Raw genomic sequence first — 69,957 nt, forward strand, 5'->3', positions numbered from 1 at the left:
CCATGACGAATTTAACTCATACTTCGTACAAGTCATGTACCATGTATAAGATATAACTACTATTTTCGATTTTTTATTAATTGCAACTTTAATTTGGGGTATTATTTGTGAGATATAAAATATTCCAAAGTTGCAATTAAAAAAAATCAAAGGTAGTATAAGAGTACAAACTACAAAAGTTCATAAAATGAAATTCTTTTGTATAACGAACCAAGTAGAGCAATCTCTTAGAAATTAATTCAATCTATCTCTCGACCCTTTCTCCTTCTAACCCTTGTCTTATCCTCCATCGCCCCACCGCCTCCACCTTATCTCAGTCTCTGCTTGCCGGCGACTGGCTCTCTTCGTCTAGCCGTCGCCGGCAAGCCCAGTTCTCCAGTCCGTTTCCTTTCTAGTTTTTAATTTTTCGTTTTTGCTTTGTTGGTGAAGAATTCAGAGGTCTTCTTCGATGGTATCATTTTATTGGGTTCATCGTCAAGACTCAAGAGTTTGCGGGTAGCTTCAACAAATTAAGAACTAAAGGATAGTCTTAACGCCGCCGTCGAAAGGAATTTCATAAATTAATTCACGACGGTAAAGGTGAAATTAAGGGTAGGGTTTCCTCGTGTAACACCCCCAAATTACCCTCTAATATTAATAATAATAATCCAACTTTAGGGAGTAACTTTGGAGCATTACTGCCACGTGATTACTTAAGGCTTTTCAAAAACAGAGACTTTCAGCGTAGAAAATACATTCTTAACTTTTATATATTGATAATAATAGTAATAGTAGATTTCAAAATTGAACCATATGAGAATTTTTCATACAAAACGTCAACCATGAGACCTAGACTACATGATTATCGCCCTTCATCCCCAATGCCACATTTAGATCACGTCGAGTCATCATTACCTATCTACTTATCAGAATGATAAGTAGGGCCAAGCTAAAACAAAAGAGAAATACGTATTAGCAAAACGCTAAGTACATACCAGTGCTAGATACGTAAAATCAAGTTATTTAATTAAACATGCTCTCGTAAGATTAGCATTTATAATAGCATTTATTCAAACCTTCCATAAATAGAAACTTCACATTAAGAAACGTTTAGAAACATTCCAAAAAGTATCAACATTTCAAAACCAACGACTTTCCCAAAATAGATTCCAATAGAAATGGAAGATCAATATTTTCGTAAACCATTTTTCCACCTAAGTGTGCACACCCCCAAGCTAGTAACTCCTTACATAGTGCTATTAGGGTTGTGCACGGTGCGGTTTGGATCTCAAACCGCACCAAACCGCAAAATTGCGGTTAGTGATTTTTTCAAACCGCACCAAACCGCACCGCAAAATACGGTTTGTTGCGGTGCGGTTTGCGGTTTTTCCATAATTTTTTTACCTCACAAATAATGATTATTTGCTAATCTTTTGTTATGAAATTTTTACTTGGAAACTGTACAACTATGCAAATAATTCAATAAAGAAGTAGTGCTTTACTTCAATGTTAATAGTGACCCAGTAACATGCCAAGGCAAACATGGAGCAAAATCATTAAGTAAACCACAACCACTCCATTACAACTCCAAAGCACAAGAAACGAAGAGTAATAAGAAAGGAAAACTTTCGTTTTCTTAATAATGACCCACACAATTCAGTACATATAAATACAAAATAAGAGTCTTCTTTCCATATAAGAGTTTTTGCATTAAATTGCGGTTTGCGGTGCGGTTTAGTTTGAAATTTTTTTGAAACCGCACCAAACCGCAAAACCGCAGTTTGGTCAAATTTGAAAACCGCGCCGTAATTTCCAAACCGCAAACCGCACCAAACCGCAAAATTGCGATTTGATTTGCGGTTTGGTGCGGTCTAGACCGTACTCTGCACAGCCCTAAGTGCTATCAAGGGGAAAGACTAGGTCATACATAATCCATAGTCTTCAATTTTATCTCCACATAGTGGGAGTCATAAAAATCCAATATATATCTTTGATAAATTAACCTTCCAATTCCCATGTATGGGATTTCAACAACATTTGCTCTTTAAAATGAATTTGAATTCAAGTATGTGTATAAACAACTTTTAGAACATTGAAATTATTTCCAAAGATCAAACAGTAAAACATTTCACAATATTCAATTCATTTCATTTCATAAACATTCATAAATCCTTGTTCAACATTCAAACATATTTCATCATTCAAAACACAAAACACATTTGTATAAAATCACATATTTAAAGGTCTAGCCACGAGTACGTACCTTCATCTTTACAACTATTCCACCTAGATTTACAACCACGAACTATCTCCTAAATAAACATTATATGGAGTATTTTAAATAAGAATCAAATATGAAACCTTAAAAAAAATCATAAATTGAATATAGATATTAGTTTTGAAATACTAACCGCAAAACAATATAAAGTAGCAAAGCTCACGGGAAGGTTCACGTTGAAAAGAAGGAGTCAGATCTTGCAGAAGCCATATCTCATAGTATGTAACTCCGAATTTGGTGATTCTTGATCCTAAACTCAAGGATTTTTTGAGAAGAACAACTTTGTATCAAACAACAAAAGGCTAAAAATGATCGTAAGTGGTTGAAAAATGGCCTGGAACATATATAAGGTGAAGTAGTACAAAAATGGGAGGAAGAAAGAAGAAAAGAAGGATGAAGCTTTAAGAGCAAGAGACTTTTAGATTAAAATGGCTAAACTTTGGTTCTATTTATAGAGTTTGAGAACTTGGGGGTCAAGTATTCAAGCTTGTAGAGGAAGTTTATGAGGTCATGCTATTGATATCATGTATGATGTCAACAACTTGGAGGTCAAGTATTCAAGCTTGTAAAGGAAGTTTGAGACTTTGGTCATGCTTTAGGAGTAAGAAATGGACTTTGGTCCTTTGACTTGGAGCAAAGAAATACTCAAAGTAGAAAAATCATATATTTGGATACTAAATTCCCGACTTGCATATCAAAATATTTTATAAAAAAAAACATAATTTTAACCAAATAATTTTCGTAAATAAAACTAAATAAAATTCTTTTGAGTCACTTTAAAGCATGCATAATAATATGTATTATTAATAAACTATGATGTATTCAAGTCAAAACAAAATTAATAGTTCAGGATTCGTTTGGCATTGATGTGGTTTTCTGTTTTTTTATTTTTTGTTTTTTAAAAGTATAGGATATATGTCCCATAATGAATCAAAAATTATTTTAACATATTTAAATTATAATAATTTTGAAAACTGACAACAGAAAAGTGGAAACACCTTTTTCATGTTTCCTGTTTTTGGTTTTTGGTTTTCAAAAAAACAGGAAACTGAAAACCAAAAATGATGTCAAACAAGCCCTCATTAAACGGGTTTAAAAAAATACAGGGTATTACACCTCGCGCATCCAAGGTTAGGTGTAGTGAGGGGTTTGTTGGGTTGCCGTTGACGATGGTTCTTGTTGTTGGGTTAAGTTCCTGCCGGTGAGGTTTGATCAGTTCGTAGCTTTTCTTCTGCTTTCTCTTCAATTTGTGTCTGTTTCTTTTTACTTGTTTTTGGTTTTGCTGTGTTTTATTTATGTTGCTTTTGTTTAAGTTACTACTTGTGTTGTTTGGGTTTTTGTTCTTAAATAATCCTCTTTCTCAGCTTCGTCATGAGTTAGAGTTTCTTAGAATAGTTCTAGCTTTGGAAGTTAACGAAGTATTGTCGTGTTCTTTTGAGCCTTGTTGGCTGGTTTTAAGGGTTGCAAGTTTAAGTTATCCCTTTTTAGTTGGGTTGGTGGTCCTACTAGTAGCCTTGTCGGTGTGAATGTATTCCCCTCGTAGTTAAATAAATTCTCCGGGGGATGAAGTTATTTGCGCGGATGGATAGGTTTTTCTGCATATGGAATTTGCAGGAGGAGTGTGTTGAGGGAAGAGTTTAGTTTGCAGGTCTTGTTGCTTGGGTATGGGATGATATGGGAATTCATACAATTGCTATCATCCCTTTGATAGTTTGGGTTGGCAAGGTCAGTCATCGCTGTTTATTCATATCTTGAAGGAGGCTACCCATCTTTGATGATCGGGTCAAGCAAAGTCCTCCATTTTCTTGCATTATCTATTGGTAGAGTTGCAAGAAGAGAAACTGCATTTGGATGCATGGTTTCTCATAGAGTCGTTAAAGAAAATGACTCAATAGGTCGTGTTCCCAGATTCCTAGGTTGCAGATGTGTTTTTCAACCCCTAGGAGTGGAATGGTGTTCTAGGTTCGTTCTTCAGCAACATGATGCGTTTTTTGGGTTCTTCCGTCTCCCATCTATTTCCATCATGAGTTTCCTTCACTGTCACTGTCACTGTCAGTTTGGGTTCTCTTCAATGTTTATGATATGCGCTCTTAGTCCATCTCGACTGTTTCAGTTAATTTGGCTTCTCTTGGGCCATGGTAGGGATGTGGTTCGGTTTTCTTGGTTGTCCAGGCTCAGCAGCTATTGGTTTGTTGCAAGACTCTTTCAGTGTGTTATTTTCTTCGTTCTTCCTGTAATGGGTATGGTTAGTAGTATGTATCTTTTATGTTGTTTAGTGTTCGTTTTTAGGTTGTAATACCCTTTTTAGTTAATAGTATCTTTTGTAGAAAAAAAATAAAATAAATAAATAAATAAATAAATAAAAACATTAATAACGAAAGCATAAAAAGTTGCACATGTTAGTTAGGAAGAATGTAGGAATGTAGGAACTACGAAAGGAGAGTCAAACAGAATGGAAGACCATCCCACAATTAAGAATTAACAAAATCGATCTTCTTAGTGGTCAGACGTTACAGCTTGAATGGTCAACATTTTATCCCAGTCAATGTTGACTAGTAGACACCGTTGACTATATTCTTACAGTACTCCTTATTTTATTACCGTCCATCCTTGAGGTCTTGAATTCTTGTTTCAGAAAGAGGAAAAAATTTACCGTGTTGGAATAATAATTTTTACCTACCGAATTAATTTTCCTGATTTTAGGTTCTTTAATTTTATACTCTTACTAGTATTTTCACTTATTTTATGAGGTTTAATAAAATAAGTAAAAATCAGATGAAATATAATGTACTACTTGTATAAATCACCCTTCTTTAATAGTTTTATAGATATTGTCTCACACTTTTAGTTAGTTGCACTCAGTTCATTAGTCACTTTTACATGATTCTAGTTGTTACTTAGTTGCAACTAGTTCATTAGTTACGTTTACAGCTATACTTAAACTTCATAATAATATATTAGTATTAAAATACTTTGTACAATAATTAATAAGGAAAAATGTAATAAATTTATATTTACAAAATACTTCCTCTGTTCTTTTGTACTTGACCTGTTTCTTTTATCACGCTTGCCAATGCAAAACTTTAACGGTCAATAACTTTAATTCTCTATAATTAAAAAATATAAAAGTTATATATTATGATAGTACTTATTGAGACGAATTCAAAATGATCCAACATGAATATGTTTTTCCTTACATATTATTCACAAAACACGGTCAAAGGAGGGGTGGTGAATAGTGTAAAAGTCAAAGAGAGTCAAGTAAAAAAAAACAGAGGAAGTATACATTTAGACGAATCTAATCTTGTTTTTTCTCAAGTATAAATCACATAAATTTGTAGAAATAATTTGTATATACAGTCAAAAATCAATGTGAGTAAAGTAATATAAAACCAAAGAAATAAGACTTTATTAATAAGTTCTTTTACTACGTAATATTTTTTTTAATACATACGTAGTATACTATTAATAGGGGATTAATCTATTAATAGTCATAGTCTTTGTTCTACGAGGCAATATATTACTTGTAATTGACAATTTTGAGAGGAGTCAGGACTGGGTCTGGTCATTGCCGCCAGTCTACAGGATGTCTTATTTAGTTATTTATTTAAGTTTTAGATCCTTTTGATTCACTCTAATTGTTTAATTTATAAAATTAAATTATAAATTAATAATTAAATAAATTAGTGATAGATTAAACTTTATAAACAGTTTATACTTTTTCTAAGTAGTACTCCCTCCATTTTTTAATAAGTGTTTTATTTCTCTTGGACATGCATATATGTCGATACAAATCTTTAACTAGCAGTAAAGTGTAAGTTATAACAATTGCTAATTAATAATTTATTCAGTGATATGATTTTAACAAATATCGACAAGGCTATTTTTTTGTTATGTTTAAATCATAAATATTAATCAAATTCGGTAAGTAAATAGTGCAAAAGGTGCTAATAAACCGAAGGGGTACAAATGTACAATATTGAAAATGATGATAAAATACTTGTATAAGGCTTAATATCTACTCCTTATGCAGTTTCGGATATTTTATAAAGTCTTGGTCATTTGATATTATGCCAAAGTGGAAACTTCTTCACAATACAATGGAATTGCAACAAAAATAATTGATTGGGAAGAAGGGCTTGGACATTGATGTACATTGTGACCTATGTGATTTACAAGAGGAGGATTTACAACAATTGTTCAAATTTTGCGCATCTACTCAAGATGTATGGAGGGGTGAATGGTGAATATTACAAATTCACTCACAAGGTAACACAGATCAATCATTTAATGATTGAATTATGTAATACATACGATAATTTTTTTGGGAAGATATGGTCGTCGTCTTAGCTAGTGGTCATATAAGACCACCTTTTTTGTTGCAACCTTGTGGGGGTTGTGGTTAACGAGGAACAAATAGGGTCTTGGGTTGCCAAGAACAATACACTTTATGATACCCGCCATTATTTCTTAAGGCATCCGATAACAGGATTTGTTTTCACAAAGATTATTGGAGCTGAGGACAAATTGAGGTCCTTGAACCCACCTGCATGGGTTGCTCAGTGGCCTCTGGGATTTATGTGTGCTATATTACACGATTCTGGTACTCTACATCCATTTCCTAAATTAAGGGTCAATTCCCATACATTTATTTTCAGTTCAGTTCAGCTCAGTCCAGTTCAGTTCAGTTCAGCTCCTAAATTTCTTCTCTTATAAAATATTAATTTTAGTTCAATTCAGCCGAGTTCAGTCTATGAGAACAGGCCCTAAATATCATATTGGAGGATGGTTCTTGGAATAAACACATGGAATGGTTTAAGCTTTCAAAATTCAAAGGTTACAGATATTCATCTAAGGTGGACACTGGAACATATTCGACGGCTTTGCAGCGCGTTTGATTGGTGCAGTGTTCACAAGAAAATACATGTCATAAAGGCTCAACATTAACTTATTTCGTGGATCATGTCATATTAGCTTTTGTCAACTTATTAACTGTAACAATAAAAACAAAAAAAAAAGTAGATAATTGTAGTTACATTTTTAATCAAATAGATTGAGACATTTAGTTTGTTAATATTATTAATAATAAAATTATTTGTCAATAAATCTAAATTATTGTTTTGAAAATGACATTTGAGAAGAATGGAATCAGTAGATGTTACAAAATGGATATTCAACTTGGGTTATAAGTCATAAATAGTGTGTTAAGCCTGCGTGATTAGTTTTTTTTTTTTTTTTTTAGAATACTTTGCAAAGTTGTCATATTAAAACTTGCCTATTGATTTTTTGTAAACCTATTTCTTATAAAACTATATAATGCATGTATGTAATTCAAAAATTACATAATAAGAAGGGTATGTTCTCATTGACCGAACTGAACTAAGCTGAATTGAACTGAACTGAAGTGAACTGAAATAAATATTTTATAAGAGAAGGAAATTTGAAGCTAAACTGAACTGAATTTCAACGTATGAGAGTAGACTCTAAGTGTACACTGAAGTAAAATGATAAAAGTATCATAGAGTAATCATATAAATCCAAATAAGAAAATACATATTGTCTCTACAAACACTGTAAAAACGCTTTTTATGTAATTTTCGAGGTAAAAACATGGGATAAATTCATTAGATTATCTTATGAATTTATGACCCTTCCAAGAAATATTCATGTATCACTATTAAGAAAAAAAAAATCAAACGTTTACCACAACATAACAAAAAGCCAGGTTCACCTCACTTACCATAAAGCACCAAAAAGCATTCTTATGTAGTACTAATTGTCATGTTTACCACTAATAATTGACTAATGGTAACTTAAACGAAATTTCCCACCAATAATTTAAAAAATCCTAAATTAATTTTCCAAGATAATTTGGGTTGAATTTTCTTATATTTCACACGGTCACAATCCACGTGGACCCAGTTTCTGGAACCCACGTGTAGGGTCCATGACGTGGACTGTTGTCTTAAAAAAATTGCTTACCTTTCTTTCCTCTACATTTTATATATAAACCCACGATCTAGCTATCGTCATTATCCTTCTTTCTTTCTCTCTCTAACAAAAATTATTTCATTTTTTCTCTCTCCTCTGAAAATCAAACAAATTTCTAGGGTTAAATTCAGGTAAATTAGTTCAATTTTTTTGAACAAAAATCATGGAAGAAAATCAGAATCTAGTTGAAAATGAAGAATTATTGGAAATTTCTGATAAATTGGACAAAACCCTAACCCTAGAATCGTCATCAACGCGTCAATCTGATGACGATGAAGAAGAGGAAGAAGATGAAAATGGCGACGAAAATGAGGAATTTGAGTTTTGTTTTCTCGGAGGAGGTTTAAAATCGCCGGTTTCAGCGGAGGAAGTGTTCGAAGACGGTCAGATCCGGGTAATCTCACCGTTTTCCGGCGAATATACCGGCGACGGAGAGACGTCATCATCGTCGTCGTCGTACGGCCGGCCGGTGAAGAATGTGTTCGTAGTATCAAACTCGCCGGAAAATGATGACGTGGCGGAAGAAGGATCGTACTGCGTGTGGAAAGCGCCGTCGCCGGAGATGAGTCAGAAGAGCAATTCAACGGGATTCTCGAAGCTTCGGAAGATGAGAGATTTGCTACATAGGAGCAATAGTGACGGGAAAGACGCGTTCGTGTTTCTAAACGGGAAAAGCGACGGTTCGGGTTCGGCCGAAGCGAAAAGGAAGGAGAAGGAGAAGAAGAAGAAGGAGTTGAAGATTGAAGTGGGAGAGAAGAACGGTGAAACGACGTCGTTAGGAAAAGAAGGGAAGAAGAAGAAGAAGGAGAAGTCGGCGTATGAAGCGTTGTATTTGGGTGGAGGGAAAGACAAAAAGAAAGGCGGTGGGAAATCGTATTTGCCATATAGGCAAGATTTGGTCGGCTTTTTTACAAATGGTAGTGCTTTGAGTAGAAATGTTCATCCTTATTAATAAATAAAATACCCTTATAATATCATTTAATTAGTTTTATAACAATATAATTTGTTTATTTTGTTTTGTAAATTGAAGAAAAAAAAATGTGAGTTGGGAGTTGATAATTAATTGTATGACTATTGGCTTGCATTTTTGTTGATATTAAATTGTATTAGGGGAAGATGTAATGATAAATGCCTTTAATTGTTTTTTTTTTTTTTGAGGGGTGGTGGTTTATTGATTTAATTTTGATATCTTGAGATTATATTCATGTACGAGTAATGTTATCATGAAATTATGGGCAAGTGTACATAAATAAACTAAAGGCCCTTTTTATCACCTCAATTTGCATGCATTCTAGTAAAGTACTTGTTATATGACCAATGATATGAAATTTTGGTCTTTTACAGTCATTAACTCAAAACATTTCGAGAAGAAGATACTCTAATGATATATTCACTTTCTTCATTTAACTAACAAAAATTTGTCTTACTTTATACGCATAATAACAATTTAACAACTACTTGTCTACTTGTATAGTTAGTTGTATGAGAGTGTATGACAAAGATTTCATACCTCCAGGTTGTTGGATATTAAGAAGAAGAGTTGTGATGCTAATTTTTTTGTCATATTGTAAAGTTGATGCCAAAAATTATACTTTGTAGATAACTCAATTAATGTCTATGTCACAAGACTTTTGCTTCTTATTCACAAATAAAAGATTTAAAATCATAATATACGAGTATTCTAATTTATGTCACGCCCCATCATTAGTTGACAGAATGAAACGTTAATTGGGGCTTATAATAATGTACAATTGATGTTTATGACCGAACAAACCAAGATCTTCAACAAAAACACTTATGGTTAGGGTTTAGATGAGGCATCTATTACTCATAGATGTTGAGGCTTGATTGAATATAATAATGGTTCTATTACTCGAAGATGTTGATGCTTGATTGATAATAATGGTGAGGTAACTGATAGAATTGTTCATTATGTTAATGACAATTACTTGCACTGGCCTATCAATTGTGCTTGCAACATGTTATGTGAAAGATGAGTTCATTCATATATGCAATAGGAAGAACTTGCAGCAGATGATGGTGCATAGACGCATAGTACATTAGTACATTAGATGTGTGTGTAGTTAGTAGTTACGTCTTATATACTTAAGTGTTACTTTGTTGGTAAGGTAAGGCCTTTGCAATTAAGGAGTTAGGAAACAAACATCTTCTTGCAAGGTGTACCATATAGATCAATGTCAAGGTAAGTGCTACATATTTTGTTGGTAAGACGCTCACAAGTGAGCTATAATGGGTTTCAATACACCCCCTCACTTGAGTGTCCTTAGAAATTCAAAGCTAAGAATATGAAATGGGTCTAGTTAATCCAAACAAATGGAAAGAGAGTTCGGTCCACAAATAAAACCAAAAAAGTTTTCATACTAAAATCAATTAGTGATAGTATGAGTAACTACTCTACTTTATAAAGTAAAAACACCTTCCCTATTTCACAGTTTCACTAATGTGAGACATTAACAAGTATGCTACAAGCAATACCAGTACGTACTCACTCTATTTTGCATTTCTTGCTTAATTTAATAGCTACACCCTTGGTTTCTTAAGGAAGCTCATTAGACTATGCTTTCAATATGGTCCTTGGTCTAAGTTTATTAAGACATGTTCATGATCTGAATCATTTTGGTAAGTTCCAAAATAATCTCCTGGAGTCTTGTACCATATTTTACATCTAATTATAATGTTGCTACTGTGAAATTGAAGTTATTTACTATGGCAAAAGCTAATGAGCCCCCCCGGGGCGTTAGATAAGCGAATTAAAAGTGAGAATATTAGAGTAAAATTAACATTAATTACACCGAACGACGCGTGATTTTGTCATGCATTCCTAACTTAATACCATTTCAACCAATATAATTATTCCTTATCTAACGCCCGGGGCGCTCGTTAGCAAGATCGATTTACTATATATAAGAAAACAGGTCTAAAGTCTAAACTATAATCTTTGGATATGATCTTATCATATTTGAACAAGAATAAGTAATATGAGTAAGTACTTGAACCATGTTTAAATAACCTTTGTAAAAGCCAATATATAATTTCTTCATTTTATTATTTGACATGTTTTGACTTTTAACATTATTCATACAGTTTGCTTTGACTTCTATGGATTTGTTTTTTATAATTACAGAAACTTCAGTCATGGGATCTTGTTAGATAAATTATTAAAGTATAAAAAAAGATTATATTAAACGTGTCAATTAAAAAGAACGGAAAGAGTACATTCATTCTTATTGGAGATCAACTGGTTTGTAGAGTAATCGAGAATGATTGGTTACTTCATATATATAAGTTACAAAACAAATCAATATTCATTTGTGTTTGTGCCTCTCTAATCTCCATGCAAATAACCCGTCATAAAATGATCATAGGGATACATGCAATCACTTTAAGCGGGGATCTAAATGCTTAATTAACATAATCACATATTAACATGATGATTATTGTTCCTATCCCAAAGATAACAAAGAGGTTACTTTCAAATTTGCCATTATTATCCTCTAATAATTGTAATACGAGTACATATTCATATATTTGAAATAACATATAAGTACTTTATAATTAAATATAATCACAAATTAGGCAGTTTTTCTTTTAGAACAGTATGGTCCTACAGAGAGAGTACATCATATGGTACCAAAAAAATACAGAGCAGAGTGACAGTTCACAAGCAGCTAGCTGATGCAACTAGTGCTAACTATTCTTGACCATTTAAAAAAGATGTAATATCAACATTTTGCTCAGAATTGGATATTTTATGTTCCTTTTATTAATTAGTACAACAATAGAAAACAAATAATGCAAATATGCAATAATCTCAAATATCTACTAAATAAACTTGAATTTCAGTTACACGTTTGGTGTATCTATCGTACGTAAACCCAAGGGAGGAAGGGAGGCCAAGACTTGTTTATTGCATCTTTGCTCATTTTAATAGGTCGCTCCAAATGAACAAAAAAAAATGAGCGTAAATGTATCATTATGATATACACAAGTTTATAGTGAATATTATGACGATTACACATTATGTTAACTTTCCTCACCCTAGTCGTGGTAGAGATAATAACAAAACAATTATATGTTCCAGTTTTTGATATAATAACATTGATCGATACTACATTTTGCTAAATAATTCAGTTTTTTCCAACTAGTTTAAACTAATTTTTGTAGGTTGAAGAGAGAAAGGCGATAGTTGGTCAAACTAATACTTGTAATTCTTGTCAAAAAAAAAAAAAAAAAAAAAAAAAAAAAAAAAAAAAAAAAAAACTAATACTTGTAATTCATCTCAAAAGTGTCTTATTCAAATGGGAAAAACAATACATCTGTTTTTCCTCCTATTGAATTATGCACAACTGGATGCATTTACTAGAGATGTGAGAATATCTGTATGACTATGACTGTATATACCTTATCTTCCACAAATGTCAGTACAAACTTGAACTGATGCAAGCTAAACTAAGCTCAACAAGCTAAATTCTCATGCATACCTCTTTTGTCTATTCACAACTATCACAAGTAGGAACCAAGCAAGGTTTGGTCATATCAACGCAAGTCGAAAATTTCAAATCTCAAGTTTGGGTTGATATAAACATGTGAGCATTGTTCATACAATGGCCTCCCGTCGCCGGATTCCTGGTGAGGGTGGAATCCCTTCTCTTCGCATTCCTTAAGAACGTTCATACCGCTAGGATCTGTCAGCCGGAATATACCGTAGTTCCTGTAGGACATCAATAATCAGAGTTACAGCTCAGTAAAATATTCCTGCATCTACCTTGTAGTACAAGTACCTAAACAAAAGTAAAGTAACTTGTCATTCAGCTCAATAATTTGTCTTCCTTTGCTTGTTTTTTACCTTTACTGATGTTTTTCATCCTTCTACATCCTGGTGTATTCGTGCAATATGAGACATTAGCGCTAAGTAGTGACCTAATATGTGTTTGTATGCACTTACGGAAATATTTACCAGGAAAAACAACGATGAATAAATAAAAGACAAGGGCGAACAAATCATTGTATCTTTCAAAGAATCGAATGATATGTCATTCTCAATTAAGCTGTGCTTGTCGTCGTATACTAAATTCAATTTTCTTAAATATCAACATGATGCTCCAATGACTAACTGAGGTAATTAACATGATTGTCGGAGAAACATATATACGGAGTAACTAGTTATTCTTTTCCAAATGCTAGAAGAACAAAAGCATACATGGGCATTTATCTGTTGCACATATGACATATCAAGGCAATGAATGCTAAGAACTTGAAATGACATATGAGACTGCAGAGTGCAGACCTTGTCTTATCAGTGGGAGCCACGACAATAGCGATAGCCTCTGGCACCATCACCTGCATAACAACAGGAAAGCTGATGAGGTAGTACGGCAAATCAACATCAAAATTACCCCAATACCTCTAAAGATGCTTCCGACTTTAGAATAACAATCAAATTGGTTACAAACAATACACAATCAAAATTACCCAATACCTCTAAAGATGCTTCTGATTTTAGAATAACAAATTGGTTACAAACAATAGACAATGAATCATGTGTACCTTTATAGGTCATTCTAAGTTAATCGATTATAGTTCAAACCCAAATAACAGTTAACCTTTGACTCCAAAATGAAGAAACGGTAGACAGTCCCATTTAAAATACGTAGATAAAGATTTCAAAGAGTGTAGTAATTTCAATCAGATTTTGAATTACAGGACAACAGCTATACCGCCTGCACACCCATACCAGCACATCACGAAATAAAAGAAAGCATAGGCTTTGGGATACAACTTTTTCTGTACAAGTCTTTAGTATACATAAATAATAAATTAAATTGGGTTTCAAACACATAAAGGGAACTACCTCAGCTGATTACCTGATATGGATACTGCGTATGTAGATCTATCGATGACATAAAGCAGCTTTGCGAAGGATGTGTCTGGTAAGTAGAAAAAATCAATCAACATGGTCAAGCAAAGATTACAGGAAAAAAATTATACGTTTACAAAGAACAACAATATAGAGGTTAATAGGTTATTTAAGCGGAAGCAAGAAAGGAGACATACATGGATCCATCCTACAGGCAAAAGGGAACGATCATTCTGTATGTTAAAGATGTCCTCTTCATGCAATGCCTGACACTACAATAACAACAATAAGACCAATGCAAGCAACTAAAATAAGATATCATATTGAAGATGCAGAGTAGCAACATGAAGGTATTAACACAGACTCACTGAACTGGAAGTTGATTCCTGCTTTGGTATTATCAACGTGGTAGCGTAGAATGTCTCGTTTGTCTACATGGCCGAATCAGAGAACATGTTAGTTCAAGATTGAGACGGCTGTCATCAGCCAACCACAGTAAAATACTAAACTTAAAGGTCTACAGGCAACATGGACATTTGGACACATATTGAAGCATATATCTAAACATCAAAGCAATTACAATGTAACACTTTATTTAAAAAGGAACTATGCAAGTAGAATTTTAATGAAGGAGAATAATACTAGAAAGCAGGCATAATGCAAAGATGCTGGCTTGGTTTTAGACTTTTAGCGAATGAAATTAGGTTGATTTTCGTGTGCAGAAACATACCAGCAGGCATTTTGTCAAAAATCTTTAAACTTTGGGTTGCCAGGGGATGTTAGAATTTTAAGTAAAACAAATAGAGGAATAAAAAAGTAAGTAAAAGGGGGTGCGTTGAGATATATATAAGAGGCTCACAGGGAGCTTGTACACAAGCCAACAAAGATTAATGGATAAATGGATTGTGATGATGAGCAACACTTAATGGTAACAATGAAGCAAAGCTCCTTAAAGCATATCATTTCAACTAAGATTGAACAGACAAAAGAAATAGAAAAGAATCTTACTAGGGAAGCACCAAGAACCCCACATGTCTCGAGATCCTTGTTGGTGTTGTTACGAGCAATTTCAAGAAAAACCTCCATTAATTGAGCGGACTGATATGAAAATCAAACATTACTAAAGCAACCTTAACATTTGAAAATATAGAGGTATATGATAGAGAGGCAAAAGTAAACCAGAAACGAAGTTTGACACCTGTAAAAGCCCATATACTGTATAAAGTAATTCAAGCAGATTACTTACAATATGTAATTTTTTGAGGCCAAGCATCGCAGATTCTGAATAAGTATATCGTGAATCACCAACTGTTACTTGCGAAACTTGTGCAGCATAAGGTGCAACCTCCGTGCAGGAAATTGCAGCTGAAGGATGATGGGTAACCATTTTCTTAAATCCTGTGTCATATATTAAAACAAGTGATTGATGATTTTTTTTTTTTTTTAATGAGAATAAAACGCAATAGATTCATAGAAGCAGAAGTTGATTGCAGTGAGTTAGAAGTCAAAATATATCAATTAATTTGAGGCACACAGATTACTGGGAAATGAAGGTTTATATTAAACATTTTCTAAACACCTCATATAGTCATATGTAAGAGAAATGCTATGTTGTATCATTCTATTTTATGCCTTGGCTACACTTATTTATGAGCAACTAGCCAACTAATCACAATTCATAAGGTTAACACTAATCTTCTGCAGCTATTTTAACATTAGTCTTATATCTCATGATTTGCAGTTTCACATTGTGCTAAAAAATTTCCAGGTTCAGATCAAATATATCGAGGATACAAATCTCCCAGTACTAACATTTGCAAATGTGACTTCTAACTTCATTGAAGTACAAGTTAAAAACTAAACATTTTCCTCAAGTAGAGGACCATATCTAAAGTGCACAAAGAAGTAGCAAAAGTCCAAGATGCAACATACTTTGTATGAAGAAGGAGAACATGCAGCCTCATAAAGTCCACGAAAAAATTCATATAAATATAATCCATACAATTCTTTCTTTGGAGCTAAATGACTCGGTAACATATTAATCTTTAGCTTTGTTTTGTTATATAATTTAAGAAAATCCTGAAGTCAAGGATCATTCACCATAAGCTTTACTATTACAACAATATTTTTCTCCGTATCATTATTCAAGATGTGTTTAGAAGTATATTTTTTTCAGCTCGCCATTTCATTTATATTTGTGAGGCTAATCTCTGTACTCAATCACCAAACGCCTTATACTAGTGAATAAAAGGGAGTGTAGTGTAGACACATCAGTATTTTCTCCATAAACTATGCTCAAAATACAATCTGAAGCATAAAAAAAATCCATGCACCCCACAGGCCCACACCACTTGGTATGTTGGGCATTGGGTTGCCTTGGTCTTGTTCCTTTCTATATAACCGTTACAAAAATCCGACTATTCTCTTGATGCTTCATGAAGCATCATGATCAATTTGAATAACTCTAAGCTAGCAACATCACATCATTTAAATTAATATACATTCTTTTACTAAATACGCGATCACATCATCTAGTATCTTTATTCCAAACGTCGAAAAAGTCAACATAGCTTTGATGAACAATAAGCCTAAGAAAGCATGTAATCAATGATAAAAATCACTAATCTTCCAACAACCCATATGGGAATAAGGAATATATCCATTCAATTGATATGCCTAACCCAAACAAGAGATTGTCGGATACAAATCTATATTGATAAGGAAATGCTTGCAAAACAACATTCATTACTAAACTCCCTCTGGTTTTTTTTTTTTTTTTTTTTTTAATGTATCACTTTAATACTTGGTAACTTAATACTACGAGTATATTTATCATTTTACCACTTATACTTTAAATCTTACTTCAATTATTTTATCATTTCTCTCTTTTCTATGTTCTCTCACGTAAATTCTCTTTCATGATCTTCAACTTATTTTTATACTAAAATAAATTCTTCACCCACTTATAATATTATATACCTCTCCTAAAACTCCGCACATCACTAGTGAATAAGTGTTACATTAGAAAAAATGGAGGGAGTATGTTACATGGAGACAGAGACACGGGCACGATTACGTAACGATACATTTAGTTGCAACTTTTTTTATAGGTGGATACTCAATCTGTCCAAGCTTGTGACAATGTTTTTGTCTATACAATTGACATTAAACATGCCAACTTCTAGAAGTGTTCGTGCTACCTAGAGTAAAAGTTATACTCAAAGTTACTCCATAATTAGTTACTAGAGTGCATACCAACATCTAATTATATCAAACAAACACAAAACATATACCATTGTTGATTGTCAAATTTTAATAAACAATAGAGTATCAATTAAGGAGGGTGATCAATAATTCAATATCCCAATTAGACCAGTAATTCAACTAATTGCAAATTGGCCCCACTTCAAAGAAATGGGAAACACCTTATAAAATCAACAAATACAAGTACACAAATAAGGAAAAAGAAAAGCCCAGACAAATATCATTACATCAAGATCATATAAACCGAACAAAAGGTAAAAACTTTATAAATTATAGCACCCATAAGATAGAATAATCCATCTAATTAATCAAAACAAGGTAGAAATTATCATATCCTTGAAGCTTTAACAGGATAAATAATGATTTGAAAGTTGAAGCATGATGAATATGAAAAGATGAGATTTAGAAGAGAGAGAATTACATACCTTACAAGAATCCTGTGATTGATGTCAGTGGTTAATCCTGCATGCTACTCAATTGGAAAGAGAGAGAGAAAGAAAGAGAGGAAGAAAGAAGAATTGGAGAATGAATAGGTCGGTTATTGGTGTCCTCTGTTTCAGGAAATGTGTAGTTTCTTCAAATAAGAAATTGGGTAAATTTTGGGTATAAACACACAAAAACTTTGTGACTTTGTGGACCATTTGTTACACAAACTTTTAAATAAAACGGATGTTCAGTAAATTACTGAACATCCATTATAAAGTGACAATAAAAGGCGCAAAAGTTACACTTAAACGTACAAAAGTTACTCTAACATATATATTAAAGTTATTTATGATTCATTGATAAATTTGACAAAAAGTGATACTAAATTTGACAAAAGTGACACTAAATTTGACAAAAGTGAACTCGATGTACAGTAAATTACTGAAAACCGGGTGTATTCAAAAGTGATTGTTATTGTTAATTCGGATAACAAACAAATCTTGTTAAAGTCAAAAACAATTTTTTGGGGGTTATTTTAGCCATTTACGGTAATAAAAAAAAAGTGGCAATATACTTGGGACCTCTTTCGATTTACTGAACTAACATGATTGGAGATAAACTGAGTTGAACTGAAATGATTTGTTTATGACAGAAGGAAATTAAAAACTGAAATGAACTAATTCGAGCTGAAATTAATTCTATTTAGCTTATTAATTCTATTAAGCTAAATAGAACTAATGATTATGTCACTTTTTTAAAATATAAAAATTAAATAAATAAAAAAAAAAACTATTTAGCTTATTTTTTGGAAGTACGTTGAATAGTTTTTTTTTTTTTTTTTTTAGCTAAATCAATTCATTAATAAAGTCTTACGACATCTACTTTGTATAGTTTTATTGGGAATAACATGCATCATTTATATAATATAATGTATATAGTATACTGTTTATAAATATTTTCAACACAACTAATCACTAATGATTTTTTTTTTCTCAATTGTAGTTTTAATAATTTTTGCATTATTATTTCATTTTTCATATATGCATTGCATTTCTTTATTCCACGAGTTGCCTCATTTTATATTTTATCACAAATTAATTATAAGAAGAAAAAAAATTATTACTTCATGCACGGGCCCTAATCTAGTAAAATTTATTAAAGTGAAATGAGTGGATACATATTTAAATGCCCAATGTAAAGTTGACAAAGAAGACATTCCATCTATTTAAAAAGAGAGCAACCATTATGTAATATATTCATTTCAATTAATAAAATAAAATCCAATTCTTCCAAATCAAATTGAACTTTCTACAACAACTTATCAATGAATATGAACCAATCATTTATGCTAGCAGTCAAATTGCTCCAATTTAAATGGCATTAGATTGGGTCAGGCTGAAAACCATACGGGCGCATAATTTTAAATTGGGCCTAAGAATGGCACATGAGCCTAATTGGATCACCTTCTAAAAAATTACTTCCCGGTTTTTATAAGATGATACCGTTTGACTTTTACACTATTCACACAACACGCTTAGACTCGTTTTTGTGGTTTATAGATATGATAAATCATATTTATGTGAGATCTTATTTGAATCGTTTCAATGTATATTTTATTAATATTCACTTTTAACAATTTTCAATATTGATAATTAGAGATATTAATTGTTAAAAACATGCGTTGGCAAGTGTGATAATAGAAATGTTTCAACTAAAAAAAAACAGAGGAAGTATATTGCATCTCAACACGTAGCTTTGTGGGCTTGTGGGTTTGTTTAGACCAACCCAAAGCATGCAGACATGACTACATGAGGCACAACCTACACATAATCATCTTCACCTGATCACTAGCCTTTCTTGTTAGGCCGAGTCCGAGGATAATGATGTAGACACAAAGTGTAATCTTATTATATGGTAGACAACACCAATCTTCCAAGAAGGTTTAGTTTGCATATTTTTGTTGTTAATTCTTTTTTTTTTTTTTTTTTTTGGCGTAAATATGCACCTAAACAATATGTAATGTGTTAATTAAAACAAATGGCAAAACACAAGATAAGATAGAGAAGTCTTACTAATTAGTTATAACACGTAGCCTTAGAATTCCATGCATTTTCCATTATGCATGAAGTAATTTCGTATGATTGTATCTTCTCAATACCTTAGGTAGTTGGTCTATCCGCATATTTAATTTAGTGATTCAGCTACAAGTTAAAGGCACTCTTGGCATGATCGATGCGAGGTATTAGTTAGGCCTAGTTCTAATCCATCTAGTTAGTTATTAGTTAATTAACATCCTTTTCTTTTCTTTTCTTTTTTTTTTTTTTTCTTTTTCTTTATTCTATTTTTTTTTTTTTAATTTTTATTATACTACACCCATTAATAGTTATCTCATAATCTACAACCTTAAGATATTATTTATGAGATATAAAAAATTTCAAAGTTGCAGATAATCATTAACGGAGGTAGTAATTCATCGGTAAGCAACCTTTGTAGTATATTCTAGACTTCATTTAATTTGCATAGATAAGACGTATGACCATTGTATGAGTTGGATTGATGATGAGATATGTCATGGTTGATGAGTTGAAAATCCTACATATATTAAATAAGAGACAAGACCAACACATACTAATATTGTACTCAATCATTTGGTAATGAACATTATATTAGTTATATAAGATAAGCTTAACTTTCTATATATATCAAGTGAAGGCTCTAATTAGACTTACTAATTAATCAAGTAACCTATACTAAAAGCGAATCTAAGATGAAATTTGTCACGATGTCATTAATAATTTTCCCTCCTTTTTGCACTTTCCTTTTTTTTTTTTTTTTTTTTTTTTTACCAAATTTAAATGACTTCCATTTTATAAGCTACAATAATACTTATTTCTATTTTGACAACATATCTAATCTAAACATACCAATTAATATTTTTTTTAACATATATTCTATATACTTTAATCTTTTAGTTACAACTTACAAGTATACAAACATAGATTAAAAATAAGGTATTAAATATATCATTGTCCAAGATTATTATAATATTAAGGAGTATCAATTTTTTCCTCCAAGCTCCAACATTAATCATTTGACATTAATCGTTATGCAATGTGATTATTAAAATTAAAATAAAAACCGCTACTACTCACTATAAATACATTTTTAAAAAGTTGATTATGGAATACTAATTATCCTAAAGTAATATAAATCAACTAAATTTTCATTTAATGCCGGTCAAAGTGTGTCAACAAAAATATAAGGACAAATGTATATGAGTTCCTATACGGGTACTAACCTTTTATTTTATTTTTTTCCCTTTTTTTTTTTTTGAAGACACACACGGGTACTAACCTAAGCTTATATTTTCGTTTTATCAAAAAAAAAAAAAAAAAGCTTATATTTTCGTTTTCTTATATAAAACCTAATAGCTTCTAAATTTCTATTAATAAATTATTTTTTATAAAATTCAAAACAATAACCTTTACGCATTTGGTATAAATTAAAATTCAAGTTATTTTGTGACAAATATTTTTTTTTGGATAAATTGTTAAATTAACAACCATTCTTTATTCCCCTCAAAAAAAAAAAATAATAAATAAATAAAAACCATTCTTTATAATTTTTTTTGTAAAGTTTATATAATTATAACCGTGCATGGCACGAGACTTAACCTAGTTAACAATATACATCTATCTATATTTATGGTTTAAAACATGTATTTAGAGGTCTAACTAACTTACAACAAACAAAAACATCAAGTACGCCTTTAGTGATATAATTATGAACGAACATGCCTCGGGATCATATCACAAGTAACTCGATCATAAACCTACCTCTATTAATCTTCTTAGAATTGATAGAGTATAAAACATATCTCTGGGGCCCTGGACCTCAATCATCAGTTTAAGTTTTTGGTTGAGTTAGTTAGTAGCTTAGTATAGATAAAAACAGCGGAATTGTGAATCAAAGTGAACATGCAACCACAAAATTCAAGCTAGGTTGTAGCTTAGTAAAGATAAAAACAGCGGAATTGTGTACACACATACATCTTACCAATGATCTCATCAACAAATTTTTATCTAATATAAGTTTGGATTTGCATGGTCATGAGAAAAAAATGTGGACCATAAAATGATAAAATAGAAATAGATTAAACCAATCTTTAGCGTGACATTCTAATCTACGGAAGTTAGCCATTAGAAGTCCAAGTTGCTTTTCCATTCGCTTTCCTTATCTTATTTCTCTACACGCCAACAAAAATATATATAATTGTCCATCTATTATATTTCTCCCACTTTTTTGGTATCTTTCTAAAATTAAAGAGTGTTTGTCTCAACGAAATTTCATTTTGCTATTTTTCTTATATTGTCTACAATTATTTCTTCCTTACAAAAACATAAAACTTGTATTTAAGTAGGTTTTTGGCATTTGGAGTTGCCATCGTCTTTGCTACCTTGTATACAACTACACTTGCCTCTCTGAGCTCTCTCCCTTGGTGATTGGTAATCTCATTCCCCTTTCTTTCATGCATGTTAATTAATTACTTTCTCTGTTTTACGTAGCTAATTTTTTTTTCCTAACTCATACTTTATATCACGTAACATATATATTAATAAACTTATTGTTATAGCCCGGCTCTAAATGATGAACAAGTGTCATTATGATTATGCCTTATTCCATCCATGTCGGTTTGAAAATTGGTTATATTAGTTATAAATATTAATGTATTGTACGGAGTAATAAATTACTTTTTTTTTTTTGGGTGTATAAATAACGTAAATAAACACTTGGTCATGGAAGAACGAAGTAAAGATATTACAGAGTATCTTTTTTTGTGATTCATTGTGCTTATGTCCTATGTGTATATATAACAGTTATAACCCTTTTAAGAACCACCATTTCACCAATAATACACAGTAAAAGGATGAAAACTATGATGTACAAAAAGCAACTTTGAAAAATAACATAAAGTATTACACGTACATAATTTAAGTCTCTTAATAATAAAATAAATTCATTAATAAATACTTGTAGGTTATTAATACGAGTAAATACATAGTACTCCGTATTTGTTTTTAATTAATTGTACGGCTTTCATTTTCGAATAGAAGTCTCATTTTTCTTTTGCACATATATGTAAGAAAGTCATAAAGGTGAACTGAAAAGGAAAAAAAGGGGGGGGGGATAGTGATATTTGGTTAAGTATAATTAAGACATAAAAATTAAGATAGAGATTAATTAAAAATAATAAATTTTTTTTATAAAAAAAAAAAAAAAAAAAAAAAAAAAAAAAAAAAAACAAAGTGAGATTTGACTGAATAAAAGTGAAATGGTAAAGACAAACATATAAAAATAAGTTACCTTAAATGATTAAAAGTTACCCTATTGTCCCTATAATGAATGAAAGTTAATAAAAGTTATTTAACCTTTATGAATAAATATTACCCTAAATTCAACTAAAGTAACCTCGATGTAAAGTAATTATACAAAAGTTTTTAAATGATACTCCGTAAATTGAAACGCTCCTTTAAAGACAAGAGTTTTAGATGAAATTAAACTTATGGTCTGTATATGGAGACGAGGAGAGTACGCAATTGGTGGTAAATTGATTTGCAGATTACAGATATGTGATATGTGGTGTTTTTAGTTCCTTGCTTCAGATGGATAACACAAAGGCCACAAATTGCTGATCGGTTAGTCTCAATCTCAACTAATTCCAACCCCTCAACGAACGGCATTTAGTAATTTTTGCTGGGCCTTGTTACCGAAAGCTGAATACATTTAAATCTAAGGGCCTACAATGACTTCTACCAGTCCATAAAAGGCCCATATTTTTTCTTCATCCTATAAAAAAATATTACCTTTGTTAAATGTTATGTACAATTTTGGGGTATTATTTGTAATTTGGGGTATTATTTGTAATATATAAAAGATTTCAAACTTGAACATAACATTTAACAGATGTAGTAAATAATAAGCTTTTACAGACTTACAAATTTCCTTCCCAGATGGTATTATGGTGCTGCATGTCATCATTTAAAACTAAAAGACTTGTTTTGAAACAAAGGTTTTTTATTTTTTTTATTTTTTTTGGCTCAAAAAACCATTTTTTATATAAATCTTTCATTTATTTTTATTCCAATTTTTTTATCCATTTTTTTTTTCAAATTCTAATCACACTTACTTTATTCTTTCTATGGTAATATATTACGGAGTATTTATTTTTTAATCCTCTATAACCCTAAATTATAAGACCCAATATTACATAGATCCCTGTTTGACTTGTCTTGAATTCCTTTTTAAGCCACTTTGGATTTGACTTGACTTGAATTCCTTTTTAAGCCACTACAACTTATGGAGTGCATAAGTACATTATAATGTTGTGTATGCCACTACGCTTGACATTTCTCCAACTTTTATGTTTTGTGCGTCAATGTCTCTAAGGAGCCTAGGCCATAACATATCTCATTCCTTCCAAGTCAACCCCTTATCAGTTCTTGGAATAACCATTCAACTAAAAATTCAAATGTATCCTCAAAACTTTAAGAATTAGTGGTCATTGATTGACACAAGAGTATTCTAAAAATTGTCATGAAGTTGCACTTGTGTCACCTTCCTCTATCTACAATTAAATACTTCATAAATAATAAAGATAAAATTGGTTCTAAATTGAATTTCTAGTCTATACAATAAATTCTACGTTCAATTAAACGACCACTAATTAAAGATTGAATTCCGACATTACTTCTGCCAATATAATATGTACTCCATACTATTTTTTAATTTTGAATTCCATCATTAATGTGCGTTTTCGGTCGAATTTTCCTTGCGTAATGAGATACATGCTCCTGCTTTTAATTTATCCAATTCCATGCTACTTTAATTGATTTGCGGTGCGTGTCATGCTTAATCAACTATATATAGATGTGAATGCTTAGCAAATTTGTAGAGATTTTAGTGCCAGTAGTTTGTTTGAGCATAAACTTTATAGATATTGATTGATATATAATCTAATATGGCATTTTTAATATTTAATTTTGTCAGAAATTGATGAAGTAAGCTGGGGTATAATAGAGTGTAGATATCTCTATATTATGGCAGGAAGCTTTAAGAAATGCATGGTGCTATGTTGTGGAAAACCACTTCCGGTAATTCTTCTTTTATCTTACTATACGGATTGAATTGGATCATTGAATCATCAGATTAGTAGAAAATACTTCCTCTTTTTATGTTTACTTGCAACACACTTTTTTACAATAGAAGTTTAGAAGATTCTCTCTTATTTTTTAAAAGCCAAAGATTCCAAACATGAAAATCACTGTGAAACGAAAGGAATACTCTGTAATTAAATTACTCCAGTAAACTTAGGGTTTGTTCTGATATGATTATTTTCAGTTCAAATCAGCTTCTAATTTCCTTCTCTTATAAAATATTCAGTTCAATTCAGTTAGGCTCAATTCAGCTAGGCTCAATTCAGTCAATGAAAAAAGGCACTTAGTGCATATTTCAATGAAGTCATAAATATTTAACGTGTATACTTTTAATGAAGGTATGAAATCACGGGAAATGATCATTTTACTAAGCTGAGTCACACTATAAACTATAAAGCAACTTAGAAAACAAGAATATCCTGTTAATATTAAAAGTTGATTATCTGGGATCCCTATAATCTAACCAATGCACAACTGCTTCGTCCAATAATTAGTGATAGCCTTGTTGTATGCATCAGATCAGAATGGTGACAATTGTATATTTCTATTGTCCTTTACTTCTAATCCCTTCGTTTTCTAATGACCTTTTCCTGACATATCTTTTAATTTCATACATTTAATTAAGGAGTAAAATTTATATATATATAAAAAATGATAATACAGTGATAGAGTTATGGGAAAGAGAATGTTGGAAAGCTTAATTATATTGATGTGATTCCATGAGTATATATAGTACATGAGTAAGCAATATAATACGACTAGATACATTAGAGTACTAGTCTAGTTACATTAGCTAAGAATAAGGGATATCTTTGACTATCAATCTAAAGAGTAAATCAAGGGATTGCTAACTATAAACAATATCAATAAATATGATTTGATCAAATCCTTTACACGCCCCCGCAAGATGGACGGCCAAAGGGAAAGTACAATCTTGTAAAATGAATGTTCTTCTTGATTGTTGATTGCCACTTCAAGATGTTGGCGGTTCTTCAATTGAGAGGTGTACGTACCAAATTGAGAGTTAAGTTTTTTTTTTTTTTTTTTTTTTAGATGGAGGAGTTGCATGAAGAAGTAAAAAAGATGTTTAATGGGTGTTTTTCACGGTTTTTAAACACATGAACCATTGATTGTAAATATTTAAAAATAAATTAAATAAAAATTTGCTAGCGTATGCTTGCAACAAATGGGAGGGAAAAAAAATATAGAGGTTCTGATCCTTCACCACCATTGAAGGCGAGATAGAAAATATTAATGGTGGTGATGGTGGTTTAGAACAGAATGTTATGTTTCTCCATAATGGTTTTGGAGAGAATTTCGTATATGGTAACACATGGTAGGTAAACTACGGGATATCGAAAAAGGTTTGTTTCTCCATGTAAGGGGTTTGGAGAAAAAAAATATATATATCAATGGCATCTCTTGGTATACGAAATACGGGGTGCCAAAAAGAGTTGAGTGAAAAATGTGATTTTGGTTTGAAGCTTTCCGAGAAGAAAGTTTGATATGGTCACCATCATTTGTCGGCGTCAACAAAAGGTTTTGATAGTGTAACCATGGTAGTAGCGGAAGCAAGAAAAGATGGATCAAAAGCTCATGATACCATGATAGAGTTATGGGAAAGAGAATGTTGGAAAGCTTAATTATATTGATGTGATTCCATGAGTATATATATAGTACATGAATAAGCAATATAATACGACTAGATACATTAGAGTACTTGTCTAGTTACATTGGCTAAGAATAAGGGATATCTTTGACTATCAATCTAAAGAGTAAATCAAGGGATTGCTAACTATAAACAATATCAATAAATATGATTTGATCAAATCCTTTACATACAGAATATATATTTAATCAGACGAATTTGATAAAATCTCACATACATACAAAGTAGTACATATGGGGCAAACATATATAAATACTTCTTTTTTAATTAATTTTTTTTTTTTTTTTATAGGACAGAGATCTTCAAAATTGATTAACAGTCTCTAAAAGAGATAATAAAGCAAATAAATAAAAACCGAGGGAATGTATTATACTCCATATATAAATGAGAATGCTACTCTGTATAATAATAGACCGGTTCCAATATTCCAAAAATACATGATTTGCCGGCTTAAACTTAGCATAACATAACCCTTCCTGGTAATAATTGGATGCATTTTGTCTAAACTTGTAATATTTTTGTCTCTGTCTCTTAAATAATTTGATTAGTAACGTAAAATTAAAGGGGGTTACGTAAATAGAAGGGGTCATAATAAGAGTAGTCAACGTTGTCTCCTGGCCCCCACCGCAAGGCCTTTAACCATAGTTTAATTAGTCAATAATATTCCTTATTAGTACATTGTTGACTCTTCCTCACCGATAAAGCCACTATTTATTTTTATGTTATTTTTATTTTATTTTTTTTAAATAAGCCACTATTTTTATTTTATAACAAAATAAAGCCACTATTAACTAACATGTCTTTCATACCATTTTCGTCTATAAAATAAAAATATAAGGACTAAATAAGTCAAAGACTAACTCAATTTAGCTTGGGTGATATACAATCCTAAATAATAGGAAAATTCATTATTTTTCATTTAAAACATCAAATAATTCCTATATAACAGGAATTGCATAGATTACCTCTATTTTATTTAGATTTCCGCCTTTATCTTGGCATCTACCAAACATGTACTCCAATATTTTTGCAAGCGTCTATACAAATGAAGTACATAGCTTCTGTTATATATTTGTAAATTTGCTTAGCCTTGGGCTTCTCGGTTCACTTTTAACACTTTCAATTTATTAATTTACATCTATTTTTAATGCGGTGGGAAAAGTTCTTTTGACTCATATATATAAGTGTAAATACAGTGTATAAAGCGCACTTTTATTTTAGGACTTATATTTTTATTTAACGAGTAGTATAGACTTATATGAAATTCTAAAATTTGAATTTAGAGAAATGAACTAATGATGTGCAACCTTTATAAGCACTAAATATCTAAATAGATTAGATATTTTAAAACGATACTCTGTATGAGTATACAATTTGAAAATTAATTATACTTGAATAAAAACACACCTAAGTTCAGTTCAGCTCAAATCAGTTCAGTTTAATAAATGTGAACATATCCTTATTTTTTTTTTTAATTTATATGCGTAACCTTTGTTCAAATATTTACCATTTTTGCTTGAATTTATAACAAGAGTGATGTGTATGTACTATCCTCTCTTAAATCCAGTCCTCGATGAACGATAGAATTTGCGGTTTCCAAAAGAAAAGGAAATTGGTGTATAAAACTACTCGTATAAGAACAATTTACTTTTTTTAAAAAAAAAAACCCAAAATAAAAATGAATAAAAAGTTGGTGGTCCTTGTCGAATTGCGTAACTTTCCACAATAGAAAACCACAAAACACATGGCACCTCATCAATTGTTAACACCCCAAAAAATATTTCACCAATATTTATTTCTTTTGACAGATCAAAGGAAGATTCATCATTTCACATCAATTTTATGTAAAATAAAAAAATATAATTAAGTTCCCTAATCCACATAGTTTGCAACCCCTTTTGGGATCATTAAACTTAATTACCCTTTAACCATAGTTAGTAGATACCCTTTTCAATTTTTATCATAAATTTCTCCTTATCATAAATTTCTCCCTATATATAGAATATAGATATCCACACTTTCTTACCAAAAAGTGTGGCCACCCCATTTTCTAACATTTTCTAACATACATCACCTTCATTTCATTTTTCTCTCTCCTTTAAAAAAACCTCTTTCGTTCTTATTTATCATCTTCTTCTCTCATCAATTTCACAATCAAATAAAAGGTATTTTCTCTTTTTTTTTCAAAATTTTTTCTTGGACTTTATTGTTTGTATTTATCAAAAATAGAAATAATTTACAGATAAATTCAATAATTGACTTTTTTATTATTTTCTTTTTTTTTAAAAGAAAGAGAAAATGGGAAGCAAATACGAGGAAGCCATTGCAGGACTGACGAAGCTTTTAAGGTAAAAAATTGCTAAATTTGACTCATTTTGATCGCAGTAATTTTATTTTAACCGTATACTATAAGAGGAGGACATTGGTCAAGTTATGAAATCGGGGCCCACATGACGGCCGTATTGCCCGTATTAGCCGTTGGTTTCGTTACCACCTAACCCACTCACCGTCTCTTAATTCCTTTTTACGTTGATTCACGATTATTTAATGAATAACTTAATTAAATCAAATATTATGATGATAAAATTAGGGGATTTTTTTTGTTAATTTTTCTATTTTTTTAGGTTAGAAATTGAAGGTGAGTTTGATCGAGTTATGCCATGAAATTTGTGTTTAATAAATAATAATATTCCTTTTTGTGAAAGGATTTTTGTTAAAGACTCATATATCCGTGAAAAAGGAAAAAAAAAAAAAAAAAAAAACACTCTTTGAGCCTTTGACCTAAAGTCTTTTGGATATGTAATCTATATATAATATGATCAAATTTCTAATTTGGGATTCATTTCGTAAAAAATAAGATGGTACAACTGTACAAGTAATAATTTTTTAGAACAGATGATTATATTAATTATTGATCCGATTAAGTATTTTAAATTGTAAATTAAAGGTAATAGGTTCATTTTTTTTTTTAAATTAAAAAAGTCAAATGAGTCAATTCAAGGTAGAGGAAATTATTTTCTTCAAAAAAAAAAAAAAAAAAAAAAGAAGAAGAAAAAAAAAAGTAGAGGAAATTATGAATATTATTTACAATAGCTGTACATATTTATATATAATCATTTGTTTGAAATAATTCATGAACCTTATCTTTTTGGATAAAAAGCACACGCACTTGATGGATTTAACAAAAATCATATGGAGTTTGTTTGTCTCATTGGTAGACTTTACCCTTACTACTTAGTATTTTCAAAGTTTTTATTTTTTTTTAATTCTTTAATATGAGATCAAATCGATTTCAAAATATTTTGGAATTGGGAGGGAAGATCCCTCACTCTCATTTTCAAAGTTATGATGTGGTTGAGTTAGATTTGTTGGATATAAATGAATAGATGAATTACCTTATTTTCTCTCTCAAAAAACCAAAGTCAGCTTAACTCTTAAAAATGGAGTTTGTAGTACTTTCTCTGTCCTAAATAAGTAATTTAAATTGTCTCAATAGATAAAGCATCATTTTTTATTTTATACTTTGTTATTGTATTTTCTTACAATAAAATATCATAAAGTAATCTCGTTAGATTTAGATCGATTATATTTATAATCTATCAAATCATAAATGACGTTAAAATTATTAATGGACCGAACGTGTACTTAATATAATACTTGTAAACATAAGTGATAAAGTGTTTTTTTTTTTTTTTTGGTTGGTTGGTAAAGAGAAGGGCCCTACGGATCGAAACCTTTTACAGGTTTTCCCGACTCGATTAGCAAGCTAGGTATCTTAGTAGTAAGGGGGAAAGTGTAAGGAAATTCGTACCCCTAAGTGGCTCTAATGAAATTTGATCCCATAATCTCACGATTATTAGATGCAAATCTTACCACTAGACCATACTATACTATGGATAAGGTGATTGTATTTTTTAAGAAAGGAAGTTAGTTAGTCTATAATAAATATTGGGTACAAATAACGAGATATCTGTTACATTGGAAACAGTGAGAAAGCAGGATTGGATGACGTAGCAGCCGCAAAAATAAAGCAGCTAACAGCCGAGTTGCAGAGCCAGAAGGCCGAAAATGGCGTAGCCAAGTCTGATTCTACGGAAGTTTTTGATCCGGTTGAGCGTCTTAAGACCGGTTTCCGCCACTTCAAAACCGAGAAATACGAGTACGTTGCATTTTTTTTTTGGGACCCTTTTTTGTTATTATTTTTCAGCTACTCCATTTATTTATGATGATAATATGTTGTTATTACTCTCTTAAATTGGAAATGAATTTATAGGTTATTTAGTTACTCCGCTTTAAATTGACTTTTAAAAGCACTGTACATGTTAATGTTATCAACTTATCATACATTAAAATTGAATTCGCTGTTATCTAAATACAAAGTATTTTGTACTTTATTTTTTTAGTACCGTGAACAAATGAAACGATCATACGGTGTTATGTAATACAGTACGTAGTACCCTACAATTCATAAAATATATAAATATGCACATATCAATTGTAACGTAATTTCCTTAAAATGTCATATTATTTATAATTTTGATGGTAGGTTTTACGGTTTGTGATTCAGAATTATGATTAAGCGATAATATTTGTATGGAGTATAATAAAGCTAAATCATTTTTTTTAAAAAAATGGAATAGTTTGTAGAATGTGAATTGATAAGAATTAATGGCTCACAAAATTTGGTAAGAATATGCTTTAGCATAATCGGACATTAATGATGAGAATACAGCCATTAGTACCCTTTTCATGTTGCAAGAATTTCTTACTTTTGAGCCCGTACTCTATGACCTTACAAGGACTAGATGATTGTACTTTAACCAGAGAATCAAGAATCTGGCACATTTGCAGCTCCCTAAAATAGGGCGTCATGAATTAATGTTATCTTGTATTTTTCTCATTTTTATTTAATGTCCAATGATCATTGGCACCGCTTGATTAATTTGGATTAATTTAATTAATTAAAATACAAGTAGATCTTAATTTGTACTTCTATTTGTTTTTTTAGTTAGTACATAATGTGAAGATTAAGTAGTAGTCCGTAATTAATTTAGCTAAACTTACTTTTTTGTTGTTTTCTTATTTCCTTCTTACCAGGAAGAATCCTGATAGGTACCGTGAACTTGCCAATGGTCAAAGTCCTAAGGTCAGATTTTTAATTAACAACAACAAAGCCTTGTTTATAATGTTTTATTGTGCATTGCTTTAGCAAATTCGAGGTACTAACGGTATGATACACTAATCTATTTATTACGTATTAATTTATGTGTTCGAAATAGCTATGTCAGTCTATGAGAAAATTTAAAGCTTAGTTCTATGAATATGTATACTTCGTATATTTGAAGACACTTTAAACAAGATTTAAGAATTAGATTGATTGTGTTTTCTCAAATATGCAAAGTAGTAGTTTTTTCAAAATTTATTTTTTACAAAAAGTTTTATAAATATGTATACTTCGTATATATGAAGACACTTTAAATATGATTTAAGATTTAGATTGACTATGTTTTCTCAAATATGCAAAGTAGTAGTTTTTTCAAAATTTGTTTTTTACAAAAATAAATTGATGCAACAATAACATTTAATTAAAGTATGTGGTTTATATTAGATGGTTTTTCTAAAACTTTAGATGGGAAACTTATCTTTTAATAAAGCCGATATGACTCAAATTACTATAAAATCGACATGATAGTTAGGATTGATTAATAAAGATGTGTGCGATAGGTTACTAAGTTAAAATAATCAATCCTCATTTAATTTACCTGGAAATTCTTATGTACTCTACATACGGTGCATGTATAATCCAATAACCCATAATTGAAGCACTTGTTAAATATATAATGAAAATACTCCCAATAAATGGGAAATAAATGAGTAATAGCCCCTAAATCTATGATGCCTTTTGCTGTCACAAGGATATGATACCACCCATAATTGCTTACCATGTGCTTCCACACTGTAAGAAGGCATCATGCCCTTATTAAAGTCAATGAGGTGAAGAAGTTACGCGTTATCCTTTCAATATTCTATTTGTGGGGAAATAAAATGTGATGTTTAATTTTATGTACACAAGTCTTAAAATTATTGGTTATAGAGTTTGTGAATGGTTGGATGATGATAAATCGATGGTTACTGGTCTATGGTACGATTTGGTATATATAACGAGTTTATACCATGGTATAAAATGTCATGGAGGTTAGTGTTCAAAATTTAATATCAAATTCCGTCAACATTAATGTCTTTTATAGTCTCTGTGTGGGGAGATGTGTTAATTAGGTATCATAAAAAGGGATTTTTATACGCTAATACTATAATCAAGAGTTAGTTGAAAATCTTAACCTTTAAGCAATATGGTTTAAATAAATCAACAGATGCTTCATATTTATCAGACTTTTCAGTCAAATAAAAATGCGTTGGATCTTCTGCCATTTTTTCTGTCAAAAAGAGCTACCTAATTAATTTTTTAACTATATAATCATGCACAACTGGTAGTTAAAATAGAAGTTTCAGATTCTTAATTCCAAAAAGATTGCATAATTAAATAAAGTAATTAATGAAATTTTTTTGTTGCACATGCAGTATTTGGTGTTTGCCTGCTCAGATTCTCGGGTTTGCCCCTCCCATATCTTTAATTTTCAGCCTGGGGAGGCCTTTTCTGTCAGAAATATTGCCAACATGGTCCCACCTTATGATAAGGTTATTTTTGTTACTTATGTACAAATATTAATATGGTCCAAAAATTATGGAGTATTATTTCTTATTATTTGTAACTTAGGATAATCCATTAATCCTGGTTAGTTATTATTGGTAAAGATCATATTTAACCTTGGAATTTCATTGGTTATTCATATTGCAGGAAAAATTTCCTGGCTCTGGAGCAGCTATTGAATATGCTGTTTTGCATCTCAAGGTAAAATTCTCCTAGTGGAAGTCCATAGTTGGTCGGAAGGAAAATCTTATTTTATACGAAGTACTCCCTCCGTTTCATAATGATGTTCCTGTTTCGTAAATCGATGCAAATTTTGACCCAACTTTGACCGCAAATATCTTTAATCTCACACTAGCAAAAATTATAAAAGTTAGATATTAATAATCTACTCACTAAGACGAATCAAACTAGATCCCACATGACTATATTTATTCTTATAGATTAAGAGAAATTTAGAAGATTCTCTCTTTCTTAAAAAAGTCAAAAAGTCAAAACAAGAACATCATTGTGGAACGGAGGGAGTATATGATAAGTAACTCATTTTCTTTTATTTGGTTTGTTAAGACAGAAGTTGTGAGAATTAATTTTATAAATAAATCGAAATTTTTAAGTTATAGTTGATTTCCGTTAAACATGTACTCTTTATAAAAAGTAGATATATACTTCATAAGCAATAATAGTTGGCATTTGAAGAGAGTTAAAGATTAAAGCTATTTCTTTTTTTCACAATATTCTTTAGTAAGGAGGAATTCAGTCAAAAAGAAATTACAAAAAAAGAATGTTAAAAAGTAAAAGGACTGTTCCTGATCAACAAAGATTTTGGCCAAAAAAGTAAAGGGAAAAAAGAAGTTTGATCTGGATTATTTACATCAGGTTATGTCCAATTCCAAAGAAGTTATGGGGTTAAAATTAAAAAGGGCTTAAAAATGTTTTTATTTTATAGGTAGAGAATATTGTGGTTGTTGGACACAGCTGCTGTGGAGGAATAAAGGGCCTCATGTCCATCCCTGATGATGGCAAAACTTCTTCGTAAGTACATATACTCACTCCGTTTCATTTTATATGACCCATTTATTACCTTTTTTTTTTTTTTTTTAAAGTTTTTCATATATGGAGTAATATAATACTTCGTATCTTTTAAAAATAGGGGTGGTCTCATATTGGCTTATTTTTTAAATCTCTGTACTTTTCACTTGCATAAAATCATGTGCATAAAGCAAGTAAATTGGGAATGAGGGTATAATTACTATTATTTACACATCATCTAAAAATCATGTTTTTTGTTAATTCTTCCATGTTATATGTGAACTACTCCGTATGATTATCTATTATTAAAGTTTCATTAGTAAAGTACAAGTTATTCTTCTCTTGGAATATGTATGCTCCTGATGATATGAATGTAATTGAAACGAGCATCTTATTTACTGTATCAAACTTGATAACTACTGTATGAAAACCTCTTCTGAATTTTAATATACCTTTTCAGAGAATAGTATTTTGAAAAGTTGTTCGAAGAACTGTCTTAGTTTTTAACTAAAATTCTTTGCTTCCTTTTAATTTAAATCTTTTGGTAATATTATTGGCTTTCTTGAGAACTATGTTGTACAACTTTACATGTATCAATCAAAATATAGAGTTACTACGTTGTTTTTTTTTTTTTTTTTTTTTTTTTTTTTTTTTTTTTTTTTTTTTTTTTTTGTTGTTGTTGTAAATCTAGATGTGATCAAAGGACAAGCCAGGTTATAGACTCGAGTATAGCCAAAATTAAACCTGTTTATGTTCAAACCCGTTAAAATTAAGTTAGTCCGAATAAAGTAACTCGAGTTCTCTAGGACTTGGTTAATTAATGAATGGGTGAACAAAGTTAAGAATGAACTAACATTGTTGTTTGGCTGTCTGTTTTGGTATGCCAGTGATTTCATTGAAAATTGGGTCCAGCTCGGCAATCTTGCTAAGTCCAAGGTGAAATCAGAGCTCAGCAGTGCAGAGTTTATTGAACAATGCAAACACTGTGAGAAGGTGAGTTTCCTTCCAATCGAACATCATCTAATCATTATTAGTCCTGAAATTAGCAAATTATGCACAGCTCTATAAACAATGCTCCTGTTATATATGATCCCAAGTGAAAGTACATTAAATTTAGTCCTGAAATTAAGCATCATACGACTTTTAAAGTAATTTTTAACGATCCCAAATGAACATGATTGTCACTTATAAGGGGTTGAAACAATATGACGACTAATTCTTGATACATATATGAACTGTGTAACTGTGTCATACCAATTAATGACAATCACTTATACTACGTATGATTCTTAAAATAAGCGTCACGTAACTTATTATATCAAGATGTTGTAAACACCATATTAATGACAATAGTTAATTGTAATTGCAGGAAGCTGTGAATGTCTCACTTGGGAACCTGTTGACATACCCATTTGTGAGGGAAGCAGTGGTGAAGAAAACTCTAGCTCTCAAGGGTGCACACTATGATTTTGTCAACGGTCGTTTTGAAATTTGGAACCTTGACTTTTCTATTTCACCTTCTACCATAGTATAAAAAAATTAAACGTACCAAATCAAAATGTTACCACTTTTTACATTTCTTCCTGTTTTTTCAAGGTGTCCCTTGTTATGTATTATGTGTATTGTGTAATTTATGCAAATATGCATACAAATGCAGCAATAATAAACATATTCTATCCTCACTTTTTTTTTTCCCATCTAAAATTCTTCTTGTATCTCTGTATTCTCAAATTAGTATGAAATACAGATCTTTATTTCTATCTATTACGGAGTACCACTTTATAGGTGATATTGTATTATATTATAGTGTCGTGGTGATTCATAAAAGGATATTAAGTGTTTAAAAATGAACAACCATTGTCATGGTAATGACCATAGAATATCCTCACAATCACATACAAGTTTATTACTAATCCCATGATTTATGATCGCTTATACGGTTATGGAAAATTTGTACAAACTTCAGATTTGGTTGGTGGGCTGAATATGCAGCCCATTACTTATTAGCTTTACAGGCCTTGCCTTAATCAATTTTGAACCACTGAGCCCAATGTCGATTATTTACTTTGTATTTCACTGAGTACCCGTTTCACACCCTTGACACTTTGATATGAATATGAAAATTTAAGCGCTTTTATTTGCGCTAAAATCATGGGAATTAATACAAGATAGCAGAGTCAGACACTTAAACACGTATTCATATTTGACAAGGATACCTAAATCCAAGGTATATAGATCCAAGCCTGTACAAATAGGCTCGGAACAACCCGGACCACCATCCATAGATTCATTTATCTGCCATACAAGTGTCACTTGTATAGCCAAATACAAAAACATGCACAAATCCAGAATTTCATCATCAAATATATAAATCTTGTATGACCATAAATATAGACAACAACAATACCACCCATTACTTTACACTGTCTACTGAAATTTTATCAATCAGAAAAATGGAAGCAATTCTTACCACCAAAATTCCTCTATCATTCTCTTCTTCCTCCTCTACCTCATCTAACACACCTTCACTTTCTCTCTCCTCACTCTCAACCCTTTCCAAAACCACCAAAAAATTGAGTAACACCCTTATTTTTAAGGGTACCCAACATTGTAATTACCCTTCTTCCCTTAAAATTTGTGCAATGTCACAAACTGCCCCTGCTTCTGTAGAACCCTCAACCATACCTACTGAGATGAAAGCTTGGATTTATGAAGATTATGGAGGTGTTGATGTCCTTAATTTTGGGTCTAATGTTAAAGTTCCTGAATTACAGGATGATCAAGTTTTAATTAAGGTTGCTGCTGCTGCTTTAAATCCTGTTGATTTTAAGAGAAGGCTTGGCAAGTTTAAGGCCTCTGATTCACCTCTTCCTGTAAGCCTATTTTCTTTCCTTAGCTCTGTTGTATTGTTGTTATTGTTGTTTGTAATTCCTCAATTCGGGTTTGTTTAATTTATTGTCGCGTTGCTAGTTTAAATTACATTATCAATGTGACTTGTCACTTACCTATATTATTGCTAGTTGTATATTGCCTTGTACTACCTAAAATATTGAATGTTGAGACTTACCTAGTAATGGGATAGTTACTAGATCTTTGTTGTTAGCTACTTGTGATATTTACATATAGTTATAGTCACTAGTTGTTAGTAATGTGTTTCTCTTCCGAGATTTTTAATCAAATTGGAACAATACAGAAAAGATTAACATGACACAAGTGCAAGGAAATCGAGGTATGATGCTCTGGTAAAGTAGTAAATGTTTTATTGTGGCTTTAAATTTGAACAAGTGTTAAATCTGGTTGATATGGTAATAAACTTTTACTGACTAATTACATTGTTTTTACCGAGGTGATATTAACTCTTTAGCAGGTTTAACTGTTGACACAAGGTTATACATGGAAGTTGCACATATTGAAAGCTACATAGAATTGGTTTGATCATTTTCGAACATTTCGAAATTGTCAAAGAAACTTATGCAATGAGTCAGTTTTTATGAACTTTCTTAAACACAGAATTGAACAACAATTCTTAAATTGTATAATGTCTCTGTTCTGTCATCATTGTATCTTTATTTGTCTCAGTTCAAGAAGCGCAAAGGCTCATTCTACGCAGTGTATGTCATGTAGTCATACAGTTAGGCAATGTTATCAAGCTCACATGTGTACATACTTGTGAGAAATATATTGATTAAATTCTCGATTCCTAAGGAGATATAGCAGTAGTAGATGGTAATATAAGCTGGAACCCTATGATTTGATGGCGATGAAATGCTAAGTACTAAAACCTTAGGGAGCGTTTGGTATAAATTCCGTAAACGGAATGGAAAGGATTTATATAAGTAAGGGAAAGGGTAATGATACACGTTACCTTCGATATATGTTTGGTATCTTTATAAAATGGAAACAAATTGAGGAGTTTATGATTGAGGAGGGAAACACATTTTGTTTTCACTAGTTGGATAAGGGTAACAATTTGGGTGGATTTTGTTACCCTTTGGAAACGGTATTTGTTACTTATAGCTCATACCAAACTAATAGAAACGGAAACACTTATTTGTTTACGTTTCCTATGTTACAAATTTTCATACCGAACACCCCCTTAATGTAATCGATGTGTAGCAATCGAGATTACTCTATACATTAAATGTCGTGCTTGGATTTTGCAACTAAAAAAGAATGGAAATTTTAGTGCAGACTGTCCCAGGCTATGATGTTGCTGGTGTGGTAGTAAAAGTTGGTAGTCAAGTGAAAGAATTCAAGGTAGGGGATGAAGTTTACGGAGACATCAGTGAGAAAGCACTTGATGGTCCCAAGCAATTTGGATCATTGGCAGAATATACAGCTGTGGAGGAAAAGTTGTTGGCTCTGAAGCCTAAAAATATTGACTTTGTACAAGCTGCTGGTCTCCCGTTAGCTGTAGAGACAGCCTATGAAGGTCTCGAAAGGGCTGGGATGTCTCCTGGAAAATCGGTTCTTGTTCTAGGTGGGGCAGGTGGTGTTGGATCTCTTGTAATCCAGGTATGTTACATCTATTACTCCGAGAATATACCCTAATGTCTAGTGTAGAATCTGTGTTGGATAAAGAGATGGTTTGATATTTCCTTTTTGGATTGATTTTGGGGCAGCTTGCGAAGCAAGTATTTGGTGCCTCTAAAGTTGCAGCCACTGCTAGCACCGGTAAAATCGAATTTTTGAAGAGTCTTGGTGTTGATCTTGCTATTGATTACACCAAGGAGAAGTTTGAGGACCTTCCAGAAAAGTTTGATGTTGTGTATGACGCAGTTGGTAAGTTTAAGCTTTAATTAGAACCTCTGTTATCTCTGCTGATAAAATTTTTGACAGGAAATTATCAGTTATGACGCCCTTAAATAAGCAACATTTACGATTAGTTTAATTATTACAGTATAAAGTTATCATCCCTGAGTAGAATTGATTAATTCCCACCGAGGATCTTGTAAATAAGTTCCCTGGCAACAAAAGTATATCATCATCTACTTAAGCGCTGAAATTTAATGTCAAAATCAGTCTTAACCAGCAACAGGATGTAGCCAAAAAAAAAAATGCTAAAATAGTTCAAATCAATTTTGATTTGTAAAATCTGAGTTTGAACATTAAAAAGGGAAGAAAAAGAAAATCAGTTCAGTAATTTTCAGGTATAGAGGACCTTATTCAAGGCCTGAATAATTGCAGTTAAGAATGATGCCGATTCTGCTTCTTTGTTTAAAAACATCCATAGATAAATGCTTAGAAACATTTCTCCATTGAAAAGGCTTCTTGTATGGGGTTTTTTTGTGATATCAGCTCTTATAACTTTTAGTATAATAAAATTATATCCATCCAAACTGCACCAGAACTGACACTTCCTTTTCCAAAGTAATGCAAAATAATGAACATCTTTTGCATCACTAGTCAGTTTTGTAGTTCCTTGAAATAGCCTTTCCCACTCATTTTGTTTCAACTTTCATGAACATCAGGTGAAGGTGAGAGGAATGTAAAAGCTGTGAAAGAAGGGGGAAGTGTGGTGGTCTTAACTGGTGCTGTTACACCACCAGGGTTCAGATTCGTGGTGACATCCAATGGAGAAGTACTGAAGAAGCTAAATCCATACCTCGAGAGTGGGAAGGTAAAGCCAATAGTTGATCCTAAGGGCCCCTTCACATTTGACAAGGTTGTTGAAGCCTTCACTTACCTTGAAACTAATCGCGCTACTGGAAAAGTAGTCATCCATCCCATTCCCTGAGTTCAAAGTTTCAAGTTCTAACAGTATGATCTGTATCTAGATTCAGTAGTGCTCAGGTGGATCTTGTTGAAATTTGTGATCAGGGAAACATGTTACTATAACTATGAGGAATGAGTGTCAATCTCATCTTGGGGTTCGGTTTGGTCATATTCATATGCGAATTCTTGGTGTTTAAATTTTGTTGCTTCATCTTTGCCTTCAGCTCTTTCCAATTAATGTTCTTGGGTGTGTACAGTTATTCAGATGGTATACTTCAAGAAGAGAGGGGGGAAGGGTGAATTGTAGTATGTTCTCTATCGCCTACTTTTCGCAAAATATAAAACTGAAAACTTAAACGAACCTAAAAGGTGCATAGTAGATTTTACGAGGCCAAACCAGAAGTAAAGCAAACTGTTACTTAAGAGATGTAAATGTATAGTACATTCAAGTTAGACGACAAAGCCAAAAAATGTGCATACATGAAAAGGCAATCAAAGTTCTTTCTATACAAAATAAACGATGAGATCAAATTACCTGAGGATCAAAAACTCAAATGGCTTGGCTTCTATTCCTCATCCTCGTCCGTGTCATGCCACATGACAGGTCCTTCCCAATCAATTTGAGAAACAACTGATCCATTTCCAGACCCATCAACAGATGCCATGATATAAGCACCATAAAACTCAATTTTACAAGTTAAAGAGCTCCTTGGAAGCCTGAACAATCTCCTACAGAACATATATTCGGTCCAAAGTTTATAACTTCCGCCCTTATCATAGTCATCATAGTTGGCATCACTAGAAATGTAAAGCGTTTCCAAAACATTTGCATTACTTAGAATATATTTTACCAACTTGATATCATTGTCTTCCCCTTTAAGTTTAACCTCTGATATATCTATTTTCTTGAGCCTACTTAACAAATGGGTAGATATTGGAGCATCCCAAATCACATGTTCCTCAGAAACAATCAAGCTAAGATGCGTGAGATTATGAAAGTCGAACCATACATTCGCATCTATAGCATTAAGGCTATTGAATAGAGCAAGATTATCCACTAAATGAATGGACTTAACACTCGAAATCCCACGAAGAAACTCCGGTAGAAGAGTAAGATCAGTTCCATCCTCAAAAATCTGAGTCCAAAACCCAATAGTTGCCTTTTGTAACACTCTTGGTTTACTAACAAAACTATATAATGCAACGCAACGGTTAATCTCAATGTCCTCCAACAATGGTGCATCAATCACAAATTTGGTAGCACGCGATGATCCATTCATTAGGATAGTCAATGACTTGAGATTGTGAGCTGATATCTCTATTGTTTCATCCTCCATCAACTCAAATGCAACTAACAAACTCTCTAACAACGGGCAAGACTTAAACAATGTTTTCAAAACCCGAGGATCGAAACGAAGGCGCATAACAATCTTGTTCAAATTAGAAAGATTAATATCACCAATTGGCAATTTACAGTAAAGATTTCCCAATAATTCAAGTTGTACAAGTGATTGGGTTTCAAAAATAATAGGCGGTAAAGTAATAAAATGGCCAGTAAATCCAAAGTCGAAGCATACCTTGAAATTTACTGGATTTCGGGCGCAAATAAGAGGGACCCATGAATCCAGAAGAGTGGAGCAAAGAAGAAACTCATTGTTGGTTAAAGGAGAATGACGGAAGGAAAGATTGAAGGTGTGAATATGAGGGGAGGTGAGTTGGTTGAGAATGTGGTTGGTGTTGGTGAAAAAATGGGGGAATTTGAAGTATGGGGGGCGGCAACCGTCGAAGAAGAGGTGGGTGCGGTGGGTCCAAAGGCGGAGCCAACGGCGGGATAAGGTGGAAGTGGCGGCGGCGGAGTTGAGGGGGAGGAGAGAGAGGATTTCGACCAAAAGGGTGTCTGGGAGTGAGCTTAATCTGTCTATTTCTGAAGGATTATGGTTCAATTTTGATCTCTGTTTTTTTGGGGAATTGGAATTTGAGAGAGTTTCTGCCATTTTTGTGGGGATGATGCTTTAGGTTTAGGTTTTGGGTTTAATTAGAGGAGACTTCATTCATGGAGTTAAACGCAAATTCTATGATACTCCTGGACTATAGTGCGCAGATTTATAAAATTTATGTTATTTTAATAGGAATTTCTTGTTATTTCAATTTATATACTACTTATTTTAAAATAAGTTTATGTTATTTCAATTTTTCCGTCGGAATTAAGCTGTTTTCTAGTAGTGGGCACCATAAAAAAAAAGACATGGCCGCAAACACAAGTAGCAAAACAAAATAACACACACGTCATCAAAAGCTAAGTAATCACCACATATTAGAATATAGAGTATAATAATATAATAATTAACATTAATAGATCAATTAAACAATGTAATTCGAAACTACATTACACATTGTACTCTGAAAATAACCTTTAACAACTCAACCTCGAATAATAATTCTCAACCTTTTGATCTCATATATCGATCAAATAATTATTCATAAACAATCTCAACAATGACACATGTTCCCAAATAACATAATAATTTGATTCATAAGTATCTCAACTCTTAGGAAAATAATACTAATAACCCAAATATAATCAAATCTCAACCCAAAAATAACACTCTGCATTAACAACCCTAAAACCTTAATAAAACAATACTCCCTATAACAACAACATTAAAAACCCTAGCAATAACACAATCAATCAATGCGACAATTAAATCATATAATACCACACACTAATCTAATACAAATAAATCATGATTATATATAATTCACAAATTATAAAATTTACACATAACAATACGGAGTACAATTAATACTAACAATTTATAATTAAACAAATCAAAAAAAATTAATTAAGGTAGTGTGATTACCTTTAAACGAATCACAATATATATAAAAGGGACGAAATAGCTCGGCAACAACACTATTCAAGGCCGTCAATCAACATTTAGACCAATGTGATGTTGGGGATTATAGAATAAACTGTAGGAAGGATCTTTGACTAAAGATATCTTGTATTAGGAAGATATATATTTACAATAATAGAAGATTATATAAGATATGCATAATCATAGGCATGATCAGAGGCATGATATCCTTTAGCATTTTAGCTTATTTCGGCACATGTATAGCAATGAGATAATATCAAGATACTCTCTTGATATTATCTCTAATATGCCCCCGCAAGTCGGACGACGGGTCGGAAAGGCCGATCTTGGTTAACAAAATATCATATCGTGGTCTTGATAACGGTTTGGTGAGAAAATCAGCTAGTTGATCACCTGTAGGAACATGCACAACTCGTAGGGCTCCTTTTTGAACTTGTTCTCGTATGAAGTAGTAATCAATAGCTAAATGTTTCATCTTAGAGTGAAAAACTGGATTGGCACTAAGATATGTGGCACTGAGATTGTCGCAATAAATTACCGGAGTGTGGAACAAACGAACACCCAATTCAGTTAAAAGATTTTGAATCCACATGAGCTCAGTAGAAGTTGAAGCTACGGACCTGTACTCTGCTTCTGTGGATGATTTTGCCAATGATTTTTGCTTTTTCGAGGTCCAAGTGATAGGAGTTCGTCCAAGAAAGACAACATGACCCATGGTGGAGAGGTAGTCATTGCGATCACCTGCCCAATCCGTATCGGAGAAGGCATGTAATATGGGTGGTGAGTCTCAATAAATATTGATACCCTTATCAAGAGTACCATTGAGGTACCGCAAAAGCCTCTTAAGGGCAGACCAATGATCAGAATGTGGACTATGCATGAATTGTGAGAGCTTGTTTACCGCATAAGCAACATCGGGTCGAGTAAGAGTAAGATATTGAAGGCTTTCTACCGCTGCGCGATAGTCTTTGGGTTCCTCCAAAGGAGTACCTGAATTGGCAGTCAATTGTTGTGTAACAATCAAAGGTGTAGGCACAGGCTTAGTATCAAGCATACCCATACGATCTAGAAGATCGATGATATACTTGCGTTGATTAAGGAACAAGCCATGAGGAGTAGGCATGACTTCTACCCCGAGAAAATAAGAGAGTTCACCCAAGTCCTTTAATGAGAACCGGTTTGCAAAATGCTTAATGAACCCATCGAGATGACTGGTACTTGGTCCAGTGACAATAATATCATCAACATACACAATGAGGTAAATAGGGGTAGTAGTGGGATGTAGAATAAAAAGTGATGCATCGGAAACACATCTTTTAAATCCTTTCCCAATTAAAAAATTTGTGAGCTCAGTGTACCAAGCCCTTGGAGCCTGTTTTAGACCATAAATGGCCTTCTTGAGTTTGCAGACATGAGTAGGGAATTGTGCATCAATAAAGCCCGGAGGTTGAGACATGTAAACTTCCTCATGTAATGTCCCCTGCAGAAAAGCATTGTTAATGTCAAGTTGACGAAGATGCCAATTTTGAGTGACAGCTAAGCTCAATAGTGTGCGAATGGTAGCTGGTTTGACCACGGGGCTAAAAGTCTCTGAATAATCAATACCCGGACGTTGTTGAAATCCTTTTGCTACTAAACGAGCTTTATAACGCTCAATGGACCCATCTTTGTTGTATTTTATTCGAAAAACCCATTTGCATTTCACAATATTACGAACTGTAGCGGATGAAGTTAAATCCCATGTACTAAGCTTGTGTAAGGAGGCAAGTTCTTCTTCCATGGCTTTTCTCCAAAGAGGATCTTTAAGAGCTTGTTTAACAGAGGTGGGAGTCACTGGTTTGGAGGCTACAGTAGCAGTGTTAGCATATTTTGGGTTAGGTTTGACTATATTATTTTTGGATCTTGTGACAATCCCAGGAGTTGGATTTGTGTGTGATTGCTCAATCTGTGGGTTTGTAGGATGAGAAGTATATTGGGATGTGTTAAGTGGAAGTGGTGAAGGATTAGTGGGCCTAGGGGGGTTTGACATATGGGCTTGTTGCAAAGGAGAAGAAGGTCTTAAAGGGGAAGTGGATTGATCAGGTTGTAAAGGAGGAGATTGTGGGCTTTGGTTAAGTGAATCATGTTGGTGGGCCGTGTGTAAGGGAGGGGAGTTTGGTGAGTGAGCATCATGTAATGGGGAGGAAGGAGTTGAATTTGTGCATACATCATGAGATACAAGTTTTTGGGCAGAAGCATTTAAAGAGAGGGGAGTACGAGAGTTGTTTAAGATAGGGATAGATGAGATTGGGCCTGGGGAATCCGGTTGATCATGAGTGGATCTTTGGACTGGGTTGTCTAAGATTGGCAAGGTAACTGAACACCAAGAGTCAAGATTTGGAATTGGTGGTGAAGCGTCCGTTTTGAGGAGAGTAGAATAGGGAAATTCGGTTTCAACAAACCGAACATGTCTAGATACATAAACACGATTTGTGGTAGGATCTAGACAATAGTAGGCACTTTGAGTTTTTGAATAACCAATGAAGATACAAGGCTTCGATTTCGGATCTAATTTGTGCGAGGTGTAAGGCCTAAGCCAAGGATAACATAAACACCCAAAACTCCTTAATTTTAAATAATTAGGAGGAGACCCGAATAAACAATGATAAGGTGATTTGTGTGATAAGGTGGGTGTGGGAAGCCTGTTTATCAGATATGAGGCAGTAGAGAATGCATAAGACCAAAAGGTAATAGGTAATTCGGCATGAGATAGAAGAGCGAGACCAGTTTCGACAATGTGTTTATGGTGTCGTTCGGCAAAACCATTGTGTTCGGGAGTATGAGGAGGGACGTAAGATGTGATACACCATCAATGGTTAGAAAGGAGGCTAAAGTTTTATACTCACCACCATTGTCGGAATACAAGACTTTGATTGATTTCTCAAAAAACTTTTCAACAAGAGCTTTGAAGCGAATAAATACTGCTTTGGTATCAGATTTATTTTTAAGGGGATAAAACCAAATATATTTGGTAAAGTGGTCGACAAAGATGACATAGTATTTTAAACCGTCAAGAGAGTGAACTGGGGATGTCCAAAGGTCAGTATAAACTATATCAAGAGGAGCATGAGAAATCAAAGTAGAGTGATTAAATGGGAGTTTATGATTTTTATTGCATTGACAAGCATTACAATTAAAAGACAGGGAACTAGTAACATCAAGATTAAATTCCGAAACAATATTTTTGAAGATAGCAAGAGAAGGATGACCAAGATGGTGATGCCAATTTATTGTGGGTGCTTTAACAGTAGATAAGGCTAAAATAGATGAAGGTGATGGCAATTCATAAACCCCTTGCTTAGTTGGACCCTTAATAAGATGTGCTCCCGTGAGACTATCTTTGATTAGAAAGGAATCGGATGACAACTCAATAACAAGATTATTGTCGGTACATAGTTGAGATATAGAAATAATAATGTTACGAGTCATAGTGGGTGCACACAAGACATTCATTAAATGAATAGATTTAGAAGAAGAAGTAGGGAGAGTAAGCGAACCGGTATGAGTGATGGGGACACCGGTGCCGTTACCAATTACAATTTCTTCGGATCCATGATAGGGATGTTGAAGAGCTAAGTTGGACATGTGGTGAGTAACATGATGAGTGGCGCCGGTATCAAGGAGCCAAGAGGTGGGAAGTGTAGTACTTCTTGCTGCGGTAGCGTGAACCCGAGGTGCTGACAGTGATTTGTTGGAAGGATGGGTGGTGGATTTGTTTATGGAAAATTGTTGTTGAAAGGTTGTGCAATATTGTAAAGTGTGGTTATATGTATGACACCATTGACATCTCACTCGATGCCCTTGCAAGTTGGTGAGTGTTGAGTTGGAAGCCATGGTAGGATTTGTAACTTAAGAAGAAAAAAAAAAGTGTTTAGATCTTTTCCTGCTCTGATACCATGTAGGAAGGAATAATGTTGTATATATTCATTTACTTTACAAAAGGCACAAAGATACATTTATATACTAAAAGTATTTCGTAAAGTTTAGCAGAGCTAACTAAGTAAGCTAATAAAATAATATCTTTGACTAAAGATATTTTGTATTAGGAAGATATATATTTACAATAATAGAAGATTATATAAGATATGCATAATCATAGGCATGATCAGAGGCATGATATCCTTTAGCATTTTAGCTTATTTCGGCACATGTATAGCAATGAGATAATATCAAAATACTCTCTTGATATTATCTCTAATATAAACCAAGAAACATTATATAAAAAAATTTCAAATTTGGGTTTACTGATCTGATTTATGAAACTAGCGCATAAGATAAATACTCTAGGGTTAATAAAATTAGCGTCTGCCGTTTGTTTTAATAAAATAATAATGTAGGGTTAAAGGATATAAATAGTTTATCATAAAAATATTCTAACCAACATAAGATATATATTTTAGATTTCATCAAATAAGATAAGAAAATTAAATTTTAAAGTATACAACTATAATTTTATAATCTGTAAAATTATAAAATACATGAATATTACAGAAGACCGGACCGATTAAGTTAGGATCGAACCCGGACAGACCGAAAGAATCGGTCCAAAACCTTTGGACCGGACCGCTTTAGACCGATTTAAGAATTTTTTTTAAAAAGAATACTAAATTTTTAATAAAATTAAGGAAAACACAAAAAAAAGTATTGGAAAAACTATATTGTAACGTCATTTTTACGTCTTTTTTTGTATGTTTAGTGCAAAAAATTTATAAAGTTAAAGTTTACTAAGCTTATTAAGGATAATTTTAACCATTATTTAAGGTTTCACACATATTTTTAATAAAAAAATCGGTCCGGTCCAAAACCCTATAACCGGAAAAATGAATTTCAAGACCCGAAGACCGGACCGGGGTGGTCCAGTCCATTTTTTCGGTCTTGACCGATTTATGAACACCCCTATTAGAGAGTAATTAGAAGAGATTAGAGGTTAATTAGTGATACTAGGTTTCTTTGAACAAAAATTTTTTAACTTCGGGTTTTTTTTTTAACAATAAAGCTTTTAAAAGGTTTTTTTTTTCGCAAAATGATGCATTTAAAAGGTTTTTTTTTTTTACAAATTTGCCTATATTTGCATGTTTTTTTTTTCCAATATTGATCCTTTCGTTGTACTCCAGATTTATAAAACTCATGTTATTTTGATGTGAACCACTTATTATTTCAATTTATATATGTGTTATTTTTTAAATAAGTACATGTTATTTTAACAAATGCATGTTTTTTTTTATATATATATATACATGATGTTAAAGTACGTAAATAATTGAATCACATATTATTTTAGAAAAATAACACAAGGTTTAAAGCAAAATAACATAAAACTTGGGCATAATAACTCAAGTATATTGGGTATAGAGTAGTGGAGTACCATGATCCAGGAGTATATAATACTAATTGAAGTTAAATGGTTGTAGGGGAGGTCCTAAAATGCACACATCTACGAAGTATTAAGTACTCCGTATTACTAAATTAAAACATTGCTGACATAATCAAACCTTAAATTATTGCACGTGTCATTCTAACATTAAAAATAATTCCTTCATTTTCTATGAAAAATGTCATCTTTATTTTATTTATTTATTTTTTTTTTTCATTTTAAACCTATACTATACATTTTACTAATAAAAAAAAATTACCACTCTTTTTTACACAAATGATAAAACTTTATTTTATTTATAATAATTAAAATTAATAAAAACGTGCAACGCACGAGTCTAATCTAGTAAATTTACATTTCGTGCTTCATTCAATTCAAATTTCAAATTTTAGTGACCCTAACCTACTTACCAGAAGGGGTGTGCATAAATAGACCTGGATTGGAATCGGATTATAATAAATTGAAACGGATAGGACTGGAATTTTGTATGATCTAATGTAAGTATGAAACTTGGGGGGGGGGGGGGGGGCTATGTTTCACTCTTTTTTTTTTTTTAGACAGTGGTGAAAATGAGTTACAAGAAACTTAATTACCCACTACATCTGGAATATATTTCCAGTTCGTGGGTATGTATACGACACTAGCAGACTTACAATAGTGAGACGCAAGTTCATGACTTTGACTCAAAGACGTTACACTAAAAATACAAGAACCATAACTAACATTCAAAGCAAACTTTTTTAGGTCGGGTGGGGATCAGCTATATGGGGGGGGGGGGGGGGGTCAACATTCTTCCTCTTCTTGCCAATATGGGACCTGCAATAAGAAAACAAATTAGTAGAGATGGTAACACTACTCGGGATTGTCCTTCTTCTCTGTCCCTCCTTCCAATGTCGAGGAGCCTTCTTTCTAGCTGATTGCGACTCATCCTCCTTGAATTGCCCTTGGAATTGCATTGGAAATGGAGATTGTTGGAGCTTGTAGTAGATATACTAGACGAGACAGTAGTGACTTCCATAGAAGAGTGGACCTCTTCCTTTCGCTCAACGTCACTTAAAAATCCGTTTGGGGAATCTGCAGAACACTTCCCCTTTGTCCCATCTATAACCTCTTGTGTCTCTTCTTGGCTTCCCGTGCCTTTTTCAAAGCTCGAAATTGAGTTGGCTCGTTCTTCTACCGGAGGCTTCATTGCCTTTACCACTAGGTAAGAACCTGACCTTGGGTCGAAATAATGAATGGATTTCCCATGAGCTAACAATTCGTAATCCTTATTGGAGGCTGAGATAATGGAGCCCCGCCTCTGTCGGTTCCGAAACCGATATTTGGGCTCCGCAAGATCGGCAACATTGCCATGATTTGGATGGTCGTGACAGTGAGAGCTCATAGAGGAGGCCCTCAACTTGTCACAACAATGAATATCAGATTCTTCTGGCGGATGAACATGCTGCTCCAAGCTAGCAGCATCTGTAGTACGGTTCACTTGCTTACTTCTTGTATGTTCTTTCCCACTTACTTCGTCGCCATCTCCTTTAACCTTACCCCTCAATTCTTCCACGTGACCTTTCAAGGGAGGTAATCCAACACCTAAACCAATTGGAGAACCAGAATCTCCACTCAATGAGGCAAGAGTAGAAGAAGAGTTCCCCTGAAACGAGGATTTGACTCTTTTTCCATTGTTACTCTCCGACCCACATCGTTCTCTTGCCTTTCTTTTTCCATTTGGCTTGAAACTTAATAACTCCTTCATGACTTCATTCTCCCTTAAAATATCTGGATTTTTGGGATCACTCCTTGCTGCACACCTCAAATCTTTCATGGCCTCCTCGAACATATTCATCCCCTTCCAACATAGAGCTCTTTTATATAGCGCTTTAACAGTATTTGGATCAAATTCCAAACAAGCTAAGGGAACATATATCCTTTGCAGGGGCAAACAAATTAACTTTAATTAAGCATAGGGAAAGGTTGAGATTTAGGGAACTAGCAAGTTCACAAAATATCCATTCTCCGTCCTACTTAACTCAGCAAAACATAACATTTTTGTGGCTCTAACATAGTAAAGCAAAGATTTATCAAACAAAATTTCCTTAAACAACTAGTTACCCTCCTCCTTCAACTTCATACACACTAGAAGAATATCTTTAAGCCTCTCAAATTTCATAATAAGGTTCATCACATCATTTACCTCTTCTTCATCCCTAACCTTTTCTAGATGAAACCAGCAGGTAAGCACGGCTTGGACACTAGCCGAAAACCCCCAGACCTAAGAGAAAAGAACTCCAACTACAAGAAACTAAAAGACTAAGGAAAGAACAGGGGAAAGGAAAAGAGACTAGTAAAAAGAAAGATGAGAATTAAATTACCTCCGAAAAAACCGCTGAAGGTGGGGGTAGCTCCGGGAGATCGTGAGGTATGCTCGCCGGCAACCCCTAGGCTCGAGGTGGCCGCCGGCGAGCTGGATTTAATGGCGAACTAAATTTATGAGTAGTAGTTGTTGGTTGGTGGTAGGTGGGAGCATTTTTATTATTATATTCGGTTTATGTTCTTTCCATTTCAACTTTATGTTTCACTCTTGGAACCGGCGAACCGCATGTTAAGTTTCTACTAGTATTTGATGTCATAATTTAACAGCTACCTACCAACATTGACACTTTTGTTAGGATGTAGATCGTGTTCCTATTAGGGAACACCTTTTGTTATGATCCGACTCTCATGGGAAGACCGAGTTTTTAACAAATGTTAGGGTTTTTTTTTGTGCGAAAGAGAGACAATGCCTCGAGAAAGAAAAACAAAAATAACAAAACTAAGACAGAACAAGCCGTGGCAAAGCCACCCCTACAACATCATCAGTTTTTGACAAATTTTAGCAATCTACGAGGAGTTTGTTGTTGATTCGTTTTGCATTCGATCATAAAAAAGGATTATATGTCAGTTAGCACATAGAATTTCATAACAATTGGTTTGAATTATGCAAAAGTTCCATGTGCTCAAATCGAAAATATGAATTCTATGTATAAGGAGAGAGTTAATCAACATAGAAATCCTAAAATTTTTGGCGATTTAAATCAGACTAGATCAATTGTTCTTAATCTCATTCGTTTATTATCATATATTATAAATTTCGTATTTAATACATATTGAGGCAAATCTAATAAGATTTCGTTTGATAATATTTTATCTTATATGATGGACAATAAAGGCGAAAGTTTAGTCAAGTCAAGCAATCAAATAGACTAAACCATAAATATTCAGATCTGAACATCTTATTTTAGATGAAGAGAACAAAGCCTTGGTAAAGATCATGACACACAGGACAATGGCAAGTTGTTTATCCACTTCCATGGTAGCTTTGACATCCATGATCGACTTGCATAATTGCATTCGTGGTTGATAAAAAGCTTAAGCATTATTTGAAGTCGTGTTAGATATATACTTGAACAAATCTTTGTGTATGAATTTTAATTTGACATCCATTGTGTAACTTAGATTTACCATGCGCACGAGGTCAATTATTTTTGTGGAATATTACGGGGTTTAGGAAAATTACACTTGCAATTAATACAATATTTTAGGTATGGAATGAATAAGCAAGCGGAATAATGCTAACATATAAACTATTTATAACTCAATACAAGGTGGTGGTTGTTATGCACAAGGGCGAGGGTGAGAATCGATCTCAAGATCTCCTGGAATCGAGAAGGAAGTCCTGACCACTACACCTATCCCTCACTCTCTCAATACAATGTTTGTCAGTAGCTCCATGATTGATAGACTAAATATTCATAGAGATTCACTCCCTATTTAAAGATTATGGAAATTAATATTTGTCACATTTATTGAGAAATTAAAACAAATCATGCATGGAGTAATTGATTGCATAGTTATAAAGTGATTAAAGTCTATTGTGTTTCATCCAATTCACCATTTGGGCTAATCCTGATTCGGGATCAGTTCTGAATGGTTAGGTTTCAATCCCCTCTCAATTGTTGTTGCAGGGGATCAAACACGAGTCCTCCCTACCAAATGTAGTCCCAATCACCACTACACCAACAACCAATTGGTAGATTATCTTGATTATTTTTTTTGTTCTATAATAACTCAAGTTTATTTCCTTTTCGTGAAAAATAATAATATCAAAACCTCTAGTTCATTAATGAAGTATTACTCCCTCCGTGTTTTTTTAAGTGTTACAGTTTGATCGGCACATAGTTTTAGACAATATAATTGACTTAAATAAAATAAGAGGTAAGTGGGATAGTTGGAGTATTAAAAAATTGTAAAAGAAAGATAGTGGGGTTATTAGTTTATTGAAAAGTAATGAATGTGAGAGGAGAGATATAATAAAAAAAAGTAGTGGTGGGTTTGGGTGGGGACCATGAGATGAGAGAGATATAATATTTTAATGTAGTTTTTTGCCAAAAAAAGAGAAAGTGTAACATTTAATAAAGCACGGGCGGATTTGGTAAGTGTGACACTTAAAAAACACGGAGGGAGTAGGCGTTTCATATTATGTGCAACGATTAAACATTTTTCCTCTATACTTTATGTCAAATCATTGCCAATAATATAAAACGGAGATAGTATTTATGATGCATTAGGTGTTCCTTTGTAATTACTACCCTTAAATTTGGCATTACATTATTTCTGATGCATTAGGCGGGAAGGACGCACCTCTAGTGTACCAGTTATTGTGCCCACGGTAAACGTTGAGTAGCCAAGTGCGGAGCTGATAACCGTCACGGTCTGGGAGTTTAGGCTTTGAAACGTGCGACACACTCTAACCTTTTGGCGGCAAGAACGACACGCTAGCCTTGAGCGGAAGAGGGGCTTGTGAGCACAAAGCAACACAAGTGAGCAATTAATATCAGGAGCACTCACGTCTATTTGGGCGACGGAGTGCAGGTGATCAGGGCGTGTGACGATCAATACTTCAAGGCGGGCACAAGCGGGTCCGAACCACGAGTTCTTAATGCATTAAGTTGTGTTGGAGGGGGTTTTCCAAAAAAAAAAAGTTGGGTTTTCTTCCTAATTACTGCCCTTAAACAAGGGCGATTCAGGAATAGAAAAAAAATTCATCCGATGGGCCACGACTTTACTCTCTTTTAAAGTCTCCTTGTATACTTGTATTTATAGCTGAACTAGCCCAACACACTGCGGTTGACGGCTACCTTTCAAGATCTCAACTTTGCGCTTCATTCTTCATCGTTTTTCACAATTTCCAGGTGATTTCCGAATTTCTCAATACATTCATCATTATGTACAATAATTTTCAGTCATCTATATTGCTTTTTTTTTTTTTTTTTTTTTTTTTTTTTTCCTTTTATTTAATTGTTAATTGATTCGAATTTTGCATGTTCAGGGTTTTGTTTTGTCCAACTTTTATCTAGGAATTATCGAGATTTTTCTTCTGTATAATATTTTGGTTAAATTAAATTATTTTGGAATAACATGCTTTAGATTTCGTTGTATTTTTTTTCTAAATTTCCGATCTTTTATGCATAATCTTGGTTAGAAAATAACGGCTAAGGGTTTATGTATTTACTTGTGATTGAATTTAGGCTTTATTAACCTATTACGAATAGGATCTACAGTTTGATTGATATTCTTTAATTTGTATTATATGTATTTCTGAGAAATTATATGAATTTTAATTGTAAAATCAATTAGAATTTTGTGTTTGTTTAAATTGTAAAACTCATTGTAGACTTTATCTGATTTTGGAGCTTTTCTACTTGTATTCAAACTGTGTGAAAATACGGGCTTATGTTTTCGGCGTATGCTATTGCTAGCAATGTCAGCATGTAAATCTCTCCCTATCAATGCCGGAGGTTTAAGGAGGTGTTTTCTGTGATTGTTGCATCGTTTGACTTGAAGTTTTCGTTGTCGTTTTTTATACATTGTAGGTGTCTATTTAATGGCTGAATCAAAGCAAGAAATGAGGAAACCGGTTTTCACCAAAGTTAATGAGCTACGACCTGGTACTTTTGGCCACAACCTCACTGTCAAGGTTGTTGATTCGAAATTGGTTATGCAGAGGGGCAGGTCTGATGGACCTCAAGTACGCCAAATGAAAATTGCTGAATGTTTGGTCGGAGATGAGACTGGAATGATAATTTTTACCGCTAGAAACGATCAAGGTAAGCCTTTTTGTAGGTGTGAATTGTGTTCAGATCCTGTAGGTTAATATGTCAAGTTTAGTCCATGGTATTGTTTTATTTTTGTTGGCATAAAATTTTGTTATTTAGTTGATGTTTGATCGATGCATGGTGCATTATTATCTTCTCTCCATGGGTGTATTGTCTGGAGTGTTTCTTGAATCCCTGTTCCAATTTTAATTCAATTTTGTTTTCTGATGTTTATCGATCTTGCTTGCATGTTACTCCGTAGGGTGTTTTTCTAAACTATTACATTTAGTTTAAGAGCGTCCGATTTCATCAATAATCTTGTTGTAACATGTCATCTGAGGTCAATAAGGTTAGCTTTGGCTACTTGATTGATAACTACATGTTATCTTATTTGTTCAACTGAGTTTATCTGCATCATTATTAACCTAATAATCTATCTGCAATACTGGACATTACAACAACATTAATGGGCACAAGATGCATTTTAAGGGATCCCTGCTTCATTTTTTTTCCCTTGCATGTTTGACTCTTCTTGCACACCTGTAAATTACTTGCCCAGTCAAAGGACTTTTCCACCATATACTTCTGGATATAAACATATAAGCTGAAGTATGGTTGTTGGTAGTATGGTACCTGTTCTGCTGTAAAACCCTGCCTCATCCTTCTCTTCACTTCGTCAAACAAGATTATGAATACAAAAATTTTCCCCTCTTGTATTGTGGTTTCTTCTAGGGATAGTTTCTCCATCTCCACCAGGAATGGTTCCTCCATCGTCATTCTGTTGAAAGTAGTGTTTTGATCCTTGGTGGTACTTGTTTTGTCGCATAAACCTGCCCTGTATCCCTGCTCTTGACTTGATTAACAACATTAAATTGGGAACCTCATTCGCATTCAAGATATTGGAATTCACAATAGCATATTTAGCTTTTCTAGTTGCTGCTTGATAATAATTTTTTTTTTGTATTTCTTCATATATATATATATATATTGGATATAGACAGTCTACAATTTTAAATGTCCTGTCCCAGCATTTCAATCTTGGGATATTCCTGATTTTTTTATGAAAATGTAGTTATGGACTTCATGGCCTTTCTACATTGAAAGACAATTGGGAGTTTTTTTTTTTGTGATTTATTATGAATATTTGAGACTGATGCACCATTTGCTCCCCTCTCTGAACAAGGAGTTGTATTAGGGAATTTGATTACATATAATATAACATGTTAGTTTGTGGCTCTTGATCGCATGTTCCCACCTCCTTTATCTTAAGGGGATCTTTAGGGAGTTGAGTCCTTGAATATGGAGGTGGGCTGTAGTCTGGAGAATACTCTCCACCAGCTTTTACTCCTTGGTCTTGGTGGTCGTAATTAATAACAATATTACCAGCGTAATTAATGTTCTCCTTTAGGCCATGCTTGGATGAGGATCAATCTGGGGGTAATGTATAACTGGAAACTACTATGGAAAGTTCTCCCATGTGGTAGTAGGCTCTCATAGAGTGGTAGTTTACCCTAAAATGGTGGTAATAGGTTCCTTTTCATAGTCCTAATAACCATATCCTCTTCCACCCACTCTGCTATATAGTTCCTAATTCATTCCTCTCATTTAGACTTTTTGGAGTATGGTTGTCCATGGCATTGCTTGGGAAATACAGGTGGTATGGAAAATAAAATATCTTTTTTTTTTTTTTTCTTTCCTTTTTTTTTTTTTTTTTTTTTTTTTTTTTGTGCGTGTGTATACCATGCAATAATTTGAGGCCCCCCCCCCCTCTCCCCTCCCTCCCTCCCTCCCTTTTAATACTCCTTAGTTCAGTCCTCTCAATCCAGTACATGTACAGCTTTGAGCCTTTGATCTCTTATCATTTTGAAAATAAGAAAATGGGTTTGGTGTGGAACATACAAACGTCTATTTTTCTTGTTATAACATAAATGTGCGCGTAGGTGATGAGGTGCTAGGCGCTTATGGTAAAGCTACTTTTTGGCTCTAGGCAAGGCACACCTGTGGCACACTTTCAATTTTTTATTTTTATTTTTTTATATATTTATACTAGCAGCGCCTAAGCACAGCAGGACTTCTATTGCTTTAGTGCTCCTTGAGCTTTTTATACATTGGTTTGACTCGCATTAATGTTCTTTATCACTATAGCAAACTTTCCCGCTAAAGATATTTTTTCGGGTAAAGCATTTGCAAGTTACTTCTGAAAGCTAGTGAACTGAAACATGACTGGTTGTTATCTCACATGTCATACTCATAATTTATGAAACTAGCACTTTATCTCGATACTAAGCTACCTTTCTGTTATCTCACATGTCATACTCATACATGATCCTCATTGCTAGATCAGAGTTGTTATCTCAGTTTACATGAATTGTGGAATGGGAAGTTGAGACTGAAATTCTCTGTTGTTTTGGCCTTTGGGATTGTCCTGGAAAGCTTTTACTCTGTTGCTTAAAGCTGCCCCTTTTCTCTTTCTCATATCATGTTCTATACGTTTTTAATTATTATTATTTTTTTACAATCAATAATGGATGTAATGTTCTCTTCTTAGTGGAAAAGATGAAAGCGGGAACTACAGTAACCCTGCGCAACGCAAAGATTGACATGTTCAAGGGATCCATGAGGCTTGCAGTCGATAGATGGGGGATCGTCGAAGAGGCTGAGGAGCCTGCTGATTTCACTGTCAAGGAAGATAACAACTTATCACTGATTGAGTACGAACTTGTGACCGTTTCTGGGTGAATGTAACTGACGCTTACTTTTGTTCCAGCCCTCCAAAAAGTTGGAACCTGAAGAAAATAAAAATAGGAATCAAACAAAAATAGAAAAAGGGTGAAATTTCATGTAGTTTTGTCTCCTGGGCATAATTCCAATTGCTCGTGAAACCTTGCCTTCTTGGAGGAGGAATTTGAGGCTTCTAATCTCTACCAAAGTTGAGATAGGCTAAACCATTTCGCAGCACGTGAAGGCAGCTTGTTGGATTTTGGACCCCTCTTATATTGGTATATTGGTTGTTTTTCTATAATATCTGTTTCAGTTAATAGTCTGGAGACAATGATATTACTTGCCTCTTAGGACATATACTTCGTAATATCCATGAGATTTCATATGAACCATTGCTCTAGTTTTCTTTCGCCGTCTTTTATCTTGTTTTACTAATACAAGCTTGATTTGGTGTTGCGTATGGGATTAATAGACATTTGAAATTTTTCGAGGCATGAGTCATGGACATATTACAAATGCATTGTGTGACATATATGATTATACCAACATTTTATCTATTTTTGTTTGGTATGTACCATATCGATTTGGTATCGTAATTTTTCTTTCCTAGTCCCTACGACGAGCATTTCCATTTCATTGCTATGGCGAGATAGACACCATGCTGGGTAAGATTAGTTCTAGGATTATAGTGCTAATAGCAATTTACTTTCAGCAATCAGTATTCAGTACTGCTCTTCATCACCTTTAAAGTAGCTCCTTATTTGCTCCAAATTTAACTGATTAGTCTATGAAAGTGAATTATATTTGCAAAACTTTAGGATTCGGTCAAATATTACTTCATAGTGAAATAGTCTCTCTATCTTTTGATTTTTAGTCCATCCAATTTTTATTAAGACTAGAATAGACCCGGTTTACAATAACTTATTGTAGACCCAACCTTCTAGTGTACCATACGAATGTGATTATATCATACGAAATGTGATTATATTATTACAAAAGTGATTATGTCATCTTGAAACTATTATGTAAATGTATCACTCAAAAAGTGAATTTATCATTATTATAAAAAGTATCAAATAGTAAACTACATCATTCAAAAGATGATTTTTAAATTTTATCATCCTAAAAATAATTATATAATCTCATTAAATGGTTTAATATGAGATCAAAATATGACTCACAAAAAGATAATTATATCATCTAAAAAAGTGATTATATCATCCAGAATGTGATTATATTATTTGAAAGTGTCAAATTTTGGGTCTACAATAATTTATTGTAGACCGGGTCCATACAAGACCAATTGACTCATTTTTCCTCTACTTCAATTAGTCTCTTCATCTTTTGATCTTTCGTCCATCCGATTTTTCCTCTACTACTGTTTTAACTTTCTAAAAATTTATGTCGATTAGACCGTTACAAGTGGAGCAATTAAATTGAGATAAATTGTGAAAGATAATTTTTTTTTTTTTTGGTGTTTAGAGAGCCACAAGGGCGGGGTGAGAATCGATCCCGGGACCTCCTAAAATCGGGAGGGAAGCTCTAACCACTTGATCTAGAACTATAAATAATTTTATGAAGAGAGATTCTAAAGATTAAATTAATTGTTCCAAAGATTTATGAATCACTAATATTAGATTTGTAAGATCTTGGTTTCGATTGTACAGTTAGTGCTTAGTTCATATCAACAAAATAATTATTATAGTTCAGTTCAGTAAATTATATTATGAATGTGCACGTGCTAATGCACGTGTTATAATTAAAGATAGGATTAAAAATTACAGAGTATATAGATGCAGATAAACATAAAATGGTATGGAGGAACAACAACAACAAAAAAAAAAAAAAAAAAAAAAAATGGTTAGTAGTACTCCAATATTTTTATAGAAGTGATTATCAAGTTATTAGTTACTAAAGAGTGATATCCATGGATCATCTGAGAAGAGAACAAAATTCCATAAATATGCTACATGTTAATAAAATTGTTGATGTATCTAGACCTATTAAAGCTGACTCGACCCGAAAAATCGACCCGAACCCAGTCATTAAGCGATCTGTTTGAACCCGAAAAAATGGTGACCCGAACCTAAAATGACCCGACCAAAAACCAACTCTAGACCCTAGTGAATCCGAGAATTTTAGACCCAAACCGAACATCAACTGACATGGAGATGACACGACTTGAATATAACCCGTGAATTATTGACCTGAACCAATCCCGACCCGAATCAAAATTGACTTAAACCCGTTTAACTCGTCAAACCCGAATGTAACCCAACCCATTACTAACCCACCTCAAATTTAACTCGACTTGTTACAAAACCGACCCGAATTTAAGCCGACCTATTATTAACCCGACTCGAATTTTACACGCCCTATTACTATCCCAACCCGATCTGTTACTAATCTGATCCTAAATCAACACGACTTGTTAATTATATAGATGCAAATTTTTTTAACCCGCAAATTTTTTACTTCAATAGAACCCGACTCGAACAGATCGACCTAAGAATAACCTGCAAATTTTTGACCTCAACCGAACCCGACTCATACCCTAGAATGACCCTTACTCATTTTAACCCGTGAAAAATCGAATTAAACCCGACCTATTATTCACCCGACTCGAATGTAACCCAACCTATTATTGATTTGACATAAACCTAACCTAAAACCGATAAGATGTATGACTCGACATGATCCGACTTAAGCATGACCTAACCCGAACTCGACCCACATAAAGTATTTGACACCCAGGATACTTTCAATTCAATAATTTATATATATTATATAATATATATTGTTATAATTTTATTTTTTTATTTTTTTATTACTATGATATTATTAATTTTGACTCGACATGATCCGACTTAAGCATGACCTAACCCGAACTCGACCCACATAAAGTATTTGACACCCAGGATACTTTCAATTCAATAATTTATATATATTATATAATATATATTGTTATAATTTTTTATTTTTATTTTTTTATTACTATGATATTATTAATTTATTTTTGTAAATATATTAGTGGAAGTTATAAAGTAGGAAGTTATGATTGGTTTTATTATTTTATTTTTTTATTATTATTATTTTTTTAAAGTAAATTAACAGAATTTGAGGATCGATGGTTTGGAGTGATGTGGTTAAAAGTTGGAAAAATGACTCTACAATTATAATATAGATTGCTAATTTAGGAAACATAAGGTGTGAATACTACTTTTTATTTTATTATTATTTTTTTTTTAAATAGAGTGAATACTAATTAAAATTTGTGTAACAACATTTATTTTCAGCTCAGCTCAGCAAATCAGAACTTGCCCTTAGGCTTAACAGGTTCATATATATCGTGAAGCTTTAAATATAAAATATGTTAATGTCACTTTCTTGTAAAATTCATTGCTAAGCTAGTAAGCTATAACTTAGTCCATTAATTACTTCAATTAATACCTGCATGATGTTAACTAATCAATAATCAACATATAATGAACACTAATCATAAAAATGTTAACGGTATTGGCAGTTGTCTAATCAAACACATCTCTATCTTTGTATCTCAATCAAAATAATTACCTCACTTTTTTTATTTTCTATTGAAGGGGAATAAACCCACATGCATTCATCAAATTAAATGTTTATTAGGAAGATATTGCTTTTACGTTTAAGAAACATTACATCACACATTCTTTGAAAATAATATCTTCAATAATACAAGGGACTAATGTCAATATAAAGATGGCTTATGTTATAGAGACATTTCATATTGTTTTATTCATATGTTGTATATTGAGCTGCCTAATTGCATGCCTAATTGTCTTGCATGTGTTATTTGTAACATAGCCATTCAAATGGCTATTATGATTGACCATGGTGTTAATTTGAAACAACCCTATTCTATAATGTAGCGAAATATTCGTGTTAGTAACTTTCCAACACTTCTCTTCACATGTGAGTCACTGATTGTATAGCTTTCTTTTTCAAATCCTTTTATGTTGCATTCTTCAAATCAATGTACGGGCCATTTCTTCTTGGTAATATTCGTGTTAAAGTTGATATTAAATCAATTAATAATTTTGTGTGATTGTAGCATATTAACAATGCTATTGCTAATTAATTAAACAAAAAAAAAAAGTGTGGGGTTTAGTATTGTTGTGTGTGCTATCCACATCATTCTGCAAATCCAACCCCAATCCTCCTTGAAGTCCCTAATATTATACAATACACAAATTTTTATTAACAATGCTTTATTTATATAAATGAGATTTGATTATTCAAGCTTTAACCAAGTTTTATTAGTTGAGCTCCACTAGTCATTTAAGATAAACAATCATATTGTTATATTGAATTGTAATTTTGGTCACCACAATTATATCTGGCCACCTTATTGTTTTCATAAAATGCAAGACAAAAGTCCATCGAAATTACATTTTCAATAGCATCCAGTCCTCTTTCAACCTAAACTCTAGTTAAGTAATCAATCAAGCGTAAATGAGTCATAATATGTGTTGCTATGTTCGTTGACTTCTCTAGCTATAAACACGTTTATTAAGCTCGGCAAAATTAAAAGACACTTGTCCATTCAGTATATGATTATATGTAATACCTCCGGATCATATTATATGCAATTTTAGGGTGTTATTTATGAGATATAAAAAATTTCAAAGTTGCATAATATAATACGATCTGGAGGTAGTAAATTTTTTAACTTACGGCCCCAATTTTAAATTCCACTCTTGTTAATGTTTGATTCTCCAACATACATCATTCTTACACTTTAATGATGAAGTTAGTGATCAATCCCTTGATCATTTTTTTATGATAGATATGTGCAATAATCAACATAGTAGTGGATTTATTATTTATAGGATTTTTATTTACATAATAATCAGCAAACCCTACCATGCATGTTAATCTATTATGCTTGTATCTCCTAAATATCATAAAAGATGCACACTAAGCTAGATGCGGCATGGTTAATATGTTAACACATAATTAATTAAGTAATTATTATGACAATGCAAAGAATTGTCTACCATTGTTCAAACTCAACATATTGAACTCTTATGGACACTACAATTTAGGTTCATACGTAGTATTATATTTAAAAGGTAACTTAAATTAAGGCCTGTTCTGATTGACTGAACTGAACTTATTGAAGCTGGACTGAACTAAACTGGATATTTTATAAGAGGAGGAAATTAAAATAAGAATTGAATTGAATATATATATATTTTTTTTGAAAGACTGAATTGAATATTTTATTAGAGAAGGAAATTAAAATAAGAACTGAATTGAACTTATTGGAGCTGAAATGAAAATAAGCTGAAGCGAATACACCCTTAGGTGACAATTAGCAAATGAGAAGATTTTGGGAATTGGAAGGGAAGAAAAAAGAAGAATATAATATACTCGTAACTTAGTTCTCCAACCACAATTATTAATTTATTATTAGTGCTTTGTATAGCCTATTAAACCCTAAAGTATTTCCATCAACTTTTTCATTTAATCATCATAGACTTATTAAAATGAAGCTGCTTAATTAAAGTTATTAAACGTGCAAATGTTGTTCAAAGACTTTGTGATACACAAGTACCAATTAGGATAGCTATTAGTATATATGTACAATATATTTCAAGTTAGCAATAAGACATGAGTTAAAGATAGTTTTGAACAAACCAATGCCTTATTTCTTTAAAAGTTTACATAATAAAAAAAATTATGTTATTTAAACAGACTCGGCTACAAAAGTAAATGACTTGAGGCTGGAAACACACTTTGATATAGTAGTTTGCACTACTGATTCGGTGATTTCATCCCATAGCGACCACAATAAAACTCTCATCTCACTCCGATCTCGCTTTCGATATTATTGCTCCCTTCCACCAAGGGAGGATAAAGGAACACCTATCTAGTGGAGGCCAGGCAAAGTTGATTTCCTAATATACATAATCGATTGAAAGATCAACTCTCTTTAAACTTTAATGATAATGCACAAAGGTCTCAATCGATCTGCCTTTGATGACATTATTAAAAAAAAAATCTTGAATTCTATAATAGGATCAACACAATGGTGCATGTCCATCATATAAAACGTTGAACTTGGAGCATAAAAATCATGCATGTTTGGTGCTTCTAAACCAATGAGTAGTGATCTTTCATCTTTTGACAAAACTTTAATCTGGCTAAAAAGCTACCTAAAAAAATATATTTTATATTATATTATATTACACCTATTTGGATATTATTGGAGATTGTTATGCATTCTGAGATCATCGTAGCTGCTACAATTACGTCATCCTACTACTCAATAACGGTAAAAAGTATTAATTATCCTTAATTTGTTTTCAATACGTACTCTAATTTAATGTCTCATTATACAATGATTGTGTTTTCAAAAAAAATAAATAAAAAAATTATACAATGTTTTTACATGTACTACGTAAATGTTACAACATCATGTGTTTGATTTGATATGGCTAGTGGACTTTTAATCATTGAATTTGAAGGAAACGCACGATCACATATATGTGTATGTTATAATTGCATGATCAAGTTAAATCGGAGATAATATTCAATTATTCCATTTAATCCCTCCATTTTATTTATTTTTTGAACGAAGCCTACTTGTTCATGATTTTTTTAACTCGGTTAAATTCAAATAAAATAAGTTCAAATATATTATTTTTTTAAGGTTAATTTTTAAATTACCACCAAAAAATGTAACCATTTTCGAACTAACCACCCGTCTGATTTTTTATTTTAAATAACCACCCCTTAAATTAAATAAATGCTCAGATTACCACTCATCTCAAAAATCTGGTGGATTTTTCGTCTGTAGGCCCTACCTAATACTTATTTTTACTCTTTTGACTGATTTTTTTCTTCAATTTTTCTCTTTAAAAACACTTTCTATACTTTAATTCACATTTTCTTCACCAAATTATACCAAATTTCAAATAGAAAAATGTAAATTGAAGTAAGAATAGCGTTTTTAAAGAGAAAAATCGGGGAAAAATCAGTCAAATTGAGAGGTAGGTGGGGCCCACAGACGGAAAATCCACCGGATTTATGAAATGGGTGGTAATCTAAGCATTCATTTAATTTAAGGGGTGGTAATTTAAAATAAAAAAAATTAAACGGGTGGTTAGTTCGAAAATGGTTACATTTTAAGGTTACAGTATATATATATATATATATATATATATATATATATATATATATATATATATATAGTCGATGAGGGGTTTTTTTTTTTTTTTTTTTTCCTCAGGAGGGTTTTCCCAGCCTCAATTGCTGGGTTTTTTTTAATTTCTTTGAAGGATTCCTTCTGTCTTCTCCCTTTTCTCTCCATCTCTTTTCCTCTTGATCTCAGTTGTGAATCTTTGCAGGGGCTTCTACTGGTATTTTTACCGGCATTAAGCCCCAAAAACCTTTCAATTGCTTTCAATAAATAGATCGATCTCATCCTTGTGATGATGATTTTTCTCTTGAGTTTATTTTCTTTTTGTGTTTGTTCGGTGAAATTGAAGATCTAGGATTTCATAATCTCTACAACATTCCGGAGGACCACATGAGTATTTTCACTCAAACAACTACTTCCTCTGTTCTTTTTTACTTGACTTGTTTCTTTTATCACGCTTGCCAATGCAAAACTTTAACGGTTAATAACTTTAATTCTCCCTAATTAAAAAATATAAAAGTTATATATTATGATAATACTTATTGAGACGAATTCAAAACGATCCAACATAAATATGTGTTTCCTTACATATTATTCACAAAACACGGTCAAAGGAGGGGTGATGAATAGTGTAAAAGTCAAAGCGGGTCAAGTAAAAAAGAACGGAGGAAGTATGCATCAGTGGATTTCAAGCTGAATCAGTGCGAACTCACATATTGTATTGATTTAGATGAAGTTTTTTATTAAGGTGATTGTTAATCAAATCTATGATATATTTAGTTTTAAGGTGTGTACTTATGTTAGAATTCTTGATTTTTTAGGAATTATATGTAAGTGTCATTTGGCTATATTTTATTAATGAAAACCCTTTTCTTCTTGTCAAAAAATAAAATAAAAAAAAAAAAAAAAAAAAAAAAAAAAAAAAAAAAAAAAAACTGAAACTAGTTTAACCTTATACTCCATATTAATATGATTAAATAATGTATGTCTCTATAAAAATGTTAATATTAGTTGATATTATAAAACTTTATATTAATGTAATATCTACTTACCTATATATTTCAAGATAAAATTTATATATTTCAAGATAAAATTTATTTTATATGTGTTACTAATATATATATATAAGATGGTCAAAGTATATTAAATAGTGAAAAAAGTTAAATATGTCAATTATTTAAGAGGAGATAGAGTAAAAGACAATATCAGAGAATACACGTTCAAATAAATATAGACAAATTAAGTTAATTCAACCCGAATCCTAGGAGAAGATCAGAAGATCAATTACTTGGTATGTTAATGATAATTTACCAAGTTTAATTTCTGATGATACAATATACTTCTATACTTTCGACATGGCTGCATATGAGTGCAATGCATCTTCAAAATCAGAAAACACTGAGATGTTAATGATAATTCATGGAAATAAGATTGGAAAACCTGAGTGTTTTTTTTTTTGTTTTTTTTTTTTTTTTTTTTTGGGTTTAATAAAATATGAGTCGTTTCATATAATACATTTTTTTTAAAAAAAAATGCAATACAATTAAGCTTTTTGGACAGCCTTGAACCTATATCATACAATTTTCATCCGTATCCTTGAATCCTTGATTGTGATTTTTATTTATATATTTATTTATTTTTGTTAAAGCCTTGATTGAGATTATTGTCCATGTTCTTAAAAGACAAAGAACCTAAAATTCAGGGACGACTTGAATGAAATAGATAAACCCTTTCCCTTTTATTTTAACTTATTTATTTATGTTATTCAAATAAACCTTTTCAGTGAGATGTTCAAATAAAGTCTCCCATTATGGACAACGATGTTATCTTCTTATTTAGTGTAACAACAAAATCTATAGAAATGAGAGTGAGGGATAGCTCAAGTGGTTAGAGCTTTCCTCCTGATTTCAAAAGATCCTGAGATCGATTCTCATACCCGCCCTTGTGCCTCTTTAAACACCACAAAATCTATAGAAATATTAGAATGAGGGAAAATTTGGTTTATTTACTAGGTACGTAAAAAATGTTGTTTAGGGGCATGACATAAACATTTATGCAAAATACAAGTAGAAAGACTAGAAACTACCAGGTATATCTTTTCCCTAAATTTTCCTCTTCTTCATCCCTAGTAATTCTGTCCATGATATGTCTTTTCAGTTTTCACTTTCAAGTTACAACTACTTTAAAACGTTCTTTATCTATAATATTTCTTTTCATTTAGCTACTTGTATTCTAATGAAAACATCACCCAAGAGAGAAAATGAATGTAGAGCATTATTATAAATTGTATTATGATGAATAATGTTAATTATATCATTATATCAACGGATTTTTCACCAAATACCACTGAGTTAAAGCTTAATTCACCATATACCACCAAAAACTTTCTAATACACCATGTACCACTGAGTTTAATATAAATGTCACCAAATGCCCTTTTTCTTAACCCCGTTAATCATGAAGAGTTAAATGTCACACGTGGCATCCTCTAATTGGCTCTTACTTAAACTATTTACTTTAATAATTAATCAATTAATTAATTAAAAAACTTTAACAAAAATAATTTTTTTAAAAAAAAAAAAACCACCACCAACTGTCAGCCATCTCCCCTCCCCACAACCGCCACCTAGCAGCCCAGCCCCTCGCCGCCTGCTCTCAACCTTGAACCACCACCGGGTCGGCGCTGACTTTCACCGTACCCAGCCTTGCGCTGGTGCACGAATCTCTCCCTTGATCCACCATACCCAACACCTGACCACCTCTCTGCCATCCCCAATCACAGCCCCACGCAACCAATTCCCTTTCTCCCCCGCATCTCCAGCCGCACCGCTGCTGCCACCATACAAACTGCAACAATTACCAATTCCAGCCCTTTGCCGCCGAACACCGCCCAAATTACCACCCACGCAACTCTACTTCGCACCACCTCCCAGCTCACCCACACAAACCGCACATCCTCCAATTCGCCACCACACGACATCAGCTACAAACCACCGCAACACCTTACCTTCATTTCACGGCACCAACTACACCACCACGCTAAGCACCTGACCAGCCCGCAGTTGAACCCAAAATCCCAAAACCCAAAATCGAAACCCTAGATTTTGATTTTGGGGTTTTAGGGTTTTGGGGTGGTGGTTCAGAGGGGGGAAAGGGGTGGAGTTGGAAGATTGAGGGGTGACTTAGGTTCGTCGGCTCAGGGAAGGTGGGTCTGGGAGCCGACAAGTGGGTTTGGGCGTCGGAGAGAGGGTTTTTCGAGTTTTAGGGTGGGACTTGAGAGGATAGTGGTTTAAGGGAAAGGGATGTGCGGCGGTGTAGACATGGTGGCGGCGGTGTAGACATGGTGGTGCCGGTAGGGGCAGGGATGTTGGCTGGGTGGGGAGCGGTGGCTAGGTTGGTGGTGGTTTATTTATTTATTTATTTAATTTATTTAAAGTTTTTTTATTCTTTATTTAAGTAATTAATTAAATAATATTAATAAGAACCAATAAGTGACAGCCACGTGGCACAATTAACCTTAATGACTAACGGAGTTAACGGCGTTAGTCATTAAGGGCATTTGGTGACATTTATGTTGAACTCAGTGGTACATGGTGTATTAGAAAGTTTTTGGTGGTATATGGTGAATTAAGCTTTAACTCAGTGGTATTTGGTGAAAAATCCGTTATATCAAAGTATGTATTGTTGAATAGCTTGTTAGTAGCTAAGGGTCTGTTCACTTCAGCTTAATTTCAGTTTAGTTCAGTTTAATTCAGCTCCTAATCTCTTTCTCTCATAAAATATACATTTCAGCTCAGCTAAGTACAGTTCCGTTCAATTCAGTTCAGTTCAGCTCCAATAAGTTAAGTTTAGATCAGTTTAATTCAGTTTAACTCAGTTCAGTAAATGTGATCAAACCCTAAGTACCTAAATGCTCCTACATCGAACAGATGGCTAAATGTTAACCACATACATAAACTAAAAATGTGTATAATAACAACGTAACTTACTTTTAGGGTTTGGTGGTATTTTGGGTATTTGTGCAATAAGTCCATAAGTTAGATTTTCTTACCTTTTTTAGATGATTTTCTTTGAATAGTTTAATGGAACTTTTTTCACGACAAGAGTCAACTACAGTATCATGACAGTAAGTAGACAAAGACCCGTTGCTCTTGCCGAAGTTGCAGCTTAATTGCAGTTGTAGATTTGTAGCAAAGAATTATGGGCCATAACCCTTAATAATTGATTCAGTAACATTAGACTAATCCAGTACTCGTATAATACTACCTCGATTTTATAATTATTGGATAACAAGAGTCAAGAGAGAAGATAACAAAGTTATTTGGGAAATTCCCATTGATACACTCCAGGTATTGACTTTTCTCAGCGGTACCACATTTTTTTTTTGACTTCCTGCTGATACACTTGAGGTTTTGACTTTATAATTGACGTGATGAAGTCTGTTAATAAGACGTTAATAACTTAGTAATTCTAGGTTAAAAGCTGAGATTAGGTGAAAAGACTAAAATGCCCCCTTTTAATCCTTCCCTCCATCACCCATAATTAAACCCCTTCCCCTTCCATTTATGTCGATTTGACACAAAACAAACTCCTTGTTCAAATTTCATCTCTCTCTCCTCTGCTCTCTGCATCATTCACGACGAAGTCCAAGTGTTTTGCAAGGGAATTGCGCTGATCTTTTTGGTCTACAAAATCATTAGAGGATAATCTAGCACAATTCAGGTACTTTAGCACTACTACTGTTCATTTTTGCTTGATTTGGTGTAGTTGTGATGTTCTTTTTTCTTTGCGATTTTAAGTTAAATTCATGATGTAAATGTTGTATATTTGTGCGATTTTAGGGTTTTTTTCAGGTATATTAGGTGCGTGATTATGTGTGTTCAATTATTTATGTAGAGTATGTATTTAATTTGGATGAAATGGCATGATCCTGTTTCATTGATTTACTTGAATTGGAATGTATTTGCTTATTTGATTGATTGTTGGATACCTGAATTGGGATTTATGTGCATGTTATAGGTAATTGGATACCTGATTTGGAATTTATTTGAATGTTGTGGATTGTTGGATATGATTTTGAATTTATATGCATGTTGTAAGTGTGTATACTGTTTACCTTCTTTTGCAGAATGGGTGATGTTGTGTTAAGGTTTCATTACTTTGATAAGCATGTTGATCTTGTTGTTGACTTAGATAGATGTAATTTGCTTGATTTGGTTGTGGATTTTGAGGACACTGCTGCAGTAGACTCTGAGTTTCCTATAGTCAACCCATCATTTGGTTATGGTTTCAATGAAAAGAATCACCCTTTAATAGATGATGCTGATCTTTTTAAGATGATTCACACCCTAGGTGAGTGTGAGATTTATCACATTTGGGTAGGTTTTGCTAAGAAACCAAGTGCCTTGAATAGAATGACCAATAGGCTAAGGAACAAGTCCAAATCTGCACAACCTTTTGCTGCACCTTCCCAATCTGAACCACCCCATA

At 32.7% G+C, this 69,957-nt stretch overlaps 6 protein-coding genes, 1 long non-coding RNA gene and 1 other non-coding gene across 9 annotated transcripts; 5 read left to right on the forward strand and 3 right to left on the reverse strand.

The window, feature by feature from the left end:
- Nucleotides 1-725: 725 nt before the first annotated feature.
- LOC145642373 (uncharacterized) lies at nucleotides 726-2,663 on the reverse strand. The gene is made up of 3 exons (XR_014115671.1): nucleotides 2,391-2,663; nucleotides 2,243-2,291; nucleotides 726-928 (listed from the first exon to the last, which is right to left on the reverse strand). It is a non-coding gene; the product is annotated as an uncharacterized LOC145642373 (long non-coding RNA).
- Nucleotides 2,664-8,306: 5,643 nt separating this feature from the next.
- Nucleotides 8,307-9,316, forward strand: LOC145642428 (uncharacterized). The gene has a single exon (XM_081693644.1). It carries the CDS (start codon nucleotides 8,412-8,414, stop codon nucleotides 9,198-9,200), a length of 789 nt encoding a protein of 262 aa, XP_081549770.1. The 5' UTR covers nucleotides 8,307-8,411; the 3' UTR covers nucleotides 9,201-9,316.
- A 3,322-nt stretch (nucleotides 9,317-12,638) lies between these two features.
- Nucleotides 12,639-17,949, reverse strand: LOC145642512 (AMSH-like ubiquitin thioesterase 2). Its single transcript, XM_081693748.1, has 8 exons — nucleotides 17,816-17,949; nucleotides 15,373-15,524; nucleotides 15,135-15,224; nucleotides 14,495-14,557; nucleotides 14,324-14,398; nucleotides 14,134-14,196; nucleotides 13,557-13,609; nucleotides 12,639-12,980 (listed from the first exon to the last, which is right to left on the reverse strand). Exons 2-8 carry the CDS (start codon nucleotides 15,511-15,513, stop codon nucleotides 12,806-12,808), a joined length of 660 nt encoding a protein of 219 aa, XP_081549874.1. The 5' UTR covers nucleotides 15,514-15,524; nucleotides 17,816-17,949; the 3' UTR covers nucleotides 12,639-12,805.
- Nucleotides 17,950-22,117: 4,168 nt separating this feature from the next.
- LOC145641601 (carbonic anhydrase 2-like) lies at nucleotides 22,118-36,116 on the forward strand. 2 transcript variants are annotated; one of them, XM_081692456.1, is made up of 10 exons: nucleotides 22,118-22,321; nucleotides 24,864-24,967; nucleotides 28,989-29,047; nucleotides 30,688-30,858; nucleotides 31,797-31,845; nucleotides 33,279-33,395; nucleotides 33,556-33,609; nucleotides 34,352-34,437; nucleotides 35,322-35,427; nucleotides 35,804-36,116. In XM_081692456.1, the coding sequence occupies exons 2-10, from the start codon at nucleotides 24,914-24,916 to the stop codon at nucleotides 35,966-35,968; spliced, it is 861 nt and encodes a 286-aa protein (XP_081548582.1). In that variant the 5' UTR covers nucleotides 22,118-22,321; nucleotides 24,864-24,913; the 3' UTR covers nucleotides 35,969-36,116. The 2 variants fall into 2 exon arrangements, with proteins under 2 accessions (XP_081548582.1, XP_081548590.1); XM_081692464.1 differs by lacking the exons at nucleotides 22,118-22,321; nucleotides 24,864-24,967 and adding an exon at nucleotides 28,711-28,864.
- A 709-nt stretch (nucleotides 36,117-36,825) lies between these two features.
- LOC145641584 (2-methylene-furan-3-one reductase-like) lies at nucleotides 36,826-40,360 on the forward strand. The gene is made up of 4 exons (XM_081692439.1): nucleotides 36,826-37,307; nucleotides 38,626-38,949; nucleotides 39,057-39,216; nucleotides 39,906-40,360. The coding sequence occupies exons 1-4, from the start codon at nucleotides 36,888-36,890 to the stop codon at nucleotides 40,169-40,171; spliced, it is 1,170 nt and encodes a 389-aa protein (XP_081548565.1). The 5' UTR covers nucleotides 36,826-36,887; the 3' UTR covers nucleotides 40,172-40,360.
- LOC145564144 (U6 spliceosomal RNA) lies at nucleotides 37,589-37,694 on the forward strand. Its single transcript, XR_014094756.1, has one exon. It is a non-coding gene; the product is annotated as a U6 spliceosomal RNA (small nuclear RNA).
- A 355-nt stretch (nucleotides 40,361-40,715) lies between the features above and the next one.
- On the reverse strand, nucleotides 40,716-42,143 carry LOC145627629 (F-box/LRR-repeat protein 13-like). Its single transcript, XM_081679995.1, has one exon. The coding sequence runs from the start codon at nucleotides 42,141-42,143 to the stop codon at nucleotides 40,716-40,718; it is 1,428 nt and encodes a 475-aa protein (XP_081536121.1).
- An 11,363-nt stretch (nucleotides 42,144-53,506) lies between these two features.
- LOC145641591 (uncharacterized protein At4g28440-like) lies at nucleotides 53,507-57,743 on the forward strand. The gene is made up of 3 exons (XM_081692446.1): nucleotides 53,507-53,663; nucleotides 54,345-54,578; nucleotides 57,115-57,743. Exons 2-3 carry the CDS (start codon nucleotides 54,356-54,358, stop codon nucleotides 57,303-57,305), a joined length of 414 nt encoding a protein of 137 aa, XP_081548572.1. The 5' UTR covers nucleotides 53,507-53,663; nucleotides 54,345-54,355; the 3' UTR covers nucleotides 57,306-57,743.
- Nucleotides 57,744-69,957: the final 12,214 nt, after the last annotated feature.

The sequence above is a fragment of the Chenopodium album genome, chromosome 1, assembly GCF_948465745.1.
Source record: "Chenopodium album chromosome 1, dcCheAlbu1.1, whole genome shotgun sequence".
Lineage (NCBI taxonomy): Eukaryota > Viridiplantae > Streptophyta > Magnoliopsida > Caryophyllales > Amaranthaceae > Chenopodium > Chenopodium album.

Bases quoted from the DNA above. Each gene is read 5' to 3' on its own strand.
- LOC145641584 (XM_081692439.1), top strand. From the start codon at position 36,888: ATGGAAGCAATTCTTACCACCAAAATTCCTCTATCATTCTCTTCTTCC. The intron at 37,308-38,625 runs GTAAGCCTATTT...ATTTTAGTGCAG, and splicing joins CCTCTGATTCACCTCTTCCT to ACTGTCCCAGGCTATGATGT. The intron at 38,950-39,056 runs GTATGTTACATC...ATTTTGGGGCAG, and splicing joins TTGGATCTCTTGTAATCCAG to CTTGCGAAGCAAGTATTTGG.
- LOC145642512 (XM_081693748.1), bottom strand. From the start codon at position 15,513: ATGGTTACCCATCATCCTTCAGCTGCAATTTCCTGCACGGAGGTTGCA. The intron at 15,225-15,372 runs GTAAGTAATCTG...TTTTCATATCAG, and splicing joins GCCTCAAAAAATTACATATT to TCCGCTCAATTAATGGAGGT. The intron at 14,197-14,323 runs GTATGTCTCCTT...TCTACTTACCAG, and splicing joins TGCCTGTAGGATGGATCCAT to ACACATCCTTCGCAAAGCTG.
- LOC145641601 (XM_081692456.1), top strand. From the start codon at position 24,914: ATGGCAGGAAGCTTTAAGAAATGCATGGTGCTATGTTGTGGAAAACCA. The intron at 30,859-31,796 runs GTACGTTGCATT...CCTTCTTACCAG, and splicing joins TTCAAAACCGAGAAATACGA to GAAGAATCCTGATAGGTACC. The intron at 33,396-33,555 runs GTTATTTTTGTT...TTCATATTGCAG, and splicing joins TGGTCCCACCTTATGATAAG to GAAAAATTTCCTGGCTCTGG.
- LOC145627629 (XM_081679995.1), bottom strand. From the start codon at position 42,143: ATGGCAGAAACTCTCTCAAATTCCAATTCCCCAAAAAAACAGAGATCA.
- LOC145641591 (XM_081692446.1), top strand. From the start codon at position 54,356: ATGGCTGAATCAAAGCAAGAAATGAGGAAACCGGTTTTCACCAAAGTT. The intron at 54,579-57,114 runs GTAAGCCTTTTT...TTCTCTTCTTAG, and splicing joins TACCGCTAGAAACGATCAAG to TGGAAAAGATGAAAGCGGGA.
- LOC145642428 (XM_081693644.1), top strand. From the start codon at position 8,412: ATGGAAGAAAATCAGAATCTAGTTGAAAATGAAGAATTATTGGAAATT.